The following is a 55,779-nucleotide window of genomic DNA, read 5'->3' as shown; positions in this document are numbered from 1 at the left end:
CTCACTCGACGAGAATGGAGGAAATTACGACGACATTATCTTTGGAGATGACAACAAAGGAAAGGTAATGTGCTTAGGTAAAATTGCTATCTCCAAAGACAATTCTCTCTCAAATGTCCTTCTCGTTGAGTCCCTTAGCTACAATCTACTCTCGGTTTCTCAATTATTTAAGCTTGGATTTAATTGCCTCTTTACCGATATAGATGTTACCGTCTTTAGGAGAGATAAAAAATCGGAAGTGTTTAAGGAAAGATTAAAGGGGATCTCTATCTTGTCGACTTCGACAATGATAGAGTTAACTCTAAATCTTGCTTAATCGCCAAATCGACTCTTGGATGGCTTTGGCATCGACGCCTTGGTCACTCCGGGATGAGAAATTTGTCAAATCTTCTAAAGGGGGAGCATATTCTTGGCTTATCTAATGTCATTTTTGAGAAAAACCAAGTTTGTAGTGCTTGTCAAGCGGGGAAGCAAGTTGGAACCTTCCACCCCACAAAGAACATCATGACGACTACAAGACCATTGGAGTTATTGCAGATGGATCTCTTCGGACCAATAGCTTATCTAAGCTTGGGAGGTAACAAACACGGTCTAGTAATTGTTGATGACTTTTCTCAAAACTCAAGAAATCTTCAAGAAATTTGCGAAGAGAGCGCAATATGAGTTTGAAGTGAAGATAAAAAGAGTTCGGAGTGATAACGGAGGAGAATTTAAGAATACCCAAGTTGAAGAGTTTCTTGATGAAGAGGGAATCAAGCACGAGTTCTCTGCTCCATATGATCCTCCTCAAAATGGGATTGTGGAGAGGAAGAACCGGACACTTATCGAGATGGCTCGGACAATGCTTGATGAGTACAAGACTCCGGATGTCTTTTGGGCCGAAGCCGTCAACACCGCGTGCCACTCCCTCAACCGTCTATACCTCCACATGCTTCTCAAGAAAACTGCCTATGAACTTCTAATTGGTAAAAAGCTAAACGTATCCAACTTTCGTGTCTTTGGTTGCAAATGTTTCATTCTTAGCAAAAGGCCTAGATCATCTAAGTTTGCATCCAAAGTAGATGAAGGTTTTCTATTAGGATATGAGGCAAACGTACGTGCCTATCGGGTTTTCAAGAAAACCACCGGTATTGTTGAAATCTCAAGGGATGTGACGTTTGATGAAACTAATGGCTCTCAAGTAGAGCAAGTTGAAGTGAATGATGCAGGAATTGGAATTTCACGAGAGGATATAGACAACAAAGCTGTTGATGATGTAAAACCCCGAGAGGTTGAGGGGGAGCAAGAGCAAGAACGAGATGTTCAACAAGAATCCTCAACCGAAGATGATTCTGTACTAGTTGATGATGATGGTGGCAATAAAAACCTTGGGGATGGGATTGATGTCATGGGCACATGTGAGCAAGAATCGGCTCTGGCCCCCACGGTGCACTATCCTCGAATTCATCAAACAGTACAAAGGAATCACCCGGTGGACAACATCATTGGTGATATGAGGAAAGGGGTAACGACTCGATCCCGAATTGCAAGTTTTTGTGAAAATTACTCGTTTGTCTCATCTTTGAAACCAGTGAAAGTGGAAGATGCGCTTGGAGACCCGGATTGGGTAATGGCCATGCAAGAAGAGCTCAACAACTTCAAAAGAAATGAAGTGTGGTCTCTAGTGGAAAGGCCCAAGCAAAATGTCATCGGGACCAAGTGGGTTTTCCAGAACAAGCAAGATGAGCATGAGATCGTCACAAGAAACAAAGCACGGTTAGTGGCCCAAGGTTTCACTCAAGTCGAAGGACTTGACTTCGGTGAAACCTTTGCGCCGGTTGCCCGCCTTGAGTCCATTCGCATTCTATTAGCTTATGCCGCTAACCATGATTTTAAGTTATACCAAATGGACTTCAAGAGCGCCTTTCTCAATGGATCAATCTCCAAATTGGTATATGTGAAGAAACCACCGGGCTTCGAAGATCCAAAGCACCCTACCACGTCTACAAGCTATACAAGGCTCTATATGGGCTCAAGCAAGCACCAAGGGCATGGTATGAGTGTCTTCGTGATTTCCTAACCAAGAACGATTTCGAAATCGGGAAGGCCGACACTACTCTCTTCACCAAGAAATTTAAGAATGACCTGTTTGTATGCCAAATTTAGGTCGACGACATAATATTTGGCTCAACTAATGTTTCATTTAGTGAAGAGTTTAGTAGGATCATGACCAAAAGGTTTGAGATGTCCACGATGGGAGAATTGAAGTTTTTCCTCGGCTTGCAAGTAAGGCAACTCAAGGATGGCACGTTCATTTCGCAAACAAAGTACTTGAAAGATGTCCTTAAGAAGTTTGACATGAACGGCGCCAAGCCCATCAAGACGCCAATGCCGATAAATGGACACCTCTACCTTCATGTTAATGGTAAGGAGGTAGATATCAAGATATATCGCTCAATCATCGGTTCCCTCTTTTATCTTTTTCAAGCTGCTCCAAAAGAATGTCATTTAGTCGCCGTTAAGAGAATCTTGAGGTATTTGGTTCACACTCCAAACCTAGGTCTTTGGTATCCGAAAGGATGCAATTTTGAGCTAGTGGGCTACTCCAACTCGGATTATGCCGGGTGTAAGGTTAATAGAAAAAGTACCATAGGGACATTTCAATTCCTTGGGCGGTCTCTAGTCTCATGGTCATCCAAGAAACAAAATTTCATCGCCTTATCCACCGCCGAAGCTGAATACATAGCCGTCGGTGCGTGTTGTGCCTAACTCTTATGGATGAAACAAACTCTCCAAGATTTTGGATACACCATGACTAGGATCCCCTTCTTTGTGACAATGAGAGTGCTATCAAAATAACCAATAACCCAGTCCAACACTCAAGAACCAAACATATCGATATACGACACCATTTCTTGAGGGACCATGAAACCAAAGGAGACATTTCCATAACCCATGTGAGAACCGAACACCAACAAGCCGACATCTTCACCAAGCCCTTAGATGAGAAAAGGTTTTGTGAGTTGAGAAATGAACTAAATATCTTGGATTCTCGCAACATTGCATGAAAAACGGCTTGACTTTTCAAATAGTTAAGTCAATTTCATACACATGTTAGAACAACATGAGTCTTCGTATTTCTAGAGGTCAATTCTTAAATCGAATTGGTCTTAAAATACCAGGAGTAAGGCTCAAACATTTCCAAACAAAATTTCAAAATTCTTGTTTTTCAAACTTGGTTGCGAAAATTGTTGAGTGCTTTGCGAAAACTTGATTTCTATATTGCGAAAATGGTTGTTGACTTGAGAATCATAGTTTTGTACTGATTGCTTGATCTGATTCTCAAGTTGAATAGTCAAATCTTCTTAGAGTCAGTTTCGCTTCAGCCTCTTTTACTTCCACCAGAGTCCAGTCTGGACCGGACAGTCTGCCCCCAGCCGGATTGTTCGGCCAGCCCCCTCGGCCTGCTTCGCAAAGTCCAAGTCGGACGGTCCGACCCCTACCCGGACGGTCCGGCCGACGACTTCCTTATCTGCTCCCAGGCCGAGCAGAGAGAGGAAATCTCTCTCATTTCTTCTCTCCCTCAAACCCTAACTCCCTCTCACCCTCATAGAGGCAATTTTGGGTTTGCACCGTTGAAAAGGCTTTGGATTCCACGTTTTTCGTTGCATTGGTGGTGAGGAACTCGCCCTCAAACGCAGAATCGACATTCCCCAACTCCAGGTATTGGTTTCAATCTCTTTCTAGGGTTTTCACCTTGTTTTAGCCCGATCTCTAAATCTGTTAGGTTCTAACAACTTTTGACCATAGAAAACCACTTCGTTAGATGTCTAGTTTACCGATCTACTGGCCAAAATCACATACTCAACCACCTGTTCTTGCCCGGACAGTCCGGTGTTCAAGGCCGAACGGTCCGGCCGGCCCTCTCGATCTGGCAGAGCACTTGGACCGGACGGTTCAGCCCCTGGCCAGACGGTCCGGCTCAGTTTCTCTGGCCAGACAGTGAGCTCCGACCGGACTGTTGTGTGCTTGTTCGGACTGTCCGACCTACAGCCAGTCCGATTAATTCTTTGGCTCGACCTTCCACCATACTTCAATTCTTTCATGCTTCTTGATTCTTGCTCTTTTTGTCCTCGGTCATGACTTCAGAAAAGCGTCAGAAGGCTCGTCAGGAGCTATCTACAGAAACAGACAGTGAGGATTCCTCTCTTGTTGAGTTGCCAAGAGGGAAAATGACAAAAGAAAAGAAGGTGGCAACCAAAGGGGGAGGCAAGCGAGCTGCTATCCGTAAGCGCTCCATGGGGATTGTGATTGAGTCTCCTCCGCATCCCCGCACTCGCAGTTAGACAGGTCGAGAGACCGCTTCACCTGTATCCCCCTCATCCCCTCCTGCCAAGAGCAAGAAGCCAAGAAAGCTAAAAAGTCCAAGAAATCCAAGAAGCAGACGGGGAAGGAACTAGTTGGTGGTAGCTCCTCTCGACCTCCCCGTCGTGAGTCGAGCGGCTGACCCCTTAAGCTACGGAAAAGAAGGTTTTGTGATGCACTGTAACCAGTTTGAGACTCCAAGGAGAGCATTGACTACATGAGGTGTATGGGAAAGACGAGAGTTGATCGTTTGAAGGCTCCAGAACAGCAGTACCTGTGTGAAGCAGATAACCGTTTCAAGACCCAGGTGCAAGTGGATTGGTACAACTCAGTATTCCTCGGCAGGACCAATTCCCTCACAGAGATGAAATGGGTAGATTGGGACTACTTGCAGGCTTCTACTAATCCGGTAGCTAAGCAAGTGATCAAGATGTGCATCGATAAGGATATCGGTGGCATCATGTGCTTGGAGAAGATTGGAATGAGGAGCTGATTGGACAGTTCTTTGCGACTGTATTTTTTGAGGAGACGGAGGATGGGACAGAACAGCAGATGCGGTTGCTGACTGAAGGGAAAGAGTATACTGTGACCATGTCACAATTTGCCACCATCTTGGGACTCGATGCACTCGATCTGAACAAGCCAGCATACACGCAAAGTCCCCAATGTCTTCAGAGGTGGTTCGCACCTTGTATGCAGACCGGATGCCGGCAGGGGCACTTGGCTCGACCAAGGAGCTCCTTCCTCATTACGATCTGTTACTCAAGCTTTTGAAGACTACTGTTTCACCCAAGAGCGGCAAAAAGACAGCCCTTACCTCTAGGCACCATACCTTACTGTTGCGCATGAGGGAGAATGCGCCTCCTTTTAGCATTATGAAGTATATCTGGTATGAGCTGCAGCAGATCAGCCCAGATGCCTCCCGTGGACTTGCATATGCTCCATACCTGCATCTGATGATTGAGACAGTCACTGGTCTACGTTTTGTAGCTGACTGTGCTCACCGCAGTTACAAGTCCATTCTCCCCAAAGTCAGCATAGCGAAAGGAAAGTCCGGTGCCTCAGCTCGTCCCTCCACTTCGCAGATTCCTGAGCGCCCATCTTTAGGATCGCTTTCTCCTTTCAAGAAAGTGCTCTCTGCTATCTTTGGGATCTGCAAGAAGACAACAGTGAAAGTAAAATCCAATGAAAGAAAGATCAATCAGCTTCTGCGTGAGTCTGGGCATGAGATTCCCTCTGAGTCTGAGGATGAGGTCTACGAGGATCTCTTTGCTGCCTATGAGGCTGCCCGTACCATCGTCCATGACGTCGGCGCATCCTCTTCTCGCCCTGCTCCTGTTGATAGTGATGTCGACACCGAGGAGGAGGAGTACGTTGAGGAGGACGACGAGGAGTCCGAGGTGCCTGCAGCGGAGTCCTCAGAGGAGGCCGAGTCTGATGAGGGCGAGGCAGCAGACGATGAGGAGGGAGATGCACAGGCAGAGGGGGAGCCAGAGCAGCAGGCAGAACAGCTGCCAGACCAGGCGGCCCCAGAGCCTCAGGTTTCAGGTGGCCACTCTACTCAGCAGGAGTTTGTGTTTGGTGCACCTCAGATGGAAGAAACAGCTCAGCCAGAAGTAGCTGCAGAGGCGGAGGCCACTGAGAGTGATGGGATTCAGACAGAGGACGACACTGCGAGCATCGCCTCTGGTGCCACTGAGATTGTCCCGTCAGATGAGGATTGACCATCTCATTCCCCTGCTTGCTCCCTTTTCTGGTGTATTGATGCCAAAGGGGGAGAAGTTGCACAATTGAGAGGGGGTCAAAATGATTCTGAGTCTGTGTCAGCCGGACAGTCCGGCCCCTCCTTTATCCTGTGTTCTGAACTTTTGTGTTGCTAGGATGTATTGACTGTATGCTAGCTCGCATTTAATTTCCTTCCTATGTGTTGTGTGTTCGTTGCATGAACTCGTATGCCTTATGTTAGAAAAGTTCAAGTTTCATGCATAATTGCTTGTTGAAGGTAGCACACATCTAGGGGGAGCTAGATTTATTGCATCTCTGCATGTATGATGTTTTATTGTCATGCGTTGACTAGTATTGTCATCAATCACCAAAAAAGGAGAGATTGAAAGTGCATCTAGCCCCTAAACGAAGTTTTGGATGATTAATGACAATGCTAGCCAAGCATGTGTGCGCTAATGAGTTGTGATTGCAGAGAAGATGAGAGATCATTTTGATTGAAGGATTACTTGATCAAACTTAGAGCATGTGTGACCCGAAGCGATGGCTCTACGAAGACGAAGGCGCTCGAAGGCGTATTTTATTTTTTCTTTTTGAGTCGTAGGAACTCCGTACTACTAAGAGGGGTCACTGGAATCTCTGCATGCATCATGGAGCCGAGTGGAGTAAGTTTAGGTCCAGTTGTAGCCTATGCTGTTTTTCCTGAAGCAGGGACAGGACGGTCCGGTCCTTGGTCCGGTGACAGGACGGTCTGGTCCTTGGTCCGGTTTCTGCTTGGTCCGGTGACAGGACGGTCCGGTCCATGGTCTGGTGACAGGATGGTCCGAACCTTGGTCTGGCCCCTGCTCTGAGTGAGTGAGTTAAGTGTCGGCCGGACGGTCCGGCCCCCTAGCCGAACAGTCCGGTTAGGTTTCTTTTCCAACGGCTAAGTGACGTCTGCCAGCCTATAAAGGGGTCTCTTGAGATCTAGCCGTTTGTGAGGCTATCTGTTCGAGTTTTCTGGTTGCTAGGGCAAGTTTAGCACCTCTCAAGCCTCCCCACTAACCCAATACACCTCCTAGAGAGATTAATCGTTGGATCATGTCTTAGAGAGAGTGTTAAGGTTAGTGAGTGATAGAGTGTTCATTCTCGGGCGTTGATGGATGCATGTGGAGTCAAGGTGGCATATTACTCTTAGAGATTGATCTCCTAGACGGATAGACGTCGCCTGCGAGCCTCCGATTCGTGTGGATCGCCCGGGAGCAAGTTGTGAAGGTTGGTGCCTAACCTCCTCTAGGCTGTCTCTCTGGGACTTCATGTATACACTACATCAATCAATTTACACTGTTATAATTTGGACAAACTATGATCCAATGGTTGAAAATATTTTTCTTTTTCCTTCGATTAATGTGAGAATCTCTAGCCTCCAAAGCAAGCGCGATAATTCCTTCTTGAGTTGTCTTCATAATATAATAGATAGATAAATTATTACCATATACTTGTGTAGTATTTGTTTAATGGTTATATGCATGTTCGTAATTTGGGATTAGTGTACTTGTAGATGTGTATGGCAACTGCTATGATGAACCAGCGGTATTTGGTTGTCTGCATAAGACCTGGTTCGCACCGCGCGTGCATGCGAGACTTTGTTTGGTTGACTGGACACCTATCCGAGCCAGGCTAAGTGCAAAAATCACCCCTTGGCTAGGCCCACAAGGAACGCAGGGGTTGAGCTTCGCTCGGCAGCCAGGCTAGATTCATGCAGACGCAGGTGCAACAACGGATGTGTGGGCGAAATGACGTGCAGGCCGCGTGTCCTCCCTCACCCTTCTCATTCCCATTGGAAGAAGGAGAAAGGATTCCCTACCATTGTCGGCACCGTCCTCCCTTTAGGAGGTTAGAGCTTTTACGATGGCTCCCAATGGCTTCTTAGATCCCATCGCTCCTTCCACACTGGGGCGGCACCTCTGCTTCTTCCTCGTTGGCGCGCTGCCTCTGCGCCTTCCTTGCCGGTGGTAGAGCTCCTTGAAACCAGATTTGGCAATGCAAGTTTTGGATCTGGTGGCCCCGAGCTTGCCTTCATTTACATTGTGGTACTGTTGCCACCGCCACCGCTAGTCCGTGGCCATCATTGATGATAAGGTGATGTAGATGAAGCTCTCCTCTTTTCTTCTTTTTCGCTGATTTGCTATTAAAATTTTTCATGTTTTATGGATATAGTAGAGTGGTTGATGCTATACAATCATTTTTCACATTAATTTTACCATTTGGCTTTGACTGTGTATATGATAAGTCAACTTGGACCAGAGAGATGAGTCAGCAATGGCAAAGCCAAGACCACCCAAAATATCCCAACCTAATGTGTATATATAAATAAATATAACAGAAAAATATTATTTATTAATATATGCAAAATGCACTTTTGATCAATTTCATATTTCTGTTATATATATTATATGGTATATTTGTAACAATTAAAAAAATTATGTAAGTTAGAACATCCAAAATAAAACCCTGGATACACCGTTGTGAGTCGGACTAGGGTGATATGAGCAACCAAACACATCCATATAGTATTGGATTTGCTATAATACTTTTAACGATTTTTTCTACCAAAACTTTTGATCTTGCACGGTGTGCATGAGTGGATCAAACCTAGGACCTCAAGAACATGCAAAATCGCCTCCCTAGCTAGGCTCGAGAGAAATGCTCGGGTGCAACGTGCGAATGCAAGATAGGAAACGCATCCCCTCACCTCCATCACCTCCGTTTACTCTGGGCTAGTCGCTCGGTCGCCGTCGCCTGTACGTCCCCGCACGGCTAACGTTGCCTCTCCGTCCCCGTCGGTCGCCAAATCCAGATGCGTCGAGCTTGCCGACCTCTTGCACCCTATGCTGGCAATCCCCCCTGGGCCACCTCCGCTATTGCTAGATCTAGAGAGAGGAGAGGGGATTGACATGAGGTCGACGAGATCCAGGCGACCAGGCATGATTTTTGGTTTTCTTTTTTAACCAATAGAATATGTGTATTTACTAAAATACTATATAGTGCATTTGCTGTTTGACATCAAAAAATTTGTTGCACTATTTTTGTTCAACTGATATAGCCCCAACTTCGATCTATGAAATCAATGGGTAATCTCACCCATATCTACGATTCATGTAATCAACCAAACAAAATCGGTTCCAAACAGTATTTCGCATGCACGTAACCAAACCAAATGATATATTTTGCAAATGAAAGATAATTTGTGAATAAAAATTTTATAAGCATATTCTTAGTAATTTAAAAGTCAAATTTTAAAAATAAACTTCGATGAAAAACTATAAATTTAAGATTGAAAATTTAAATTTCAGCTTATAAACATAAACATAAGCGAAAAAATGGTGGTGATACTAATCAAGCTAAACAAATGCATATAACCAAGCACCTATGTTTGTATTCTCTTAGGGTGCATTTGGTTCACACGCAAGATTTGATGGGATATGACGACATGTTGGATATGATAATCCAAAATTGGTTGTTCGGTTAGTATATGGGATAAGCTAGTTTTCTGTTTGGTTGGATGATAAGGGTAGATGGAATAAAAATAATAAATTATTAATCCAAAACAAAATATATTTATGATCAATAATCTTACCATAATTAATACTAATTAAAAGCAAAATGTATTAACTACCTATAATTAACACTAATGTTAAAAATAATAATCACTCATTAACAATAAAATATACTAATTACCATCACTGATTATTTGCTAATCATCTAGTTAGCGAGGGTGGATAGTCTCGTCCAACTAAATTGGCTGGATTCATCCATCCAACACATTTAAGAAATATTCATTGAGTGATTATCATATATTCATATTCACCTCTTGTCTTACTGACCAAACACTACCAAAAACAACAGAAGACAGCCTTAGTCCGACCAAATTTAATTACTACTACGATGGAAGGGACGAGTCAGGTTAGAAAGATACGAGTAACCGAACACAAGGACGGTGAAGGAGCGATGATCGCGGCTGAGGCGGTGTGGGGGGTGGTGGGGGAGGCGGAAGCCGCACAGGCGCAGAAATGCGCGCGCACGAGGCGCCTGTGACCCGTGCGGCTGTGGTACCGGTACCGCGATGGTGGTGGTGGTGGTGGTGGGGTGGCCGTGGCCAGGCCAGCGCTGCTGCCGTCCGCGCACGGCTCGACGTGATCACGAGCCCACCTCACGTCGTCCTCACCACCGCCTCTCCTCACGCCCGCGCTGCCAACCGCTGCTCCTCCCGTCCGCCTGCGCGGCCGCAGTGATGAGCTCCTCCTCCTCCTCCTCTCTAACCTTTCGGTTGGCCAGCCCAAAACCACTCATCACATTACGCACCACCGTGATTACGTACTAGACTAATCGTGATTACCACCGGCTGGGCAAATCGAAATCGAAATCGTGGGCCGGGGAACCGGGGAATTCTTTGACGCTCTTCTGTCCAACTGGAGCATAGCCGGACAGACAGCACAGCCTCTAGCCCTCTACCACTCTACTGGTAGCCACCACGCCTCGCCCTCGACGAATTGTTTACGCCGCTATACGTTTCGCGTCCGGGCCGTGCCCGTATACGTCCACCGTTCTGCCGTTCGTTTCCTTTTGCCCTTTTCTCCAGAGACAGCGGCGACAAAACAAGATAAAAAAGAAGAAAAGAAAAAAAAAAGGAAAAGGCTCGTATAGTAGTCTGGAGAGAGAAAGAGACGTGAAAAGGGCGAGGAGAGAGACGTGAAAGGGATGAGGAGCAGCAGCACAGTAGCAAGCACGCGATACGTGGCTACAGATATTAATAAATGTGGCAATAAATAAAGAAGCGTAAATTCTTGGGGGGTGGTGGTGGCCTGGTGGGGCCTTTATCGGTTTGCGGTGGTCACCGTGGTAGAGAGAGAGAGAGAGAGAGTGGCTAGTGGTGCGATGCGATGAGAGTGAAGGGATAGGTTTGTGCGTGTGAGACAGAAGTTTGTAGGGCATAGGGGTGAGTGAGAGTGAGGGCGAGAGGAGGCAGCTCTCATTTCGTCTTCCTCCTTTGCTCCTCGTGATGTGCGCGCATTGCTGCTGCTGCCGCTGCTCAAGCTGAGCTGAGGTGCTGCCTGCCGCTCTCCCCGTTTCAACTCTTCTCCAAAGAAAACCCACCACCATTTCTTCCCTTCTCTCTCTCTCCAGATACGCCTCCTTGTCCTACTCGTCGGCGCTCCAGGCGGCTAAACCCTAGTCCCGCCGCCGCCGCCGCTGCCCCTGCGGTTGTCCTGCCGGTAAGTTTCTGCAGTGCTAAACTCAGCTTATCTTTGCAGATAAATCTTGTTCTTCCGCTTCTTTTTGCTTCCTCTTTTTTTCTTTTGGTATGCTGGTGGTTTTGGCTGGCTCTAAGATTATCTCCAGTTTTGGGGTGGTTTTGGCTGAGGCTGCGTGTGTCCTCTTCTTGCTTTGGCCCCCCGGGGGGTTAATGGATCTTGCATCATTTTGCTGGGGATAGGGCAAAACCCCACCTCACCTACCGCATCTGTGTTCCTTTTGCTTGCTTTCTTTTATATTTTTTAAATTTCTACACTCGGGTGGGGGAAGGGAGCTGTGGGGAGGAGATTGGGAAGAGCAGCAGGGCGCCGGGATTGGCTCTGAGCTCCAGATTTCTTGATTTGCTTGAAGCTTTTGCTACATTTTGTTAGTGTTAATCTTACCGTTTTTATGTAGTGCTAGGTCTATCTTTTGATGGACAAAGATGGGGTTTTTTTTTCCCACCACCACCTGATCCAGTTTTTCCTTGCTTTCTTGCAGGGCCCCGTGATGCCGGTTCTTGATCCGGGAAAGCTGCCTCTTTGGTCACCAAACTGCAGGCACCCACTGGTCCTAACCTGAGCCGCATCAGCCGTTGGACGGCCTCCCCCCAGATGCGCCTGTTAGTTGTAAAGCAGCATGAGTTAATGCTCTACTAGGCGCAGCTCCGGGGGCAGCAGAGAGGGCTTTGAGAAGATGGGTTCTTCAGGTTGCTCGGAGATAGTTGAATTGGTTGACGAGATGAAAGATGCCCGTCCTGGTGGCGTCACCCACCTGAGGGTGAGAGTGAAGCCGGTGGGTGAGGAGCATGGAGCGCGGTCGTGCTCCGTGGAGGATGATCTCGACCGGCTCATTAGATCGATTAATGTGCGCACATCCGCGCGGGCTTCTGGGCAGACGAGCACGGATAGGAGGCTTATTGCGCTCGGGAAGTCGCCGATATCGAGCTCAGAGATTGTTGAGTCGGTGAGCCTGAAACAGGCCCTAAGGAAGATGTGCATCACGCAGGCGTCGGAGATGGCTGCCATGAAGAGGATGTCAAAGCCGACGGTGGTGTCAAATACTACCCCAGAAGCTGGGGCAATTAAGAAGCTTTATGCGACTGTTGTGGTTCAAACCGACGAGGAGCAGGATGAAAAGAATAAATTTGGAAAAGTGTCTGTTTTGCCTGAGAAGGATGTAGTAAGTTCATTGGTGAAGTCAACGGAAGGTAAAACTAAGGTACGGAGCAAAAGCCCAGCTAAGAAAAATGTACGTTCAGCATCTCCAACCAAAACAAAGGTGCAGAAAACCAGAATCCAAGATGTGATCAGTAATAAGTCATCTGAAGGGATTGAAGATCCACCTATGGTAGCAAAACAGAGAAGGGGCAAATCAAAAACATCTAGTAGCCCCCGTGCAGTTCCAGTAGGCGGTTCACGCCTGGTGTTCCGGAGTAAAACCTCCACAAAAAAGAAGGTTAAACCCGAACCAGCTGCTGCAGTGCTATCCCATAAGCCTTGTGATGCAAAAGGTTCAAATTCTCATGCTAATAAGAAGCAAGAGACCCTTCAGGATGAACCCAAAACTCCAGCGCCAATCAACAAGAAGATTGCGGTTAGTTCCATCACCGCTGATGTAGCTGATTCAGGAACCAAGGGATGTGGTGTTGGTGGGATCCATGGTTCAAAGCCTGGCGAGTTGTCAAGATCGAAGGAAAAAGGAGAATGCTCCCAAAGCTCAAAAAGCAGCATGGGTGATTATAGCACCAGCACAAGCATCAGCGATGACAGCTATGGTAGTTTCAGTGCTAATGGCTGCAGGCCTCACATGTCAAAAGATGTGAGATGGGGAGCCATTAGGCACATGGCAATCCAACAAGGGAACCTGGGACTGAAGAACTTCAAGCTTCTCAAACAACTTGGTTGTGGAGATATTGGCACTGTTTATCTAGCTGAATTGGTGAGTTCAGAATGCATGTTTGCATTGAAAGTTATGGATATTGAATACCTGATAAGTAGAAAAAAGATGCTTCGTGCACAAACTGAGAGGGAGATCCTGCAAATGCTTGACCACCCGTTTCTTCCAACTCTGTATTCTTATTTCACAACCGACAATCTGTCCTGCCTAGTCATGGAGTATTGCCCTGGTGGTGACCTACATGTTCTAAGACAGAAACAACCTACCAGGACCTTTTCAGAAGCTGCTGCTAGGTATGAAAGGTTCTATTATTGTGTTTTCATTTGATTTACTGCTATACTTGTGATTGCCATGGAGCTGCTTCACACTGAGTTATTGTGCATTTAACAAATACTGATATATTATTGCTTGCTGCCATCTGTTTGATGTTATGCAGTGTATCAACTGATATATTTGCTTTGAGCTGTGTAACTAACAGGGGAAATTATCTTTTTACAGGTTTTATGTTGCTGAAGTTCTTCTCGCGTTGGAATATTTGCATATGTTGGGGGTCATATATCGCGATCTGAAGCCAGAGAACATACTTGTTCGTGAAGACGGGCACATTATGCTCTCTGATTTCGATCTGTCCCTGAGGTGCTCAGTAAATCCAATGCTTGTAAGAGCCTCATCAGTAGGAAGAGATGAGCCTAGTAGACCTTCTGGGCCTTGTGCGGAGAGCTGCATTGATCCCCTGTGTATCCAACCATCATGGGCCAATTCTTCATGCTTCACGCCTCGACTGGTTTCTTCTACCCCATCCAGGGCACGGAGGCCCAGGGGCGAGCCTATGAAGAAACCATCACTGCCACAACTTGTTGTTGAGCCAACTGATGCAAGGTCAAATTCATTCGTTGGTACCCATGAATATCTTGCCCCGGAGATCATTAGAGGAGATGGACATGGTAGCTCGGTTGACTGGTGGACTCTTGGCATCTTTCTCTATGAATTACTCTATGGCAGGACACCATTCAGGGGACCTGGGAATGAGGAGACGCTGACAAATGTGGTCTCGCAGGGACTGAAGTTCCCTGATAACCCCGCTGTCAGCTTCCATGCACGGGATTTGATCAGAGGGTTGCTTGTGAAGGATCCAGAGTACCGGCTAGGCTCAACGAAAGGAGCCGCTGAGATCAAGCGGCATCCTTTCTTTGAAGGCCTGAACTGGGCGTTGATCCGATGGACCGCACCGCCGGAGACTCCGAAAAGCTTCGACGCAGCAAGCCTCACGACGGCAGCACGGAAGAAGAAGGAAGGCAAGTGCCTGGAGTTCAGGCTGAATGGAGACGATATCGAGTTTGAGCTCTTCTAGTGGTAATAGTTTGTACTCTTGCATTCCGAAGAACATCTGTAGCATGTAGGCTGGTAGCTAGCTAGAGGTAGTTCCACTTCCCTGCAGCCTTTCTGTTGGAAATGAGTAATCCGCTGTTAAGCCTGATACTTTATTCCTTGTTAATACCATCAAAAATACCAGATTAGCACGGGTTCGGCAGCCAGGGCTTGTGCAAGTCCAGATGGGAGATGTAGAATATGCTGTTGTATTGCATTTGCATATTGCCTGGGTGGCATCTGGAATTGGCTGTCACTTGTTAAGGCCGGGAGGTACTACCAGCTCGAGTGAAGCCGAGTAATAATTTCAGTAACGCTATTCCCTGTCAATACCATCAAAATTAAGCAGCATGGATTCAGCAGCCATGTGCATCTTCTGTTTATTACAGTACTAGTACTGACCAGTAATGATAGACCACACAACCTGTGTTGCCGACGGAACGTACACCACTGTGGCACTGTGTGCTTTCGTTGGTGAACGTAGGCACCTTTTATTCTGTTGCATACAAGCTGTGCTGCGTTGTGAATATTATGATGATTTTGCTCCAGAATTAAGTTGACTAAGATCAATGTGTAAGGTGGTGCGACCAAAATGACAGAATGTGAAATTTGCACTTATGTACGACAATAAATTCCTTAGTATAACATAACATATGGCACACATGAGCATAGGCCGAAATTGTTGCTGGACTTACACAATATATGTCTTCTTGAGTACTTTCCTGCCACGCCGCCTCTTCAGATTGGATGCATCAGTCATGCGATTCAGAGCGTTGAGAATTTCCTCATCCTCATTGTTCCACAGTATTCTAGATTTATCAGGGTTTTCTAGCAGCTGCTTGGCTACGAGGTAACCAGCAATGGTCCATGTCTGAAAAAGCCGAGACTGCTTCCCAATGAATCGTGCCCGTTTGGTATCGTAGTATTCAGGCCATTTATCGTTGGCAATACGGCGCTCAGCAACCTCCACAGCTTTCGCTGCAATCTCTGACCGGTCCATCTTGATACATGCCACTGTGAGCTGCAAACGAGAGGTTGGTTGAAAACTTTAGACATGAGGGAAAAAACTGGTTCCAATATTCAAACAAAACATGGACCATGTTTCATTTTTCATGCCACTGAACTGACCGATGAAACATTTTTTTCACAAATGAAACAAGATTGTAAGTTACAAACCTGCCACAACAGTGTTGGCCAGGAACCTCCATTGTGGTAAGACCAAGCCCTGCATTGAAAGAAAAAGGAACACATAAGACGAAATCCAAATAGACTGAATTACACGTGTTACATGATAACTCATAGGGCTCACGTATTTTTAGGGTCACTCCCTGTAATGAACTTCCACTCCTGATCCTCAAGAGCAGGATAGCATATCTTCATTGGCATATCCGCCACTAAATCAGACCATTTGGCTTCAACCAGATCCAAAATAGCAGTGGACTGGTGGGACGTTGCCAAACTACTTACTATTGACCACAGGTTCCCCAGAGAAAAGAACCGAAAATCCATATGAGCCGGCTGCAGGTTTCCAATGAAGTAACCCCCTTTAGGAGGGATCCATTCAACTAACCAGGGAGGAATCTGGTCTGGATATATGTTGAATTTGTTGACAGCATCATAAGAATATTCCTCTGTTTTGTATCGATATATCTCATTTAGCTTTCTCTTGTCAAGCCAATAATACTCCCTTATATGAAAAGAGAGTGCAATGAGTCTGCTATTTAGGGCACGGATCAAGTCAGCTGATCCATCTTCTGGGGTAAGCATCTCACGTGCACACAAGAGAGCTGAATAGAAAAGTGCCTACACAAGAGAGGAGATATGAAAATCATGCATAAATTAGTAGCAAATGTATAATGTCCCAATTCCTGAATGACATGTCATATTGTAGTCCTATAAATGTTGTTATAGAGCAGAATTGTGATCCTTGTAAGTCTAGCATGCAGCAGATACAATAATTCAAAATGCATAACTCTGATCATATAAGTTTGCTTTGCTATATGGATTTATGATATTTTGCTGTGTTCACTTCCGTGCTACCTGAATTTCCAATGGGTGTCCATGGATTCCCATTCGACGATCTATCATGCACGAACCATCAGTGACAAGCAAGGTAGGGAACATGTCGAATCCATCAGCTAAGCAGAGCTTCAAGATCATTTTTATTCCAGTCTGGACATCAATTCTCTCCTGAACCGATAGATCACCCGAACATTTTCCGTATGCTCTCAGCAATATGATCCACCATAAACCTGAAAACCACTGTTACAACATCACATCTTTATGCCCGTGTACAAAATAATATAGGAGATAAGGAACATCATCTACACCAACCCGAATCAACTGGGGCCACACGGCCTATTGCAGCCTCCCCAAAATCAGGATCCAGGACTTCCTCAGTTGCATCGTCCTCGCCGTCAAGTGGAACAACACGAATCTTGAAACTTGCTGGCATCAGCCCTTGACCTGGACTGTGGCAGTCCATCGTTTTCTCCCAGCTCTACGGATGTCAACAATCAGATTTAAATACAACATTGGTAGCACATGACTTATTTAAGCAACAAGGCACTTAGAAATACAATTGCTGACTAATACTGCTAAGGGCTGTCTATAGCAATCTATGCCGTTCATAGTGTTAAATGTTAATTCCTTTTTAATATGATTTCTCATAGGCTAATATTTATGTAGTCATTATGCTGGCTATAATTGCAAGCACAATTACATGTATGCTTCTTTGCTTCTGACTTGTTTGATTTCAAATCATGTCTCATACGTGGCGATTGCCATGGCTTACGGACCCAACAAAAATGTAAAGCAAGTGTGGAGGGACGAAAGGACGGTGATCACCTGGAGCTGGAGCGTGTGCAGAATGAAGTTGCGGACGATCTCGTAGTCCCCCCTGAGGAGGAAGGCGACGCCCGAGGGCACGAAGTCCCGGATGAACACCTGGTCGTAGTTGAGCGGGCTGGCGTCGTTGGGGTCGCACGCGGCGATCGTGCCCACGGGGCTCCCGCAGTAGCGCACCACCGACTCCCGGAGCAGCCCCCACGCCTCGTCCTCCACGTCCTGAGGCCCGCGCCTCTGCTTCCTCTTCGGCGCCGGAGCGGGAGCGGCGCCGTTGACGCTCCTCCCGCTCGCCGCGTCGCCACCGCCTGGTCTCTTCACGGCGTGGTCATGGCGCCCCGGCAGCGAGTTGGGGGGACACGGGGCGCTCCCCTTCCTCGACGACGCGCGGGGGCACGCGAGGCGCGGCGGCGGCGGCGCGAACACCCGCGCGATCTCCATGGTTAGCTGGCTGTTCTCAGGGTGAGGGGAGTCCGGTGATCTAAGCTGACGCAGCTGCCGTCAACGTCGTCATGGTTTGTTCGCTTGGCGCGGAGCGCGGACGGACGCCGACGAAGGATGGGGATGGGAGAGAGAGCGAGGGATCGGAGATGGAGCCGAGAAGCTACACATGTCCACCGTGCGCGGGATGCTTCCCTCCGCCTCCACGCCACGCCACTCCCGCTTTCGTTGGCAGCGTCTCCGTCTCCCCGTGAACGTCGAACGCTCGAAAGCGCACGTCGCGTGGAGTGCGTGGCCATGAGGCCGGCAGCACATCCCAGGTGGGCCAGCCGTTATTGCCAGAAGCGCCTCTGTTCAGCCCAGGTTGGTCCAAAATAACCTAATTTGACAGTGAGATCCGGTATGGCTGATTTAACAGGACAGACACGTAGGGAAACTTCTGCAGCCAACAACTCTGAATTTTGCAAATTAATTCTGGTTGCATTTCAAATGTGACTATTACTGAATACTGATACATAAGTTGGAAAGTACACGTACTACATGCAGGTAAGGGTGTCAGATCCTAACATGTCAATTGACAAACTAAGGACTACGTATTTCCCACCTCACGCTGTCAAACCGCAGAACAGAAGCAACGGTTTTCACTCCAGTTTCATCGTACAAAGAACCTTTTCAACGGGCCCCGTCTTCATGATCGTTGTCGTTGTCACCTTCATAGTATTCGTCATCACGGTGAATCTGTTTGTCTTGAGTATGCTCTGCACAACAGTTTACACAGTTATGTGTTAAGTACCATATACTATAATAAGACAACTGTCTGCACATTTCTTTCTTGAAGCAGAAAAACGATATACTATAAGACAACTGTCTGCAAATTTCTTTCCTGAAGCAGAAACTATCCAGACAAATTATTAATCATCTATATTAGCACCCTAAGGGAAGCCAGAAGTATTTCACTTACGATCAACACGTTCATCAGGATCCAGCTCATCTTCATCAAAATCTGGGATATAAAAATCAGGTGGAACCTGCAAAATGGTTCATATATGATACATATTCGAAAATCCAAAGAAGGCAAGAAATAGACGGGCAACAAAAGAAGGAAATGAATATTAGGTCCTGCTTATACCCTTATTTTTACACAGCAAAACCCTTTCAATTGGAGGTTTCCTCATGTAAATGTAATAAAAAAACTAACCTCTTGCATCTGAACACCTGGTGCATGTTGTATGGCCCGCAAACTCTCCATGACTTGCACTTTGATTGAACTTAGATATGACTTACTATTCAAGTTGTCCTGCTCCCGTTAAAAAAAAAATTAACATGTGATATGGCATTCACACATTCTCAATAAAGGGATGCAAGTTGCAAGCATTTAGCAAACACAAATTAATTAGCTAGTCAAAATACCAAATGGACTATAGAGCTCTCATCCTTAGACCATAGTAATAAAAGGCTAGATACTTGATGAATCGAAATATTTGTAATAGACCAAGGAAAGCATAGGAGAAAGGCCAATGAGAAAACATTACATACCATGTTCAAATTTGATACTTTCAATGTATAATCTGGAGCAAAGTATTTAATGTATTCATTGTCTGGAATTTCTGCAAAGGAAAGTCATGTAGAAATTATTAGGGAACTCTACCAGCCAACCCCGTTCTTGATATATCTGTTTTCAACTTGATATGCCAACACAAATACGAGGAAAGTTTTGGATGCATTGAGCGATTACTAGCATGTGCCCTCAAAAACAGCTAGCCAACAAGGCCAGAAAACTACATAATTGAAAGAGGAAAAGAATACCGTTTGGGAGCTCTGTGTCTAGCAGGACACCAGTTTCAACAGCCCAACAGCGTGCTACGTTCTCTTTTGTGTATCCACCACCTCCAGTCACCTGCATGATGGAAAATGCATGGATATCCCAGAAAGAATAAGACAATCACAACAGAAATGGTTTCTCCCTTACCAGAAGGGGGATATTGAATTTCTTGACAAACTTTACACATTCAGCATGGCCTGTTTGCAAATACATGTGAAATTATTAAAAGATCGTTCCTTAAATTTAGTTTAAAGAAACAAAGTTCAAACTTCAACATAGCTCAGAACCATTAATGCAATAACAATCTCAGGTTTCCTGTTATCAAAGATAACTGCCTTGGATCCTAATAGCTCACCCAAGGATATTCAGTACAATTCACTAACTATGCATCTAGAGGATAGTTCTGTGTTCTGCTAAACTAACATGTACGCAACAAATTTAAGAAACACAGAACCTTCAATGGATAGATTGAAGCACCCTAGACGGTCTCGTGCCAATGAATCAGCCCCACATTGAAGAACAATAGCACCTGGCAGATATGTCTCAACAACTTTGGCAATAACCTAGATAATAAACATGCATAACTCGATAAGAGTAAAAAAAAAGGGCATAGAAAACAAAAGAACAATGTATGTGGGCTTACTGTTTTAAAAAGACGTGTAAAGCAGGAGTCATCTATTCCATCTTTAAGTGGAATGTTAATGGCATAATATTTTCCTTCTCTTTCTCCTATATCCTTCAACAATGAAAGTCAGGTAAATCAAATAGCACAATCATTTAAACAGAAGCTATATACCGAATATCATTACTGAGTGGTGAGAAGAACATGGTATGTTCTATATTCAAATTTAACCTTGTCATTTCTCTACTCTTGGAGAGTCGGAGTAATGAAATGCTATAATTCCAGTTAATTGGGATATTTTGATTCGATATAATTGCATCGCAGCACAGTGGACAGATGGCAAATAATCATACTGCCAAGATTCAAATACAAATGAAAAAAGACATACCATCACCCTATGAAGTGACCTCAAGCCTTTTTCCCCCTTAACTCAGATGATAAAGAATCTCAATTAACCATGTGCGTCACAGAATTGTGATGCTTTTAGTACGATATCTAAAAAATACATAACCACCAGAATTCCCAATTATAATGCTTGCTACTCTCTCCGTCCCAAAATAAGTTCATTTTTCAGTTTCTGGATACAATCTTTGACTCTTTGTCTTATTTGAAAATTTTTTGCGATTAATATTTTTATTGTTATTAGATGATAAAACATGAATAATATTTTACGCATGACTTTTTTTTTGAAATTTTTTTATAATTTCTTCAAATAAGATGGATGGTCAAACGTTGGACACAGAAATCAAAAAATGAAGTTTTTCTAGGACAGATGTAGTATTAAATAAGACATCATGCCAAGAACGTTCATTAAAAGACCACAGCTCAATCATATAATGTTACATATATACAACCTCTAGGTAGGGTTCAACTGCTCCTAGAACTATCGCTTGCCTAGGCGTTGTAAACTTTGTGTACTACAAAACCAATTGTGAGGCCTTATTGGTTAACCTATCTCTTCTTGTTCACACAAACGAGAGCACACACAATACTTCATGTGAAAAGGTATGGACAAAACAAAATACAGAGAAGGGCCAATCACCAACCACATCATACAGAAAAAAGTACATAAAAAATTATTCAAGAACTTGTTAGTGGAACATTACCTTAATATCACCTGTGCCAGGAAAGAAGAAATCACCGTACTTGTGAAAACTTACAGTCATTACCCTGCAAAATTAAATAATTCAGAAAATCAAAAGCCCAAGACCCATAGACATTTGTATACAATATTATGGCACCACCCAAATTATATAAAAGACACAGATATCACAACTAGATTGGAAAATATTGACAGCAATTAGTGATTAACTAAAAGAATTTGTATCCATGATATTTATTGGAAACAACATGAACCTGTCAGTGAAATAAAAGGCTTCTTCAACTCCATCCCCATGATGCACATCAATGTCAATATAGAGTACTCTGGCATGGTACTTGAGAAGTTCCAGAATTCCCAAAACCAGATCATTAATGTAGCAGAACCCTGATGCCTCACACTTCTTTGCATGATGCAACCCACCAGCCCAATTAATGGCGATGTCACATGTTTTATGATTTAATCTGCGAGCCGCATCTAAAACAGCAAAGAACAACTTAAGAGTTCACTTTATCAAAGCCCAATTTATAGAAAGAGGCATTTGAAATTTTCATAAATTACCTAGAGTTCCTCCAGCATATATTTGGCAAAACTCAAATAGATTATCAAAGACTGGGCAATCCTCTCCGAGATTGTCTGGGAACAAATTACCAAGGAATAAGATAAATGAAGTCAGAAAGCTCCAAAAGGCACGAGGATTGTGTTGGAAACCAACTTCAACTAGGGAAAAAAAATATAAGAGGGTAAGTTGGATATTTTGTCCAGCTTGCTTTGCTACATAGGTTAGGTGATTAGTCATTTTGCCCTGAAACTGTAACACAAACACAGTGGCCTAGACAAGTGCGACTATTACCATAAATACTGTACAATACAAATTGGAAACTATATAGCGCACATCATCATGGAAAAATGAAGACTATATAAACGGTAAATCTTGATCACAAGGGGTGTACTTTAATGGGCAAGGATTATATTCCCTATGTGAAGAAATTTGCTAAGCTGTAATAAACACTAAGCCTTTGTAGGCAGAGTTAGGTGGAAGTTGCTTGGGGTAGCATGGGACCCAAACATGCCCTCATTTCTCTTGACAGTCAAATCATGAATATAGACCTAACAGCTTTCATGTAATTTAAGCTAATTAGCCTTTAGTATATGAGATTAGACCACCTTAATGCGTTCCCTTCTAGTTTAACCGTACATAAATATCTACGCTACTTATTAGATCCAGATAAGAAACTAAATAAAGTTGTAATAAAACATGATAGCAAGATATGCGACACACATTTTATTGTGGAATTAACAAAGCCTGGAATACTAGTTCATAGAGGAGAAATTCTCATCATCCATACATCTACGTAATTCATTTTCATACAGGTGCTGGGTGTCGGGAGTTATCCGGTGCAAGAATTCCACATAATCAGCAGAATGGAACTGTGCAAGCTCTGTTGGATATGCTTTATGGGGTCTCTGCAGAAATCATTGGGTGCAAAGTATGAGGTGAAAGGCACTTTAGGCACATCACAAGTGAAGAAAGAAATGAAGTTCATACTGACATATATCTCCATCTTCTTGTGAAGTTCATATGAAAGCACAAGATGATGTGTCATACAAAGTCGATGTGGTTTCATCGGGTGATTTGGCCCAAAGTAGACATTGCCCACATCGCCTGAATTGTTGATTAACACAAAGAAATAAAGTAGGTGGTCATAACAAAATAAACATACAAATTTTGAACAGCAAAAACTTCTTTATATATCTACAAAATGAGTGGCTCTCTATAAACAGAGCTGTAAAAGACCATGGTTGACATGATGAGTGAGGGCAGAAGTCATAAAACCATATAATACAAAATATGCGATAGAACTGGTCATAGAAATTCATGTGTGATACTAAGAAACTTTTGCCAGAGAACCACAGGATTGACTGCACCCTCTTAAACAGATAAATTGAACAATGATTCTCATTGAAATCTTGATTCAGAGGGTTGCTTCCCCCCACCATATGCTATCTATGCTACTGACAGATAATGAATCATGCATCATGCACCTACTACGGCTAGGGCAACTGAAACAAAACAGTATATACCAACAGAAGGTACCCCAAATCCTAGTTGAACAAGCCCTTAAAAGGTTAATACTTCCACAATTTCTCGTATTCCGTACAATCACAAAACCCACGCTAACCTCCGTGATCACATCACGCCACTAATAAATTGGGGAAACAAAAGATTAAACACAGCCAGGCCCCAAAAGTATGTCCCCCATCCTCTGCGGGGCACAACATCGGATTTTGATCTAACAACTAAAACGAAAAACGAGAGCTACGGTCGCGCGAGGAGACGAGACGAGGGGGCCTAGCGAATGCGCGTACCATCGTAGAAGTAGGCTATCCTGTCTTTCTCCAGCATCGCGCCTCGCTCTCTCTCGAGCGGCCCCCCGCCCGCCGCTACAAGCGGCGGCGGCGGCCGCGGAAGGGTAAGAGACCCGGCGAAGCTGGGTCGCGTCTAGGTAGTAGAGTCTGGAATCTGGATTAGACCGAGCGCGGCGGCGGCCGGCGGATGCGCGAGAAGGGGAGAGAGGCCGAGGGACGCCGAGTGGAACGCCGCGGCGAAGCCGCTCTGCCTTGCAAAAGAGGGATGGGGAGCGCTGGAGGAGCCGAAGGGGATCGTGTGGACGACTCGGCGTCGGGATGGACGGTCAGGATCGTGTTGTCACCAGCATCGACGGTGGTTGTCTAACGTGAGTACGGCCTTGCTCTTTAGTTCGACCAAGGCGAAAGATTATCCAATTTTCATAGTTATTTTATGACATTAATAATAAAATTAATTATTATGGAGCTAGAAAATCTATTTTATAAATATAAGATGATTAATTTCGTATACACGATGAGCTAAAGACCGCACACCATGTTTAGTAGTCTGGAGTCTGGGGAGAGCGTGTAAAAACTGAGAAAAATTCTATCTAAAAGAACACATTAATGGTTTTATATAATCTGAAGATACCGGTTCCGAGTGGGTTTTGATTTGGTATCGTGGTTATAACCCTTAACTCGTGAGGTGGAGGGGCCCGGGCGATCATAGTTTCTAGCGTATATGGATAAAAAAATTAGAAAAAAATTACGTGTATGCGTCTTATCGTATAATCTAGTGAGATTTTTTTATCCCGCAATGAAATAAAAAGGGATAAAATTATACATGCAAAGTTCATATATAAAAATATTATACATAGAAATAAAACATACACATAGAAATCTGCATATATATTCCATGTAAATGATATTGTATATATATTGATTTTCTACATAAAACCTCATACATATACATTTTATACATGAATTTGAAACATATTGAATTGTATACAAACTATATACCACGGACAAATCACACAAAATTTTTATACATAAACATTATATATATACAATCATTCTACAGATAAATATTATATGTATAGACTTTTCACATAAGGATATTATATATATACGAACTTCTTAAATATAAATATTGTATGCATTAACATTTTACATGTAAATATTGTACGCATATTTTTTTGACTTGGCAGATTAACACAACCCACCCATGCATGAACATTTACGGGTAGCTTTTCATGGGTCATGACTAGGGATGATAACTATGTCCGTCTACCTGTTAGTAAAAACCTGTTAAGCGTTAAACTTGTTATCTATTTAATACCCACATGTATGTTTTTATTGGGTCAAAACCACTGCCCAATATATAAAACCAATACGGGCATGGATAGACACTACCCACCTCTGCTTTAGACCAACATGGTAGGACGAAATAACAACATATAAAACATTTCCAGGGTTTCATCTAGCCCTCCAATCCTCCATGGCTCCACCCGATGACCCGATGCTAGTCCTCCGTGTCTCCTAGTCCTAGATCTGCCGCTCCCCTTCCCCAGCCAACCCGACGTCGACCAGATCCCCATGATTTTTTTTGTCTCTATCACATCGAATGTTTGGACATTAATTAAAAATATTAAACATAGACTATTAATAAAACATAACTTATATTCTGGACTATTTCGCGAGATGAATCAATTGAGCCTAATTAGTCTATGATTAGCGAATGTGATAATCGTGGCTTAATTAGGCTTAAAAAAATTGTCTAATGAAATAGCATTTATTTATGCAATTAGTTTTGTTATCAGTCTATATTTAATACTCCTAATTAATGTCTAAATATTCAATGTGACAAGAGACTATAAAAGAATCTCTAGATCCAAACAGCCTCTTGGTCTGTGGTCGTGTGGAGCAGAGGGGCGACCGCACTGTCCCCAAAGTTCTGGTCCCTCACCTAGGATTAGCGACGTGAGGATGCATGACGACCACTATTCCTTATTCACTTGTTTATACTCCTATTTGATTAGTTTACTTACTCTTTTAATTTATAATACATATATATATATATATATGTACGAGTTCAACACCGATACACTATCTTTTTAAATTATACACATTTTTCATGTCATGTCATTAAAAAATGACTATTCTTTATGACTGAGAAGAAAATCTAGATTCGGTTGATATTCATCATCACCGTCAATGTCTTTGCATGACATTTTCGTATGAAATCATAAAAAGTAGATCATGACATTTTCGTATGAAATCATAAAAAGTAGATAATTCTTTATGACTGTGAAGAAAATCCAGATACGATTGACATTCATTGTCGTCGATGTCTTTGTATTTAGAAACATTAGAAGAAAATTTTAAAGGCCCTACCATTTTGCCAATTTTATTATATAAGTATTTTTATGCACTTTGAATATTCCTCGATGACATTATATATATATATATATATATATATATAGTATTTAGGGGGTTGCTTTTAGTCTTAGGGCCACCAACCTTACAATCGGCCCTAACCCGGACGTCGGCACGCCGTTGCTCCTCTCCCCTACCCTCGACTTCCACCGGCTCAGCCGCACCCTTCCCCCGCCCTCGTCGCTGCCGCCTACGCCTTGTCCCCCTTGGCTTTCACTGATGCTGCCCTATCCACTACCCTCTCCCACGCCCCATCCCCGTCCTCTGCACCGACGCCCTTGTTCGCGGTCGTCCTTCATCCTCTCCGTGAGCATCCATCTATCAACATCCTATTTTTTCACTGTTATTGTTTTCTCTTCTGTAATCCGGTGATGGTGAGGCATGCTTGTGTGTGGCCTGTGGCAGATTGGCCGTGCTTGTATATGTGTGCTTGTTTGGTAGATTGATAATGATTCTGTATGTTCTTGCATGTATATTTGTGAAATAACAGATTGGTAGTGCCTGTATATGTTCTTGCATATATATCTTATTTGTGAAATGATATATTGACCGTGTTTGTATATGTTCTTGCATGTATATTTGTGAAATAAGAGATTGATAGTGACTGTATATGTTCTTGCATGCATATCCTATTTGTGAAATAATATATTGACCGTGTTTGTATATGTTTTTGCATGTATATCGTATTTATGATTGTATTTAGAACTTCTTAAAAAGCATGAGTGCTGCTACGTTAAAAGGTGGGTAAATGGTATACGACGCCCGCGGATAACAGGTTTGGGCAGAGGTTTTTTTTACCGTGAAGTAATAACGGGTTTAGCGGCGGACATACATTTTCCCACGGTTACCATCCATACTCCTGATTCCTGTGTTATCAGCAACTTGTGGGAAAGAGGAAGCGACGCCGGCGAGATGTCTCCTCCGCCTCTCCCTCCCCGCACGGTGATCTGCGTCGGCGATGTCCACGGCTACATCTCCAAGCTGAAGAGCCTGTGGGCCAATCTCCAGTCCGCGCTCCCCGCCGAAACCTTCGCCGCCGCGCTCGTCGTCTTCCTCGGCGACTACTGCGACCGCGGCCCCAACACCCGCGAGGTCCTCGACTTCCTCATCGCGCTCCCGGCCCACCACCCGGGCCAGCGCCACGTCTTCCTCTGCGGCAATCACGACCTCGCGTTCGCCGCATTCGTCGGGGCGCTTCCGCCGCCGCCGGACGGCTCGCCGTTCTCCGCCACCTGGGCTGAGTACATCCAGAACGAGGAGAACGAGGGGTGGTACCGTGGCCCTGGCCACGAGGGGATGCACGCCCAGGGGAGGAGATGGGGTGGGATCATAAAGGAGAAGAGGAATCTGAAGAGGGGGTCGTTGTACCTGGGCTCCATCTACGACGCGCAGCCTACCTTCGAGTCCTACGGCGTTGCACATGGATCCCCAGGTCAGTTCTGGAGTGTCGCAGAAGATACGCTCCTTGCTTTTTCATGCTTTGCAAATTGCAATGGAACCTAACGGACCAACTGCGGTAGTAAGCCACTAACTATTTAGAGTGTTGCGTCATACGTGTTTATTAAAATGTTTTACAGTGCGTAAACCTTAAAAACTGCTGAAGTCCAAATTACTGGGAAGTATGTTTTGCATGTTTGCTACATCAATGCAAAATTTTGTAGTACTCTAGTGCCAATGTGAGCAATTAGTACTTTAGTAGGGTTCTACCCATCACAAAAGTAAACATTGTAGAGACTAGTAAGGTGAATTTTGTATACAATAACAGAATCACTAAACTTGTTTTGTACTACTTCGATGGTCTGTTGTCTATAAGTAGTCCGCATGTTCAAAGCAAATAGCGAATTGATGCCTATAGTGCCGGGTCTGTAAGCATGTATTCATAGTAAAACTTGCATCAGAACTTAACAAAGCTGCTTCTTACATAGTTACACCCTCCATCCCACAGAAAACCAATCTCTAGGGATGAATCTGAACATAGCCTACGTCCGGATTCGTCTCCAGAAATTGGTATTTTCTAGGATGGAGGGAGTATTTGCTAGTGTTATGTGAATACCTACATTTTTTTAAACAGAGCGAGGTTCTTTGATTTATTTCAATAGAAACCACCCGTCCTTACAAATTTCCACTATCATTTAGATCTTATGAAGGCTGTACCTGAGGAGCACAAGAAATTTCTGCACGACTTGGTTTGGATCCATGAGGAGGTATGCTGCCTTTTTGTTGAGCAAAGTATAAGGAGAGGTGCAGGAGTTTGTTCCTTAGGTATTTGCATGGTTGTATGACAGGAAAATGTGCCTATTGATACCAATGAAGGACAGCTTATTTGTAAGCTGATTGCGGTTCATGCTGGCCTGGGGAGGTCAATTGATTTGAACGAGCAGTTTAGAGTTTTGAGAACTAAAGATACAAGGGTCTCAAAGGTTGCAATGCTGAGCGGGAGGCAAGATGTCTGGAACATACCCAAGGTGAGCAAATGTGTGATCCCATTGCACTCTTGGTACAACTCAAAAGTTGTGCTTCTGTTAGGTTTTCTTGTTACCCAACGTATTATGTTTCTGAAGGCACAACGCCCTCTCATATAATTTGAAGTTTGCTAATAGATTATCATTGAATGCACTATAGTGCTATCTTCCCGTATTCCTAGGGAAGAAATCAACATATCATCCAAAAAACACTCACCATATAAACATAACCCAACAGTTATTCATGTGCATTGCACTTGTTTTCATTGTTTTTGTCATATCATTCTGAAATAACATATGCAGACGGGTAAAAGCCCATCTTTGGGCCTTGAGCTCTCTGGGAGTCCAATTTTCACCATAACCTAAAAAACCAGTTGTTTTTCACCCCCAGCTTCCAAACTGAACAAATAACACCCGGAACCATTTTTGAAGGTGTTTTTTTTTGCTTATATAGTGATGGTTTTCTCTGATGTGAACTCCTGCTGGCCAAATTTCTAGGTCGATGCCACGTAGATGGGTCCATGTTAGCCAAACTTTCCTAATAAGAGTCCATGTTAGTGAAAACAAGCGTCACTGCAACCAAAACTCCAATAGCTTATAGGTTGTTATTTTATTCATGGATGTTCAGCGTGAAAAATATGTGGATTTTGAGTTTTAGGGTGCAAACCAGATTTTCAGCAAAGTTTGCGGCTCAAAAATCCTAATCCACATATAGAAAGCACACTAGTTTCTCTTGTACATTTGTAGCTTTGATGGTTTAGCTTCTATAAAATTGCAAATGAAGCGACTATTATAGAGGAAAAGCCGCTGCAACAAAGGTTTGGTAGAAAAGGGAAGGAGCAGTGGATCCGTTGAGAATAGCTCCTGAGAGTTATTGTTTGTTCATGTTAGTCTTGACATTGCCTTGTCACAGGATCATAGCCAGAATTTCTAGTACGATGATTAGTACTATAATACCACACAGTATATATTGATTGACAGTTTTCTCATTTCCATCAGATGATTTGGTGAGCCCTGTGGCCAGTGGGTCTACCTATGGCCACATCTTTTGTCTTTTTTACTTGTTTGGTTCTTATCGTGTTCTCACTGATTCACTGAAACAAGTAAGCACATGGTACATATGCATAATGGCAGTGCATGTATTGGGCTGCCAACAGCTAATTCTTGACATTTGTTGCATAAGAATCACTACATGATTTCATTTTAAAAACGGATACATTTGTCAGCTGTAGGGCCTGATTTTTTCATAGGTGGACCATACAATCTTTTGAAACTCTGCCTGTGCTACTATTATTTTGCCTATCAAAACAAACACATGGATGCCATTGTATTTCTGCTTAATTATACTAAAAGAACAGATCTTGATATACCATCTTCTCTCTTCAGGATCTGGCTGGCAAGCAGACCATCGTTGTAAGTGGCCACCATGGGAAGCTCCACATAGAAGGCCTCCGGTTTGTCATCGATGAAGGTGGCGGGTATGCAGACAAACCTATAGCTGCTATTGTGTTTCCTTCGAAGGAATTGATCAGGAGCACAGAAGGAACTACATCCCAGAATTGATCCAGGTATCATCAGGATTCAGGAGTAGTGCCCTGGCACCAGTCTGGTGCAGACCTGAAGGTAGTAGTGCCCTGGCCCTCACATCAGCTACCGGATGACTGAAAGTGCTCTATACAATTGCAACATCTGAAGAAATGTGAGTTCCGAAAGACTGAAACACACTAGCGTGCTTTGGCAAAAAAAGAAAAAAAAAAGCTCACATGTAAATTGCTGTATGCCTAATACCAGTACCACTACTACCTTGGAACTGCAACTACTACAAGAGTTATGTTTTACTCTCCTTTTTGTGGTCGCCATTTCTGGTTGCCATGAACAACAGAGCAGATTATCATTTTCTGCCTTTTCTGTTGAGAGGAAAAATGCTCTGTTCTCTTATACATCAGCATTTCCTTTTCTTGTAAGTCGTAAACCTGATGGATTCCCGGTGTCCCTTTCGTGAGGGCGACGCACAGGTTTGGAACGGCGCGTGTTCACGGCCCAGGCTCGTTTGCTCTCCCTTGGTCGTGGATTCTAGCCGCGCCCGCAAGAGCGAAAGGTCCCAAAATATCGAGACGCAGAGGACGGCAGACGAATTCGCGGGCGGGAGAGCGGTAGGGCCAGGTCCCGTCGTCGTCGTACGCGGGCCGCGCCTTTTTCGTGTACCCTCGCTCGCGACGTTGATCTGGCCTCTGGCTAGAGAGAGCGACCGGACAAGTCCGAGGGCGTCAGGGACCACGGCAACGAGGCTGCAATGTTTCGCATTCGGACGGCTACTGCTGCCTGTTCATCAACGTTCGTCGGTAGGCAATTGGGGTGTTCTTTTTAAAATATAAAAAATATTTTCTCCCGTATCTAGGATCATCGTGGGGTTAAATTAAGCCGTTGCTGCACGCTTGCAGGTGTTGTGCTAATAGCTTATTATTTAAGTATGTAGGTATTTGGTCGAAGCTCAGAAGTCAGAACACGAGTGCACGGCTGTACGAGTGACGGACGTGAGTCTCCAAAATATTTATGCTATACGTGTGATGACAGTGAATCTGTCACCCTATTACTTTCAACCGTTCTTAGCACACGATATTTTCTGATATTATGAAATAGTTTATATTTGGTTCAAAACAAATGATATTAGTATAGTTAAGAAAAAAATACTATAATATTTTATAATATATTTTCATAGCAAAACATAAGTATTTTGTTAGTAATTAGAGAAAGATCGAAGTATCGGAATAATTGGATGTATGCTGCTGCTGCTAATAACTAAAAGCTAACCATGGATGATCAGCGGGACAGCAATTTTCAGCACGCCCAGCATATTCCACATCCTCACTCTCTCTGTATGAAGATTTGTCTTTGTCTTCTCCTGCGACCAACTTGCTTGCCAGTTGCTACCGATCATCCATGGCCGGTCACTCTCTTTGAACCAAACGGACGGTTTCGAGTGCGAGTGCATCATTGGTCGCGTGACACATGAACGCCAAGATGCAACCAAGGCGCGATTAGTCATTATTAGTCATGTGAAAAGGAGCAGCTAGTCCGTGAATTCTTTTTTGAGCATTTTTATTTTTATTTTCACCCACACATACTTAGGGCTGCCTACCACTGCTGTATTACAGACAATTTCCATTAACGGCCATAATGTTTAACTATGAAAACGAATTCCGCGAAAAGTTTACTTATGAGATTAAAAACTTAAATTATTCGGAAATAAAAAATCCTAACCCAGTCATGACCATAATTTTTTTTAAGGAAAAGAGAGTGAGAGAGGAGCCCACAGTCATCACAAGTTCACAACGGATGTGGCTCCGACGCGCTCCCCACCGTTGGTTCGCGATCTCCTCGTCCCCAACCCAGCCGGCCCCACCTGCTGCCAGCTCCGCACAGGAGCCACGGGAGAAGGCGACACGGTGGGGGGCCACCCTTCCCCATCCCCATGCACAGCAGGTCTGCAGCTCACTGCCGCCTCCACCTCCGCCGCACACGTTGCTCCCCCCTCTTCTTCTCCCCCTTCTCGTCCTCGCTTCTCGATTAATATCTCCCTCCCCCCTTGGCCCCTTCCTCTCTACTCCCTCGTGCAGTCGTGCTGCTTCCTCGTTGCTCGGCTCGAGGCGGCATTTGCGGCGGGAGGGATCTGCGCGCGCGCGCGCGTGCCGTGCGTGCGGGCGGGCGGGCGGCGGGGGTGGGGTGTGTGCCGGGGAAGGGATGGCGTCGTTCGCTGTTTCCGGCGCGAGGCTAGGGGTGGGGCGTGCGGGCGGCGGCGGCCCGGCGGCGCGATCCGGTGGGGTGGACTTGCCGTCGGTGCTCTTCAGGAAGAAGGACTCCTTCTCACGTGAGGCTCGCTCGTTCGCCCTGTGTCCTGAACCTCAAACACGGGAGTCTCTCCCTCCCCTCTATTTTTAGGCGCTCCCTTCTCTCCCTGCGTGCGTGGGTGGATTGCGACCTGTTCCCTGACTGATTTCGATGAGGAAGAAGAGATAATCCCCCGATCGATTGCAGCTCACAGCCTCGACGGCATACATGTTCTATATTCTACAGCTTTCGCTGGTTATCTCTCGTCCATGTGCACTTTGTTTAAGTGCAGTGAAGCGATCATTCTTTTCCTGAATTCGGAGAACTTTTTTTTTGTAAAAAAAATTGCCGTATAAGTTGAGTTAGTATTACAAAATTGCTTTCCTGTTAATGCTGCGTTTGAGGTTTCTTATTATTGCAATTTGCAAGCGGTGGTACCGGGTTCCCTGATTAGTAGAGTCGGCTTTGCATTTCCAGGTAGCATTATGGGCTGCGCGGGTGCTCCTGGCAAGGTGCTGGTGCCTGGCGGTGGCAGCGACGACTTGCTGTCCTCTGCCGAACCAGACGTGGGAACTCAATTGCAGCCTGAAGAATCACAGGTAATGCCGAGAATAGTTCGTGCTGTCATAATTCACCTGCCAAATGTATGATGATACCAGGTTTCTTGTGTTGTATTGCGACCTTGTGCTGGTTCTTGGGCTACTGAAAATGAAATTGGGTTATCCACAAAATAATTTTCCTTTTGGTTATCTAGCATGTGTCTCATGTACAGCCTATCTGTAGTTGCTGCAGATACCTGATGATAACAAAGTAAAACCTGTCGCGGAAGACGAAGCAATTCCAGCAGAAGCCGAAGCAAGCATAAAGGTTGGGGCTGAAGAAAAACTTGAATCTTCAGAAGCCATTCAAGATGTCAAGGAAACTGTGGCTCATGCTGTAATCAAAGAAGCTGAAGGACCATCTGTTGAGGAGAAACCACGAATTATCCCACCACCAGGACATGGTCAGAAGATATACCAGATTGACCCAATGCTGGAAGGATTTCGGAACCATCTTGACTACCGGTTAGTTCTTCACCTTTTTTGTTCATTTTGGTTAAGGTTGATATTATCTTTGAAAACATTGGTGATATCTCACAAAATGCACTACAAATTTTTTGCACCGATAATTAGAATTATCGAAATAGAAAACTGATAAGATTGTGGAAAGTAGTCTGCATAGTTGAATTCCCTCACCCTGTTAATCTGGCAAAATATTTTCCTTTGGTTGATGCTTTTGTTGGAAGCCTACTCTGTTGACCTCAGTATATTTTTTGGTACATGTGGTGGTTTGAACAGATACAGCGAATACAAGAGAATGCGTGCATCTATTGATCAACATGAAGGTGGCTTGGATGCATTTTCTCGTGGTTATGAAAAGCTTGGATTTACGCGCAGGTAAATTTAAAGCTGCATTTACTAATTTACTGCAGAATGTCTGCACTATTTCACTTGGATATCTTATGATCAAATTCAATATCTTTTCTCTTGTCCTTTTCAGTGCTGAAGGCATTACCTATCGAGAATGGGCACCTGGAGCACAGGTACGTGCTTTACAGTCTTAACAATTGCCTTCTAAGCACTTGTTGATATCTAGCATACTGGAAAATACCACATATTATATAGCACTGAATTTATTTTCAAAAGGGTCCCTGCGTTAAGATTTGAAAACTGACACTTGTATTCTGTTGTAGTCTGCAGCATTAGTAGGTGACTTCAACAATTGGAACCCAAATGCAGATGCTATGACCAGAGTATGTCTCTAACCTTTGTATTTTCCATCTTTCCATTGTAATCATTACTATAATTTCATTTATCTGAGTTCACTACAGCTGTTTATATACTCCTTCAAGTTGAGACTTGAGTATATCATACTAAGATGCTGCTATTCTATATTGTCTCAAAGTCAGCGAAAACAACATTTAATGCATTGCACTGAGTCTTACTTGACTAAATACCATTTTCTTTGAGTCCACAACATGTTCAGGGTGATCACATGCATGCGATTTTACATTCCTAATGATTAATAATTTCTTTTAAATTTTTATCACTTCCATCCAGAATGTTGATTATATGACATGAGCAAGTGTGTTCATACTTCATAGCATATGAGCATATTTCCATGTGGCCAACAAAAGTTTTTCTCTTATTGGTGTTGATATCCGGGTGTTGCCATTTTCAGAATGAGTATGGTGTTTGGGAGATTTTCCTGCCTAACAATGCTGATGGATCCCCTGCTATTCCTCATGGCTCACGTGTAAAGGTAGGTTTTCTTATTGGCCATTTACTTAGTTAAGGGTTTAAAATCATTTTCGAAGTGAGCTTACTTATAAGTTCTCTCTCCACCTTATTTCCCAGATTCGGATGGATACGCCATCTGGCGTAAAGGACTCAATTCCTGCCTGGATTAAGTTTGCTGTACAGGCTCCAGGTGAAATACCGTACAATGGTATATATTATGACCCACCTGAAGAGGTATGTTTCTATCTTACATTCTTTAAATTAAATATTTTTCTAGTACTATATTTTACTTCTGCTTGCGGCACTTGACCCTTGTAGAAGTGTAATATTTTTTCTTTGTTGATCAGGATATTCTATGTTAACCTTTTATGCTCATTTCCTAAGGCTGTTGTACATGCAAATGCAGGAAAAGTATGTATTCCAATATCCTCAACCTAAACGACCAAAGTCACTGCGGATATACGAATCACATATTGGAATGAGTAGCCCGGTATGCCAACATTTATTTTAATTTTGTTTTATCTTGAAGACTTCTTTTAGGGGCTATTCGGTTTGGAAGAAAACCAAAGGATTGGATTTCTAAGGATTAATTCATATGAAAGTCATTCGGTTTGTAAGAATCAACTATAGGAAAACCAAAGAAAATTTTCCTTTCCTATACATTGTAGAGAGAAAACATAGGAAAATTTCCATCCACTCAAACCTCTTGGAAAAAATTCGTATGGATTGATGTGGCCAAACATTCCTATTCCTTCACTTTTCCTATTCCTATAGGTTGAAATTCCTCCAAACTGAATAGGCCCTTACTTTGCGAAATTCGTTCTTGTTCTGACTTATGTAACAACGCAGCTGAAGGTTCTTTCCTTTGCTAATAACATCTAGCAGACATATTTTTCCGTGTGAAAACTAAACAGATCTTAAAATATACTCAGATGGATGTAAAATTCTGTTCTCATAAGATTGCAATGTGCTTCCTTTTCATCTGATCTTCCTTTTTTTGCTGTATGATTTTTGTTGCATTTTAAAATAAAGCTAAACATTCTTTCCAGAACATATCTAGTATGACTACCAATCTTGTAATAGCCTGTTAAGTAATGTGGCCGTGTTACCAGTTCAAATATCTTACATGTAGGAAGCCAGAAATACGATAGTATCTTTAGGAAGCAAGAAATGCGATATTATCTTGCTGTAGAAGTTTGTGTTATGCAGTCTGAGGGCCACTAACTCATGATATACTTACTGAGTATTGTTTGTTGCACAGGAACCAAAGATAAACACATATGCCAATTTTAGGGATGAGGTGCTACCAAGAATTAAAAGGCTTGGGTACAATGCTGTACAGATAATGGCAATCCAGGAGCACTCATATTATGCAAGCTTTGGGTACTCACAACATCCATTTAGGGTTAAATTTCAGTACTTCGTACATGTGGAAATTTCTGAACAGATTTCTTTCTATGGACAAAGAGTGCAAGAACTTTCTGTTTCTGACCTGGTTTGATCATTGTTATATTCTTTACTGTAGGTATCATGTTACTAACTTCTTTGCACCAAGTAGCCGTTTTGGAACCCCGGAGGACTTGAAATCTCTGATTGATAAAGCTCATGAGCTTGGTTTGCTTGTGCTTATGGATATTGTTCACAGGTAATTAGTGAAATTTTGATTTGTTTGTCTTGTGTGTTCCTAGTATTTTAGATAACTGGCATCCAGTAACACTGTTTATTCCATTAAATATAGATCTGCTGCATGATTTCTATTTGGCACCCTTGACCTGGTTATTGTGCTGCATGATTTTCTCATATTGTATGTATCAACACGCTTGAAGTTACATCCATTTGGCATCTGTACGTAAACTAATATTCTCAGGGAGGTTTTGTGTTGCAATGGTAATGCAATTGATGATTTAAGTGTAGAGAAATTACATTGCACATTTATTCATTTTCTGAAATGGGTGTCAGGGACACTTCCCATTCATTTCAGAGGGGGAAGTGAGATACAAACACCAACTTAGTCCTGTATACACTATGTCACCAACAACATCTAGCTACTTAGCAAAGAGAGGAAAATATTACCCTGACTCCCTGTTTGCTGCCCATTTATGGTACAAGGAAATCGCGAATTGGAGAAAAATATGGTCTTTACATATTTTCTGAGATAGATTCAATGTCCACCTAACAGTTGGTCACCCATCGTTTAGCCAATTATTGTGGAAAACATCCCTTTAATCAGTAAATGGACGTTTTAATAGAAACAGATAACCACAGTCTATCGGTTAAATGGTCTAAACAGCTGTTTAGGGAAACAATGGATAATTTTCCTATTTAATTTGCATAACCACAGTTGTGGAGTATATTTCTCCAAAACAAGGAGCTTCCTTTTTGCAAAGAAAGAAGAATGCGGATACATGTCAATGCCTTGTATAAAGAGTTCTGAACCTATTATACTTGGACTTAAACCTTTTTATTGACATGTTTTTTGACCAGATAATTTACTTCTTTTCCATCCACTTATTTAGTTGATCCTTCTCGGTTGGGTAGTCTTACCATTTCTTTTCTTTAATTTTTTTCTGTATCCTGCAGTCATTCATCAAACAATACCCTCGATGGTTTGAATGGTTTTGATGGCACTGATACACATTATTTCCATGGTGGCCCACGGGGTCATCACTGGATGTGGGATTCTCGCCTGTTCAACTATGGTAGTTGGGAAGTATGTAACAATTGACTGTCACCATAGATTAGTTAACTCTTTCTATCACTCTGTCCTTACCAATGCATACATTTGTACTTTTGCAGGTTTTAAGATATTTACTGTCGAATGCAAGGTGGTGGCTTGAGGAATACAAGTTTGATGGGTTTCGATTTGATGGGGTGACCTCCATGATGTATACTCATCACGGTTTACAGGTAAGTTATCATGTGATTCGGGTAAATTGCATTTGAGAGTGCTGCTGTTTCTGTTTGGAGTACATCAGCCCTGTTCTTTTCTGAAGTTTGGGATTTCTACTCACCTAGATTATCGCGGGACTCTTCCCAAGGGCTAAACATTGTGTTTTTTTGGAAATAATACTTTTAATATACATGTTTCTTTAAAAATCAAATAAGTCCATTTTCAATTGTCCAATATTAAAAACTTAATCTTGTCCTAGTACTCCACTCCATGTTGCTGAAACGAATGTGACCAATGCCCTTTTTCTGAAACCTTTAGTATGCTTCAATGGATTATTACTTGTATCATGATTCCTGCTGCCGATACTTGGATTTCATTCTAGTATTCTTTGCCCTTGATGAGTGTGATCACTATTTTTTTCTAAAATTGCCAATTGCTGATATAGGTGGCATTTACTGGCAACTATGGCGAGTATTTTGGATTTGCTACTGATGTTGATGCAGTAGTTTACTTAATGCTGGTAAATGATCTAATTCATGGGCTTTATCCTGAGGCTGTATCCATTGGTGAAGATGTAAGTGACTTTATTTTTGATTCTTCTAGCATAGACCATAGTTTCTAAACAGCATTCTTGTTCTGTGCTTCATCTAAATGTAGAAAATGCCATTTGATTCAATTAAGACGCATAACATGAAACATGGCTCAATTTACATCCCTGCCTTTTATTCAGGTCAGCGGGATGCCTACATTTTGCATTCCTGTTCAAGATGGTGGTGTTGGTTTTGACTATCGTTTACATATGGCTGTACCAGACAAATGGATTGAACTTCTCAAGTAAGTGCTGGAACGTTGGTGATTACATATGAAAAATGAGATATACTCAACTACTTACTGTATATCATATAGTTATACTCCCCTCTTTATAAGGCCATGGTAGTGTTTGAACCATGCTACTGCTGTTATGCCCTTCGAAAAGCTGTTTTATGCTCTTCCAAACATACCATTTATGAGTTATTTAGGGATATCCTTTGATTCTGCTGAGAACTAGTGTTAATGCATGTCATGGGCAAGTTCCAAGTTCCAACTATGTTGAGATGAAATTCCATTTTCTTTCACAGGCAAAGTGACGAAGCTTGGAAAATGGGTGATATTGTACACACCCTAACAAATAGAAGGTGGTCAGAAAAGTGTGTTACCTATGCAGAAAGTCATGACCAAGCACTAGTTGGTGACAAGACTATTGCGTTCTGGTTGATGGATAAGGTACTACCTGTTAGTGGTCATTGTTTGGCTTTTTGAGGGAAAAAACAGAACTGCATATTTGCAAATGAAAAATAATTAGTGAATAGAACTTTTATATACATGTTCTTAGCGATCTAAAAGCAAAGATTGAAAAAAAATTATGATAAAAACCCCAACATAGACTCCGAATTTAAGGTTGAAAATTCAAAATTTGACTTGTAAGCATAAACAAAAGTGAAAATATTTAGTTTTGTGCCTAAGGAATTGCATAATTGACTTCATTTCATCAGATTGTTTGTCTTGTATTGGTACAAGGTTTATTACTTCACTAGCATCCGATGTCTATTTGACTGGAAATATCGCTGAAAAAAAGTAATCTGTGGTAATCTGCTATTGTAACTTAATTTGACTTTGAAACCTTAGTTTTGAGCAATTTAATGGTTTTCTGTATTCATCCCTTTGTTTGTTCCTTTGGTAAAATAGCAAAATCACTTGTAGCTTCACGACTGACCATCTGTATTTCACTAGCAAATATTTTTGGCAAGATGACTGATGAACTATTTCCTTGATTTTCCTAGTTTTCATGTATAAACATACACTACTTTCTGAAATGAAAACCTCTGCTCAATTATACAGCGCCTCAAGGATTTGCCTTTTAGTATTTATTTGGGCTTTTTGGGGGGTGTGGGATGTTGTGGGGATGGGGGTGTTATTATGCCTTGCCTTTAATACATTTTTAAAGGTGCTATAGGAGATTTGATCCTTGGTCTTTACCTTGCCAAGATCAAGATGGAATACATTCTTTCAGAGTCATCTTGCATTTCATTGCAACATTTATTCTTTTGGGCATTGTGCTGTTCTCTTTCAGGATTGCTGAGACACAGAACATGCCAAAGTGCACCACTCTTCTGTAACTTGATTAAATACAGTTTAACAAGAACATTTCAACTTCCTTTCATGCAGGACATGTATGATTTTATGGCTCTGGACAGGCCTTCAACACCTCGAATTGATCGTGGGATAGCATTACATAAGATGATTAGACTTGTCACCATGGGCTTAGGAGGTGAAGGCTATCTTAACTTCATGGGAAATGAGTTTGGGCATCCTGGTTAGTATTTACAGCATTACAGTCTTCTTGCATTTTGTACTATTTCGATTTGAAGTAATTTTAACCAAAAACTTTGCACAATATGTAATCTATTGCATCTGTAGAGGAACTTATGATTTCTTCTATTCTACCTTGCAGAATGGATAGATTTCCCAAGAGGTCCGCAAAGCCTTCCAAATGGCTCAGTCCTCCCGGGAAACAACTACAGCTTTGACAAATGCCGTCGTAGATTTGACCTTGTAAGTTCGGCCTGCTCTATCTTATACTCTTGTATGATCCAGATTTGATCATATATTTTTGTAGTATTATTACAGTGCTGTTGGATTAAGATCCACAGTGCCTCTAGGGAAAGCTTTATATTAATTCATGCTTTCATCATTTATCAATAAGAGCTGATAATGTTACCCTTCATTGGACAGGGAGATGCAGATTATCTTAGATATCGGGGCATGCAAGAGTTTGATCAGGCCATGCAGCATCTTGAGGAAAAATATGGAGTATGTCAAAATTTCTACCTTTTGTCAAATTTTTTATGTTTCAAGTTTCAACATGAAATTATAGTATAGTGCCCATATGTTGAACCCTTTTCCCCCAATGTATTACATATCATATGGTATGATTTAAAAGATGCCAATAAATTATCTTCGTATCTAAAGCTAAATAGAATCATATTAACTGGCCACCTACATACACATGTATGTGATGCAATTATTTTTTAAAAAGCCCTACATATGATGCCCACTTATCTACATAGATCCACACATAAAGATCAGCATGGTCACCAGTCACCTTCACTAACTAACTTATGGAGTAGAGATTCCAAATTTCCAATGGAGGAATCTGGAAAGTATGATCTGAAATTGTGTTTCACCCTCTAAAAGTGTTGTTTTAAGTTATTCCATATTGTTACTTGTCCCAGCTCTAGCACTTCTTTTTCCTCCTGGAGATATTTTACTGATTAAATGGAGAATGTTACTGCAGTTCATGACATCTGAGCACCAGTACATATCGCGGAAGCATGAGGAGGATAAGATGATCATCTTTGAGAGAGGAGATTTGGTATTTGTGTTCAACTTCCACTGGAGTAATAGCTATTTTGATTATCGGGTTGGTTGTTTAAAGCCTGGAAAGTACAAGGTATGCACCTCCTTTGCATGATTCAATTATGGCGAGGGTTTTAAAATTTTTCATTCCATCATAGATACAAGCTCTACATGCTGTAGTTGATAGGATACTCCATTCGTTTAACATTCGCATGTAAACTAAGTGGCCATGCCAATCTTCTTCATTAATTCAACTTATTCAAACACTAGTGTTTTCTGCAAAGATTTTGTCTGCTTACTGATTGCAGCTATTTGTTATCAGATTGTGTTGGACTCAGACGATGGCCTCTTTGGTGGATTCAGTCGGCTTGATCATGATGCTGAGTACTTCACTGCTGTAAGTCTGGGCTCAAGTTCTATCTGACATCGTGTGCTTCAGTGCTTGTGTAGTTCCTTGTATCATGGTCACGTGAATCTAAAAGTAGCTCCCATATTATTGATGCTTGCAGGATTGGCCGCATGACAACAGGCCAAGTTCATTCTCGGTGTACGCCCCTAGCAGAACTGCTGTCGTGTACGCCCTTTCAGAGGAGGAGGACTAGTGATCAGCATTGGTCAGTGGGGAACAGCTCCAGGGAGCTGGTGGCATGGCACCAGAATGCAACCAAGTGAAAGGATGCTGCCCGAATATGTGATTCGAGGGGGACCTGTGTTTCTTCGCCAATGCCAGAAGATGAGGTAGAAACTCTACTGGTGAGCTCCTGTTTTCGAGTGATTCGGAAGGACAGACCAGAGTGAACGGCTTTTCTCCGAGCTACACCAAACCCATCCTATGTTGCACATTCGCTGTAGCTTTGTACATAATGTTATCAGTTGGCATTGTATCTTTCTGAATAATCCGTTTGACAGAAATGTTTTCCCCCTTGTACTTAGGGCTCAGTAAGCCTCCATTTAGTCTGTTGCTTAATTTTTTTTTTCAGATAAGTGCAACCAGATTGGTACATATTGCTTCCCTTCTTAAATCATCAGTTTCTTTCTTGCTTAAATGGGCCATGAGAAGTTCGGGCTAATTTATCACTCACCCGAAGCCTGATCCAGCCTGACTTCCAAATACAGCCCAATAGGGCAAGTTGACCCAAAACTTTTTAATTACGTGCATAATGCATTCAACCAGTCCTACAGTGGTACAGGTTCCATGAAAAGGAAAAAAAAAAGACAACTGAAGGGTTTGAATTTGGGTCACAAACACCTCCACCGTTTTCAGTCGCTATAATATCCAACGAATTTACATTGGATAGCTTTCTCGTTGAAGTAAAGCTTGTAGATGACGGGGCCTCTGTTTGTTGGAACCGAAATAGTTCAAGAACAAAGTGACGAATGGGTGCTATCGAAATAGTTGCGAACAAAATGGTGAACAGATCATAACAGGAATAGAGAGGAACCGCATCAATCCAGAACACTAATCATCGGTGATATCTTTGCACTGCTTCTCTGCTAATCACCCACCTTGATGGCTTCGTAGCCAAATTCAAGTGCAGCCGGCCTGCTTTTTTTTTTTTGACAAATAGTCGACGCAGTCGAACCAAAATCGCAGAAACGGCGAGTTATCCACCGGAATGTCGTGTATGGGTTCACGCTTCCTGATGACAATATTACTTTAGGACAACGCTTCGGTGCATATTACTTATAGTATAATACTGTCGGTAGAACTAATCTCATCCATTGATTTAAAATGATATTTTCATACTTTGATTAATATTTGATTTGTATTTATTATTTTTTTATCACTTGAAATATTATCCTAATCTAGATCTGCGTCGTTCATTCTTCCCCTCGTTCGGGACTCCAGCCATCCTCCTCCTCCTCCTCTCCTGCCTCGCGCGGTCATATGCACGGATGAAAAAAGCCCAACAAGATCCACCTACTCTCTCAGTAAAAAGGACAATATTGTCCCCTTAGAATTCTACTACACTTAAAATTGATGGTAGTATAATTTAATCTCAGCCATCCGTAAAAAATAGATCAACGGTCTGAATTAGATTATACTGCAAGTAATATGCACCGGAGTCGGCCTCTACTATATTAGGTTTATATTAATTCAGTAAATCTCAACTCCTCACATAAAAAATATTTTTCCATTATGAGATCACGTGAAACAAGTGATTGAACGATGCTGTTGACTGAGCTTAGTGTATTTTTATTTAATTGTTTCCCTGGTTTTAGATCACAAGAGATGCAGTACGATGAAACGAACAAACAAAGCAGAGGAAATGAAAGCCAACCTGAGGAAGACGAACATCCATGCGACCCACCGCTGATTACATCCTGCCGTTGATGGACTAGGGAACACTGATAGGAACAGGGGGCGTAGGAAGAGGACAACCACATCCATATGACTCCAGACCTGGGAGGATATTAGGTAATCCATACCTATACCTATGTTATTCATACTCATTTATAAACTATATGCGAAGGGATTAGTGATAACCAAACTAAATAAGTTTATCCAATATATGGGCAACCCAATTAACAGGAGCAAAGATATATATGGGTATCACATGTAGAAATAGATCAAAAATTATATAAAGTTATTTTTCTATGTAATAAATCATCTCACAATATTTTAATTAAATTTGATAATTTTTTTTAGAGTGAACACGGGTTTTAAAAATTCTAGTTCTAAATTTATACTTACTACATCAGTAAGAGCAAAGTGGGCAAAATAGATAATACATTCTGCGTACTCAAAATTCAAATACATAATTATTATTTACCTATATCTACACAAATAATATATAAGAAAAAACGTTAATATGTAAGTGAAACTTTTATATATGTATCCACAACGAGTCAAAGTCGAGATGTAAAATAAGCTATGTTAAAAAACAAAATCAAATTGAAATTAAGTTTTAAATTTAAATTTTAGCCTGCAATAACAAAATTATGAGTCATTAACTCAACAACAAATACACGGCATAACAAATCATGAAACTAAGTTTTACTTAAACTCTACAATACGGTGTCTCATCTGAACGAAATCGATTAATGAGCCCATAGTCTTTCTATCACCAAGTTGCCAACTCAAGTTGCCAACTCAAGCAACCATCCCTCCCCTATTTATAGGGATAATCCTCCATTGCAAAATGACCAAAGTACCCCTAAAACTTGGAGGCTACTCTAAGTCCTCACAGCCGTTTGATCCAAAATCAACGCTCCAGAATAAGCCACGTAGGCTGCCACAATTGATCCCATCAGCCATAGACGATTCGGTCTCCAGCCGGCTCCAGCGTGCGCGCACGGGAGATTGCCTCTGCCACGCGTCAGCGATGGGTTGGCCTTCTCCTTCCCAAATCAAAGAATGCCACGTGCCCTCCTCTGCCTAAAGCCGATTGCTCCTTTGCATGCACTGCACCGAGTCCATGCATGCATGCGTGCATGCTAGCTAGGGGTGGGCAATTTTTTCCCGATAACCGATCACTGAACCGAACCGACCCGACCCGAACCGAAGAGGCGGTTTTTTCGATGTTCGGTTGTGCAATCGGTTTCTTCTTTTGGTAGTTCAGTTTTTGGTGTTCGGTGCGGTTTCTATTCAACGCTAACCGATAATACCGAAAAAACCGAGGGAGATGTAAACCGTCGCCTCCTGCGCTAATGAAGGCGCTAACTCCTCGCCTCCTACGCCTCCTGGATCCTGCCGCCCTGACTCCTGCGCCTGCGCTAATGACGCCATGACAGTCGCACTACTCACGCACACAGCACACTACATCTTCCCTGATCCCTCGCCTCCTTGGAGCTCAGATGCTAAAGCTTGCATTCACGTCTTCGTTCCTGTTGGTGCCTTGGTGGCTACATTCACGACGGCGGACGACACTGCTACAAGCAGGATTCGTCTTCAACTCTTCTTTGGTGACTTGATGAGCATAGAATATCCATTAGGAAATCAGGTAAAAACTGCTTCCCGTGAGCTAGATTTGGTGCACATTACTTAGTTTTCTGAACATTGAACTAAACTCTGTTAGTAGATCAATGGAGTAGTATTCGGTAAATTTGGTGGTCTTTTGATTTGGGTAGCGACTAATCTCTCTTGTCGTTCTCTTATTCACTACATTTTTCTATTCATCTAGCCATTCATGAGCAACTTAGTTAATTTTGTAGATGGCTGTAGAAGAAAACAAAGGTACCGGAGAAGTTCAGGAATCTATCGGGGTTGTCATTGTGTGTTCTGAAGTAGCAGATACAACCAAGCAGCAGCATGGCAAGGTGGAGGGAGATCAGGAAAAGGAGGGAGAGCAGAAGGAGAAGGAAACTAAGAAAAGAAAAGCATACACATCAAGATCAGATGTTTGGGAGAGCTATGTGAAGATTAAAATTGGAGATGAGTTGAAGAAAGCCAGATGCAAGTTCTGTAACCGTGAGCTCTTATGTGATCCAAAAAGAAATGGTACATCCTCCTTGCTCAATCATCTGAAAGTTTGCAAGAAAAATCCTAATTAGAATACAGAATCTACTCAAGGTACTCTACAAGTACAACCAATTAAGGGGGATGGTAGTCGTGGTACAATTTCCACTTGGAAGTTTGATCTTGAAGACCTTAAGAATACATTTGCAGAAATGATAATAGAGGATGAGCTTCCTTTTGCCTTTTGTGAGCATCCAGGATTTAGAAGGTTTATGGCCAAAGCTTGCCCACGTTTCATTGTGCCCTCAAGAAGGACAACAACTAGGATTGTTGCTGCTCGTTGTGAGGTGCAAAAAGAGAAGTTGAAAGAATTTTTTAAGAACTATGAAAGAGTCAGCCTCACAACTGATATTTGGACCTCCAATACACATCAAAGCTATATGTGTGTCACAACACATTTTATTGATGATGATTGGAAGCTACGTAAGAAGATCATTGGTTTTTTCTTGGTGAAGGGTCATAAAGGGGAGGACATTGGGAAATCTTTGGAGCAATGCTTACTTCGTTGGGGTCTAGATAAAGTTTTCACAATAACAGTTGATAATGCTAGTGCTAATGATGGTGCTGTTAATTACATGAGAAAGGTCTTGAATAACTCAGAGTGTAGCATTGCTGAAGGTAAGTATCTTCATATGAGATGTGCTGCTTATATTATAAACTTGATAGTAACTGATGGTTTGAAAGAAGTTGATGTTTCCATTACTCGTATTCGTGCTGCTGTTAAGTACATCAAGAATTCCACTTCTAGGCTGGACAAGTTCAAGAAATATGCAGAACTAGCAAAGGTGGACAGCGAAGCTTTCTTAAGATTAGATGTATGCACTAGATGGAACTCAACTTACCTTATGCTACATTCTGCAATAGTTTATGAAAAGGCTTTCCCTAGGTATGACGAGGAGGATCCATACTATGCACTTGAATTAGGTGGTGAGAAAGGTCTTGGAGTTGTTGAACCAAAAGATTGGGTTAGTGCAAAGAAGATGGCCGAGTTCCTAAAACATTTTTATGACATCACACTACATGTTTTAGCCACACAACATGTTACATCTAACATATTTTTTCATGAGATTGTAGAACTTTTACTCAGTATCCGTGAATGGTGCAGTAGTGATGATAAAATCAAGAAGGATATGGGTAGTAGAATGCTCAAAAAGTACTGCAAGTATTGGGGGAATCCTGAAAACATGAACATGCTTATTTTTATTGGTGTTGCTCTTGATCCAAGGTATAAGTTGTCTAACTATGTAAAGGTGGGCATTTTAGTGATGTTTGGTGAAAAATCAGGAATGAACTTTGGGATTCAGTGCATACATGCTTTCATGGTCTGTTCCATGACTACCAAAAACTGTATGGTCCCAGTGACAAGGCACCTCAATCAGTTGTTTCTGAACAGCCTAGAGAAAGGGGCAGTTTGTTGATGAAAGCTGTAATTGCTGAGAATATGAAGAGTGCTAATGGTGCAATTGACACTTCCAAGACTGAAGCTGAAAAGTATCTTGCAGAAGAGAACGAAGAAGATCACAAGGGATTTGATATTCTTCAGTGGTGGAAGATCAATTCTGCTAGGTTTCCAATATTATCTCGCTTAGCCCGTGATGTGTTAGCAATTCCTATATCGACGGTTGCCTCTGAGTTAGCCTTCAGCACTGGTGGTCGTGTCCTTGATGACTTCAGGAGTTCACTCACACCTTCTATGGTTGAACGTCTAGTTTGCACACAAGATTGGTTGCAAAGTTTGCCTCCTACTAGCATAGAAGAGGACCCTGAAAAGTTGGCCCAAATTGAAGAAGGTAACAAAATAAAGATAAATATTTTTACTTCTTTCTTAATTTATTGCTGCTCAATGCTCATTGACTAACTATTCTACTTTCTTTTCTTTGGATGACGCTTCAGAACTTTTTACAAAAAAAGATGATTGTACTTCCAAGTCCAAGGCTTCTGTGCCCAAGCCTAATCACCCCAAGCCCTAAAAATCATGCATGTATCAGGATATATGGTGGGTAGCTTTGGCATGCTGAATTTGGTGGGTAGCTTATTGCAATCAACTAAGGAAGTCATTTTCCTGGCCAAGTACTTAATTCGGTTTCATGTGAAGCTGTGACCGAGAGTTTGCTTTTGCTATAATGTTGCTTGCTTGCTGGTCTGCTATATTTGTATTATTGTATGATCTATTAATATATTATTTCAGAACTTTGGTATTTCAATTCATTATTATCTAGTACTGCAAAGGTCTGTTGGAGTTTGATCTAGAATCAATTATCTAGTTATATAAGCCTTATGTGCACTTAGCTACCCATTTTAATTTTTAGCACTTCTTGCAGCTTGCTTGCACGTTTCTAACAAGTGGTCACACCGTCGTAACATGTTCGGTTGAACCGAAAACTGAATTTACCGAACCGACTTAGTTCGGTTTAATTAGATCGGTTTACCAATTTATGTAAACATGTTCGGTTGTCATTTTCTAAAAACCGTTTATTTTCAAAACCAAAAAAACCGAGCCGAAACAACCGTATAAAGCGAATGCCCACCCTAATGCTAGCTTCCGTGCACCAGCTAGCTAGCTTGGCCACCCAAGCATGCATGTGTGAACAGTTGACTAGGTCAACTATCCATGCACGTGTATGCACCCATGCAAAGTTGTATGCATGCAGTGCTCCTCCTCTTCGATTTTCTTTGCTATTTTTCTTCGCAAAATCCGATGCACGATGTCCGTCCAGTGTATACGTGCCTGTGTCCCACTTTGTCACCCGACGTCCTCGACCGTGCTAGACCACAACTTCCCCTGAGTTTGATCCTGATCCGTCGATGACCAAGGTTGACCCCAAACACCTACACACAAACAATTCGAACCATCGTTTTGTGGGCACAGATTTCGCGACCTGACCCTCATTAGTCAATACACACGTTTCTCTCACACTTGCCAATTTTTCATCACAATTAATCAAAACCACTCTTGGTTTCACACTGAGGATGACCGTGACACTATTGTATCCAGCTACTGGGAAAAGCTTGATCCCATTGAGTGTGTCATGAACCATCTCAACAGCGTGCGACTGGAAAGCAAGTTCAACAACTGCAACATGCTTGAATTTGCATGCTTTCTCCTTGCTAGAGCACAGGTGCTGCAGATTATGAGGATTCAGTCTAAGATGTGTGGCAGCCCGGAATGGGTTACAGACCAGCGAAATCTGCTCAGCCAAATCCACATGGCCTCCTCAGAAGCTGAGATCGTGTTTGAGGACATGAGACGCAGTGATTGGAAGGACTTGAGCATAGATCTTGTGAATGCTCTACCTGATCCCTTCGATAGCGCATAGAGCTACCGAACTCACTCTGAATGATGAGATTTCAATCAGAAGATGAATGATGAGATTTCAATCAGAAGATGACTCCTATCAAGTATCCATGATGCAGCTCCTTTTAGTTATGTTTAGTTGCCTTTCTGAATCTATATTATGATCTAGAATGCATTTCTACTCTTCTACCTGTGGGGTCACTGGCAAGCCTTCTGTTCCTTATGTTTAGTTGAATTTCCTAGACTACGACTTACTGAGTTTTATGGTTTCACTTCGAATATTGCTGACCATGATACCTGCCATCAGGCCTGTTAGTGCTATGTTGGCTCTGAATCTAGACTGCCAATTGCTTAATTTGTGTTACTCCTTCTTCTGTTTCCTGAAGGTCCTGAAACTTCTACTGACGTTGATGCTTTATCATGTCTTCCTTGTCATAATCTTGACAGTTTGATCAGCTATATATATGTAGCCGGCAAGGAATTTGAAGAGCAATATCGCCCTTTGGATTAATACCCTAATTTTTTTCGCTTCTGCTTAAGCTTATAAGCCAAAATTTGAATTTTTGACAAAAAATGAGGTTTATTTTGAAGTTTTTTCAAGAGTTTATTTTCCACCCATTGTATTTAGATAGTTAAGAACATATATAAAAATTTATTTATAAATTATTTTTCGTTTGCAAATATTTCGTTAAACAATGGCGCCCTACATATACACTGGCTGCCTACATGGTTTCGATTACATTTATTTACGAGACTCAGATTAACTTTCACCTTTAATCATCCTCCTTATTAAAAAATTAGGTTTTACTTTGATCAAGTTTCACAAATTAGTGGATAAAAATTAAGTTTTTGCACAGATACAACTGTGTTTCGTAATAATACATTTTATAAGTTAAATTGAATTTTTAGGAAATATAAACATGATTTCATATACAACTGATTTAGAGTTTTACTCTCATCCTTCATTTTTTTTCTTTTTTACCTCGAGGTACCAAATAAAGGATGTAAATAAAACTCTTTGTTTTATATACAACTATTTTATATCAATCTAAAGCACTATAATATATATCTGCCGCATCTAATGGTACAAATCTTTCTCAATTTATATTTTTCTTCACACAAACCTTTTTGACCTATCATACGGCTACGGGTACTGATCATGACTCATGAGTTAACTGGGATAGATATATAGTGAAAATTCTGTAAGATGACTGGAAAGCCATTTAAAATCACATGAGAAAATCCTTTATATATAAGATGACAATAGGCCTATAACAAATCTTATCCAACCATGACTGGAAAGTCATTTAAAATCACACGAGAAAATCCTTTATATATAAGATGGCAATAGTCCTATAACAAATCTTATCCAATTACGGCTTCGTTTCTAGAATATAATTATATAAAAATAACAAATTCCGAACCAGAAAACAATTAAACAATCATGCTGATTCGTTTGAAATTTGTCATTTTTTATCTTGCAAATAAACTCGAACTTGGATATAATTTTTTACACAGCCTATCTATATGTAATATTTTCTTTTTGATTTTAGATATTTGTTCACAATGATTTATATGAGATTTTTCAATAAGACCAGGCTTTCACCTTATAGGAATAGTATTTTCGCAGTGAACCGTACTATACCACGGATGCTGAGTTGCTGACCATGAATCAGCATGCCCAAATTCTATGTGCCAGGAACCCATGTGGGGCCCACAGGCGACGAAAATCGTTAAGCTCGGACAAATTCATAACTCATAAAGACGGGCAGGAGGACACGGATTTGACGAACGAGGACGAGCACGAGCAGCGGCCGTGACACAGCAGATCACGCGAGCTTGTCGCCAAGGCCAAGGGGAGAAGGGAAGTGAAGAAAAAAAATCTCGCGAGGGCGAGGTTAGAGGTGAGGACGGCAAATCTCTTCTGCTGGATCTGGTGGGGGATTCACCTCACGGCTCGCGAGGTTCCTCTTCCTTGCGAGAATTCTTCTCTTGGCTAAGCCTGATCTAATCTTTTTTTTCTCGATCCACAGAGATTAGCGGCTGGTGTTTTTGGTCCGGGCATCCTTGTCGCCGCTATGGCGGATCAGTTCACGGACTCAGCGGTAAGGGATCTGCGAGCTGGTTGTGATTTTCCTTTTCCCCGTTCGGGTGCGAAAGATTCAATCTTTTGGTGGCTTTGACCGGATCTCGACGCGTTTTTATGGTGGATGGGGAATTAGATCTGGGGAACCCAAGCGAAAATCTTTCCCCCTCGTCGTCTCTTTTTTCTTGATGCGTGGCTTGTTCAATCGTTGGGAAAAAAAATCAGTTTTTAGCGAACAAATCGTACGAAATCGCTGGTAGGTAACTGCAGGTACTCACATGGCGGCGAGCTTGTTCCGGTGATTAGCCGTAACGGCCGCCACACCGGACTTGTGTAGCACTTCCTGGAAATTTTATGCGTGGACAGTGAGATCTGTAGAATTTGTGATGTAGGTTTTGCATGGTCATACATTCTGTTACATCTCGGTAAATTTTATGGTTGCTCGATGTCCTCTTCATTTTTGTAATAATGTCCTACCAACAGCAGCATCTAGTCCCAAGCACAAATACGTGTGGATCCTCTACCATTATGGTAATATCATTATAGTCATATTGTCACTACCATATTGGTAGACGATGTTAGAGGATGTGAACCCCAAGCAAATTGGGGATAGACTAGACATGAAACCAAACCGAATTGGGGATAGACTAGACATGAAACCAAAGTTAGAGCCACATGAACCAAACAAGAAAATATCCCCTAGCTGAATGATGACTTTATCTACCTGATTGTGGCTAGGTTATTGTATCTAGCTATATAGCATGTTTTAAGAATTGACATCACTAGAGAATTTTAAACTTACCAGTCTGCGGAATTGCTATTTTATTGGTGATACAAACGTGATCATTTTATTGTTGCTTAATTTAATTTTGACTCATGTCATTCATGAACCTTTGGATTAGTGAGTATAGTTTTGCTCAAGAAATAATTAAGACCACAATCTTTTCCTCTCATTTTGAGTATTTTCCAATTTCTGTAATGCGAATCCACTGAAACTGAATGTTGGCATGATTGTCTCTTAGATTAAATGTATAAGTTCTTGCTTTTGAATGCTTTCAGTGGTTCTTGCACTGGTGCCCTGTTGTTCTATTGTAGGAGTATCAGCTAATGGTTATATCTTTTTCTAAATGGTAACTATATGGCTATACGCAGACCATTTACAGACATTCCATTTTGGCTGTCCCCAGACACCTAATTTTTGGAATCCTATAGATATGATTCTATAGGCTAGTTGCTAGTGCAGAAACCATGTAAATGTATGAATTGTCAGTTTCAATAATGTATATGCAGCGATAAAACTGTATGAATGCTGGTGACAGATCTGTAGTGGAATTGAATAGATAACATAGTGAAAACAATTCACTGACAAGCTCACTCAATGTAGTTAGACATGTCAATCTGTGAAGTTAGCTTTTGGGCTTCCCACGTGACTGAAAATCTAAGTTCTTATTTGTTCATAGTAGACTTGCAATACATAAGATTGAAGGGTTACCTAATTTGTCCCTCAAGCTCCATGCACCAAAATTGCGATTATATTTTCATATCCTTTAGGGCAGTTTTTGATGGTTTATTTTCTGTTCTTCAGAACAATGTAATCATCGAGGAGGTCAACAAGGGCCTCAACCCTGGAACGATAGTCCTGCTTGTGGTTGCAACACTCCTGCTTCTTTTCTTTGTTGGAAACTATGCTCTCTACATGTATGCTCAGAAGACGCTTCCTCCTCGGAAGAAGAAGCCGGTCTCCAAGAAGAAGCTGAAGAGGGAAAAGCTGAAGCAGGGAGTTTCTGCACCCGGAGAGTGAAGAGAACCAGAGATTCATCAGTTTACCCAATGTAACTGATTTTATTCTGAGCTTCTTTTGCATGATAAGAATTATCAGCTGGAGCGGCAGTATTTACAGTAACTATGTTATGTAGAAGCTTTGTCTCAAGCTGTTTACATTTGTATTAGACGCCTTATTTGAGCAAGCAGTTGAACCTAAAGTTCTTTTTTTTTCCCCCGAGTTTGCGTTTACTCGTGCAACCTTCTGGAACATGCGTAGTCTTGTTGGAGTCTGTTACTCTGATGCTGTTTTCTGTTGCATATGTGACATGCATCCGGCGCATCATAGCAGTACTAGGATCCAGCGACTTTTTCAGCACTCGTTACATCGGATATTTAGATGTTAATTAGGAGTATTAAATAAGACTGATAACAAAACTAATTACATAAATAAATGCTATTTCATTAGACAAATTTTTTAAGTCTAATTAAGTCCCAATTAGCAAATATTTACTGTAGTATTACATTCGTTAATCCTAGACTGATGTGAGTTTTATTAATAGTCTATATTTAATACTTGTAATTAGTGTCTAAATATTTGATGCGATAGTTACGTAAAAAAGTCACATGAAAACAAACGTGCCCTAAGCTGCTACGGCTAAATCTTATCGACAAATATCATGCTTAGTGTCGTTATTAGTTTTGGATTTCTACTCAATATACGTGTTTAAAGAATAAAAGGAAAAAAAGTGAAAACAATAAACTGTGGATTCTCTCCGTTCGATCATGTATTTTCACGTTTCACTACCGAAATTGATAGAGATAACGAGCACAAATATGTGAATTACTGTGATATAACCTTAGTAAGGTAATGTTCACTTGAATACCAGAGGTCATTACATCTCCCATAGCCATTTCTATCTTAAGAACTACTTTTTTTTTTTAATTTCTTGTCCCACCACTTTCCCTAACTTTTAAACTAAACCCTAATTCATGTTAGTAAGCTTTCTCTCTTAAGAACTACTCAGAATTTCATAAGATTTTAGCTTCTGTTTTTTTATGGAATGTAATTTAGTAATCCCCTTGAATTTATACCATTTTGTCTTTACTCTGCTAAAGGGCATATCCTTATCCTATCCACCCCAGCAGGTGAGGCGGCGATGACATGGCATGTTTATTTTATCCTTCTTTACACGTACCGTGTCACTGACTATCTGCTGGGTGGGGCCACCCGCTCATCTGCCCAAAATACACCCATCTCATCATCTCCATCACCATTTTCGATCCCCTTCTCTCTCGAACCGCTCGTGCGTGCTGCCGTCTCTGATCTCACCAAAATTTCAGAATTTTCCCTCACCTGCGCCTCTCAATCCTATCAGATCATCAAACCCCTTTTCACTAGTTCCCGATCGAGCGGCAGCAAGCAGCGGAGCAGCGCAGTCCCGCCGTAAAAGTCTCGTGAGAGAGGTACGGATTGGGGGAATTTGGTGGAGGTTACTGTAGTTGCTCCTTATTTACAAGTTTGGTCCGAAGTTGTCAGGTGTTTTTTTGGTCCAGGTCCTCGTGGCAGCCATGGCGGAGCAGTTCGCGGACTCGGCGGTAAGGAACTTGGAGGGGGGCTCTTCATTTTGTTGTGAGATCGTTGGTAGCTTCGATCGCATCCCAAGAGGTTTTACGGCGGACGGGCAGTTTTATGTGGGGGAACTGATGCAAGATCTTCACTCTAATAGCCTGCCTTGTTTCACTGCTTGCTTAATCTTTGAAGAGATTGAAATAACATGAAGCTGTTCCATTTGTTTCGTGTGGCTCTTTAGCTTGTATTTGAGTGAATTCTGGTGCTCTACACTCTGATGACATCCTTAGTTGCATAGTGTGAAAACGTGGTGGGAATGGTGACAGCAGATGACCAGAAAAAAAAAACATTTATTCTCTGTAGCATTTTGCAACAGAATAAATTCTCTTTAACATTTAGCAACAGAATAAAAACAGTGAGTGTTGACATGCCATCTTTCAAAGAGAAAAAAAAGGGAAAGAAAGTATGTCCATTATCATTATCGATTCATTTAGTTCATTTTTTTGGATACTGTTCTGTCTCAGGGCTGGTTTACGTTCAGTGCATAGTACTAAAGTAATTTGAGATCCGTTTTACACCTTTACCCCAAACCTAGATTTTCCATGGACCTTCTCGGTATGGTGGGCAACAAGCCAACAGCTGATGCTCACCTTGGCTTGTCAATGCCAAGTGCATGTCATGGCAATGAGGCAGGGGTAAATTACTGCTCTGTTCAGTAACTATGGGTGATGACTGAGCAGTTGATTGTTCATATGGCAGTGCCAATGGATTTAGACACCCTTTTGCTTTAATTTTAATTGAATAGTGAGTTAGATACTTCTGTAGATTTATCATTTACTGCAATAGTTCTTCCATGGTCATACATTGTGTTATTTCAGCTACTTATCATGATATCCATAATGTATACTTAATCATTTAGTTGTTGCTTGAATTAATTTTAGCTTCAAGGTGTGCCACACACTTTGCCCATTTAAATAGTCATTTCAGTTATTAAGTCCACAGTGTTTTTTTTCCACATTTTTTAGTGTTTTCTATCTTGTTAGTCTGCTGGAATGTTGACATTGATTGTCTTGCCATTTTAAATTAATATCGCTGCTAACCCATTTCTATTGGTGCAACCTTTTGTATGTTTACTAGCAATCCTGTGTATCTTGTGCTAAATGGTAATTCCAAGCTAACCACTTCATTTTATCCATCCTGTTTTCCATTTGGTTTTGGCTGTCCTTGACACCTAGTGTTTGTAAGCTTATAGATGGGCTACCTTCTAGTGTAGGAAACATGCAAACCTTAGTAATCGTGTTGAAAATAAGCTTTATTTTGTATTGTGATCAAACTGTACAAATGTGGGTGACATCTCTACCGGGAGAATTATTCTATCTATTGAAAACAATTTCCGACTACCTTTTACATTGTTTTGCTTATGGAGATCTAAACATATATGGTAGCCTTTTGTTTATCCATGTGTATAGAAGGGATGTCTCTGGTTCTAATTATCTAACCTTGTAGTAGCATATATATGGAATGGTCCTT

General features: G+C 42.1%; 6 protein-coding genes and 1 long non-coding RNA gene across 8 annotated transcripts in view; 5 read left to right on the top strand and 2 right to left on the bottom strand.

The window, feature by feature from the left end:
* The first annotated feature begins 11,017 nt into the window (after positions 1-11,017).
* Positions 11,018-14,590, top strand: LOC102722950 (serine/threonine-protein kinase D6PK-like). Its single transcript, XM_006652191.3, has 3 exons — positions 11,018-11,321; positions 11,842-13,532; positions 13,738-14,590. The coding sequence occupies exons 2-3, from the start codon at positions 12,037-12,039 to the stop codon at positions 14,588-14,590; spliced, it is 2,349 nt and encodes a 782-aa protein (XP_006652254.1). The 5' UTR covers positions 11,018-11,321; positions 11,842-12,036.
* A 12-nt stretch (positions 14,591-14,602) lies between these two features.
* Positions 14,603-18,140, bottom strand: LOC102705717 (neutral/alkaline invertase 3, chloroplastic-like). The gene is made up of 6 exons (XM_040523115.1): positions 17,455-18,140; positions 16,942-17,107; positions 16,648-16,859; positions 15,917-16,410; positions 15,784-15,832; positions 14,603-15,628 (listed from the first exon to the last, which is right to left on the bottom strand). Exons 1-6 carry the CDS (start codon positions 17,890-17,892, stop codon positions 15,299-15,301), a joined length of 1,689 nt encoding a protein of 562 aa, XP_040379049.1. The 5' UTR covers positions 17,893-18,140; the 3' UTR covers positions 14,603-15,298.
* Positions 18,141-18,351: 211 nt separating this feature from the next.
* On the bottom strand, positions 18,352-24,037 carry LOC102722667 (histone deacetylase 9). The gene is made up of 14 exons (XM_006652190.3): positions 23,806-24,037; positions 22,989-23,101; positions 22,785-22,902; positions 21,997-22,071; positions 21,693-21,912; positions 21,443-21,506; positions 20,358-20,450; positions 20,169-20,277; positions 19,862-19,911; positions 19,699-19,789; positions 19,429-19,499; positions 19,091-19,189; positions 18,854-18,920; positions 18,352-18,650 (listed from the first exon to the last, which is right to left on the bottom strand). Exons 1-14 carry the CDS (start codon positions 23,840-23,842, stop codon positions 18,565-18,567), a joined length of 1,293 nt encoding a protein of 430 aa, XP_006652253.1. The 5' UTR covers positions 23,843-24,037; the 3' UTR covers positions 18,352-18,564.
* Positions 24,038-26,511: 2,474 nt separating this feature from the next.
* On the top strand, positions 26,512-30,530 carry LOC102722388 (tyrosine-protein phosphatase RLPH2-like). Its single transcript, XM_006652189.3, has 5 exons — positions 26,512-26,526; positions 27,099-27,652; positions 28,357-28,424; positions 28,506-28,685; positions 30,069-30,530. The coding sequence occupies exons 2-5, from the start codon at positions 27,133-27,135 to the stop codon at positions 30,243-30,245; spliced, it is 945 nt and encodes a 314-aa protein (XP_006652252.1). The 5' UTR covers positions 26,512-26,526; positions 27,099-27,132; the 3' UTR covers positions 30,246-30,530.
* A 1,743-nt stretch (positions 30,531-32,273) lies between these two features.
* On the top strand, positions 32,274-42,039 carry LOC102722108 (1,4-alpha-glucan-branching enzyme 2, chloroplastic/amyloplastic-like). 2 transcript variants are annotated; one of them, XM_040523080.1, is made up of 22 exons: positions 32,274-32,550; positions 32,988-33,109; positions 33,303-33,574; positions 33,848-33,946; positions 34,050-34,092; positions 34,243-34,302; positions 34,731-34,811; positions 34,907-35,023; positions 35,196-35,279; positions 36,051-36,172; positions 36,315-36,434; positions 37,370-37,499; positions 37,586-37,696; positions 38,125-38,253; positions 38,410-38,513; positions 38,798-38,942; positions 39,885-40,032; positions 40,171-40,271; positions 40,452-40,529; positions 41,014-41,169; positions 41,398-41,472; positions 41,585-41,982. In XM_040523080.1, the coding sequence occupies exons 1-22, from the start codon at positions 32,424-32,426 to the stop codon at positions 41,675-41,677; spliced, it is 2,517 nt and encodes an 838-aa protein (XP_040379014.1). In that variant the 5' UTR covers positions 32,274-32,423; the 3' UTR covers positions 41,678-41,982. The 2 variants fall into 2 exon arrangements, with proteins under 2 accessions (XP_040379014.1, XP_015692161.2); XM_015836675.2 differs by having other exon boundaries at positions 32,379-32,550; positions 33,294-33,574; positions 41,585-42,039.
* Positions 42,040-50,575: 8,536 nt separating this feature from the next.
* LOC102721827 (DNA-binding protein S1FA2) lies at positions 50,576-52,910 on the top strand. Its single transcript, XM_006652187.3, has 3 exons — positions 50,576-50,733; positions 50,863-50,934; positions 52,501-52,910. Exons 2-3 carry the CDS (start codon positions 50,908-50,910, stop codon positions 52,714-52,716), a joined length of 243 nt encoding a protein of 80 aa, XP_006652250.1. The 5' UTR covers positions 50,576-50,733; positions 50,863-50,907; the 3' UTR covers positions 52,717-52,910.
* A 975-nt stretch (positions 52,911-53,885) lies between these two features.
* The window catches only part of LOC121054235, a 2,428-nt gene continuing 534 nt past the window's right edge, over positions 53,886-55,779 (top strand). Inside the window, exons 1-2 of the long non-coding RNA XR_005811617.1 lie at positions 53,886-54,143; positions 54,234-54,275. This is a non-coding gene — a long non-coding RNA (uncharacterized LOC121054235). The remainder of the gene's footprint in view (positions 54,144-54,233; positions 54,276-55,779) is intronic.

This window comes from Oryza brachyantha, chromosome 4 (genome assembly GCF_000231095.2).
Source record: "Oryza brachyantha chromosome 4, ObraRS2, whole genome shotgun sequence".
NCBI classification, from domain to species: Eukaryota; Viridiplantae; Streptophyta; class Magnoliopsida; order Poales; family Poaceae; genus Oryza; species Oryza brachyantha.
The sequence above is the reverse complement of the archived record's forward strand: the minus strand, read 5'-3'. Positions and strand labels throughout refer to the sequence as shown.

Excerpts from the sequence above, each read along its gene's own strand:
- LOC102722950 (XM_006652191.3), top strand. The coding sequence starts at position 12,037 with ATGGGTTCTTCAGGTTGCTCGGAGATAGTTGAATTGGTTGACGAGATG. Across the intron at positions 13,533-13,737 it reads TTTTCAGAAGCTGCTGCTAG|GTTTTATGTTGCTGAAGTTC; the intron begins GTATGAAAGGTT and ends ATCTTTTTACAG.
- LOC102705717 (XM_040523115.1), bottom strand. The coding sequence starts at position 17,892 with ATGGAGATCGCGCGGGTGTTCGCGCCGCCGCCGCCGCGCCTCGCGTGC. Across the intron at positions 17,108-17,454 it reads TGCACACGCTCCAGCTCCAG|AGCTGGGAGAAAACGATGGA; the intron begins GTGATCACCGTC and ends TGACATCCGTAG. Across the intron at positions 15,833-15,916 it reads GGGAGTGACCCTAAAAATAC|GGCTTGGTCTTACCACAATG; the intron begins GTGAGCCCTATG and ends CTTTCAATGCAG.
- LOC102722667 (XM_006652190.3), bottom strand. The coding sequence starts at position 23,842 with ATGCTGGAGAAAGACAGGATAGCCTACTTCTACGATG. Across the intron at positions 22,072-22,784 it reads TGAAAATGAATTACGTAGAT|ACAATCTCGGAGAGGATTGC; the intron begins GTATGGATGATG and ends ATTTGTTCCCAG. Across the intron at positions 21,913-21,996 it reads ATATGCTGGAGGAACTCTAG|ATGCGGCTCGCAGATTAAAT; the intron begins GTAATTTATGAA and ends TTGCTGTTTTAG.
- LOC102722388 (XM_006652189.3), top strand. The coding sequence starts at position 27,133 with ATGTCTCCTCCGCCTCTCCCTCCCCGCACGGTGATCTGCGTCGGCGAT. Across the intron at positions 28,425-28,505 it reads TGGTTTGGATCCATGAGGAG|GAAAATGTGCCTATTGATAC; the intron begins GTATGCTGCCTT and ends GTTGTATGACAG. Across the intron at positions 28,686-30,068 it reads ATGTCTGGAACATACCCAAG|GATCTGGCTGGCAAGCAGAC; the intron begins GTGAGCAAATGT and ends TTCTCTCTTCAG.
- LOC102722108 (XM_015836675.2), top strand. The coding sequence starts at position 32,424 with ATGGCGTCGTTCGCTGTTTCCGGCGCGAGGCTAGGGGTGGGGCGTGCG. Across the intron at positions 36,435-37,369 it reads CTTATGGATATTGTTCACAG|TCATTCATCAAACAATACCC; the intron begins GTAATTAGTGAA and ends TGTATCCTGCAG. Across the intron at positions 41,473-41,584 it reads ATGCTGAGTACTTCACTGCT|GATTGGCCGCATGACAACAG; the intron begins GTAAGTCTGGGC and ends TGATGCTTGCAG.
- LOC102721827 (XM_006652187.3), top strand. The coding sequence starts at position 50,908 with ATGGCGGATCAGTTCACGGACTCAGCG. Across the intron at positions 50,935-52,500 it reads ATCAGTTCACGGACTCAGCG|AACAATGTAATCATCGAGGA; the intron begins GTAAGGGATCTG and ends TCTGTTCTTCAG.